This window comes from Ichthyophthirius multifiliis (assembly GCF_000220395.1).
Source record: "Ichthyophthirius multifiliis unplaced genomic scaffold scaff_1120509250997, whole genome shotgun sequence".
In the NCBI taxonomy this organism is placed as follows: Eukaryota; Ciliophora; class Oligohymenophorea; order Hymenostomatida; genus Ichthyophthirius; species Ichthyophthirius multifiliis.
This window is the reverse complement of record NW_004086300.1, coordinates 1-53,282: the sequence shown is the minus strand read 5'-3', so window position 1 is coordinate 53,282 and position 53,282 is coordinate 1. Positions and strand designations below refer to the sequence as shown.

The 53,282-nt window shown below is 15.2% G+C and overlaps 8 protein-coding genes and 1 non-coding gene across 9 annotated transcripts, besides 94 other annotated features; 3 read left to right on the top strand and 6 right to left on the bottom strand. All coding sequences in view use genetic code 6, as the record gives it.

The window, feature by feature from the left end:
• Positions 1-250: 250 nt before the first annotated feature.
• Positions 251-325: a microsatellite.
• Positions 326-330: 5 nt separating this feature from the next.
• Positions 331-383: a microsatellite.
• Positions 384-671: 288 nt separating this feature from the next.
• On the top strand, positions 672-3,167 carry IMG5_126490 (hypothetical protein; the record flags this gene model as incomplete). The annotated part of the gene is made up of 7 exons (XM_004032206.1): positions 672-748; positions 873-987; positions 1,212-1,796; positions 1,903-2,102; positions 2,237-2,264; positions 2,319-2,882; positions 2,929-3,167. Coding segments are annotated over 7 exons (1,808 nt in total), but the record flags the coding sequence as incomplete, so codon positions are not given.
• Positions 1,024-1,052: a microsatellite.
• Positions 1,233-1,383: a microsatellite.
• Positions 2,106-2,212: a microsatellite.
• Positions 3,168-3,170: 3 nt separating the features above from the next.
• Positions 3,171-3,216: a microsatellite.
• Positions 3,217-3,449: 233 nt separating this feature from the next.
• On the bottom strand, positions 3,450-3,522 carry IMG5_126480. The gene has a single exon. It is a non-coding gene; the product is annotated as a tRNA-Lys (tRNA).
• A 991-nt stretch (positions 3,523-4,513) lies between these two features.
• Positions 4,514-4,553: a microsatellite.
• A 536-nt stretch (positions 4,554-5,089) lies between these two features.
• Positions 5,090-5,128: a microsatellite.
• An 837-nt stretch (positions 5,129-5,965) lies between these two features.
• Positions 5,966-5,997: a microsatellite.
• An 828-nt stretch (positions 5,998-6,825) lies between these two features.
• Positions 6,826-6,863: a microsatellite.
• Positions 6,864-8,681: 1,818 nt separating this feature from the next.
• Positions 8,682-8,725: a microsatellite.
• A 127-nt stretch (positions 8,726-8,852) lies between these two features.
• Positions 8,853-8,906: a microsatellite.
• Positions 8,907-10,572: 1,666 nt separating this feature from the next.
• Positions 10,573-10,618: a microsatellite.
• A 123-nt stretch (positions 10,619-10,741) lies between these two features.
• Positions 10,742-10,791: a microsatellite.
• Positions 10,743-10,793: a microsatellite.
• A 91-nt stretch (positions 10,794-10,884) lies between these two features.
• On the top strand, positions 10,885-12,719 carry IMG5_126470 (hypothetical protein; the record flags this gene model as incomplete). Its single annotated transcript, XM_004032205.1, has 2 exons — positions 10,885-12,495; positions 12,555-12,719. One exon carries the CDS (start codon positions 10,885-10,887, stop codon positions 11,926-11,928), a length of 1,044 nt encoding a protein of 347 aa, XP_004032253.1. The 3' UTR covers positions 11,929-12,495; positions 12,555-12,719.
• Positions 12,720-12,723: 4 nt separating this feature from the next.
• Positions 12,724-12,782: a microsatellite.
• A 218-nt stretch (positions 12,783-13,000) lies between these two features.
• Positions 13,001-13,662, bottom strand: IMG5_126460 (hypothetical protein; the record flags this gene model as incomplete). Its single annotated transcript, XM_004032204.1, has 1 exon — positions 13,001-13,662. One exon carries the CDS (start codon positions 13,660-13,662, stop codon positions 13,243-13,245), a length of 420 nt encoding a protein of 139 aa, XP_004032252.1. The 3' UTR covers positions 13,001-13,242.
• Positions 13,663-14,142: 480 nt separating this feature from the next.
• Positions 14,143-14,204: a microsatellite.
• Positions 14,144-14,239: a microsatellite.
• Positions 14,146-14,239: a microsatellite.
• Positions 14,152-14,236: a microsatellite.
• A 191-nt stretch (positions 14,240-14,430) lies between the features above and the next one.
• Positions 14,431-14,490: a microsatellite.
• An 82-nt stretch (positions 14,491-14,572) lies between these two features.
• Positions 14,573-14,611: a microsatellite.
• Positions 14,612-15,348: 737 nt separating this feature from the next.
• Positions 15,349-15,428: a microsatellite.
• A 37-nt stretch (positions 15,429-15,465) lies between these two features.
• Positions 15,466-15,522: a microsatellite.
• Positions 15,473-15,522: a microsatellite.
• Positions 15,523-22,641: 7,119 nt separating this feature from the next.
• Positions 22,642-22,678: a microsatellite.
• Positions 22,644-22,674: a microsatellite.
• A 1,277-nt stretch (positions 22,679-23,955) lies between the features above and the next one.
• Positions 23,956-23,996: a microsatellite.
• Positions 23,997-24,126: 130 nt separating this feature from the next.
• Positions 24,127-24,195: a microsatellite.
• An 86-nt stretch (positions 24,196-24,281) lies between these two features.
• Positions 24,282-24,328: a microsatellite.
• A 24-nt stretch (positions 24,329-24,352) lies between these two features.
• Positions 24,353-24,458: a microsatellite.
• Positions 24,459-25,332: 874 nt separating this feature from the next.
• Positions 25,333-25,388: a microsatellite.
• A 4,579-nt stretch (positions 25,389-29,967) lies between these two features.
• Positions 29,968-30,068: a microsatellite.
• Positions 29,970-30,042: a microsatellite.
• Positions 30,017-30,068: a microsatellite.
• Positions 30,042-30,099: a microsatellite.
• Positions 30,100-30,464: 365 nt separating this feature from the next.
• Positions 30,465-30,540: a microsatellite.
• Positions 30,512-30,582: a microsatellite.
• Positions 30,514-30,629: a microsatellite.
• Positions 30,630-31,071: 442 nt separating this feature from the next.
• Positions 31,072-31,170: a microsatellite.
• Positions 31,088-31,170: a microsatellite.
• Positions 31,171-32,006: 836 nt separating this feature from the next.
• Positions 32,007-32,071: a microsatellite.
• Positions 32,072-32,640: 569 nt separating this feature from the next.
• Positions 32,641-32,725: a microsatellite.
• Positions 32,726-32,764: 39 nt separating this feature from the next.
• Positions 32,765-32,836: a microsatellite.
• Positions 32,765-32,840: a microsatellite.
• Positions 32,777-32,840: a microsatellite.
• A 118-nt stretch (positions 32,841-32,958) lies between these two features.
• Positions 32,959-33,055: a microsatellite.
• Positions 33,056-33,182: 127 nt separating this feature from the next.
• Positions 33,183-33,229: a microsatellite.
• A 34-nt stretch (positions 33,230-33,263) lies between these two features.
• Positions 33,264-33,304: a microsatellite.
• Positions 33,264-33,305: a microsatellite.
• Positions 33,306-33,995: 690 nt separating this feature from the next.
• Positions 33,996-34,075: a microsatellite.
• Positions 34,001-34,075: a microsatellite.
• Positions 34,007-34,075: a microsatellite.
• Positions 34,035-34,102: a microsatellite.
• Positions 34,063-34,102: a microsatellite.
• A 986-nt stretch (positions 34,103-35,088) lies between these two features.
• Positions 35,089-35,148: a microsatellite.
• Positions 35,149-35,264: 116 nt separating this feature from the next.
• Positions 35,265-35,301: a microsatellite.
• A 550-nt stretch (positions 35,302-35,851) lies between these two features.
• Positions 35,852-35,914: a microsatellite.
• Positions 35,915-36,852: 938 nt separating this feature from the next.
• Positions 36,853-36,932: a microsatellite.
• Positions 36,924-37,038: a microsatellite.
• Positions 37,039-37,044: 6 nt separating this feature from the next.
• Positions 37,045-37,124: a microsatellite.
• Positions 37,077-37,124: a microsatellite.
• A 143-nt stretch (positions 37,125-37,267) lies between these two features.
• Positions 37,268-39,162, bottom strand: IMG5_126450 (ubiquitin-activating enzyme e1, putative; the record flags this gene model as incomplete). Its single annotated transcript, XM_004032203.1, has 2 exons — positions 38,392-39,162; positions 37,268-38,295 (listed from the first exon to the last, which is right to left on the bottom strand). Exons 1-2 carry the CDS (start codon positions 39,158-39,160, stop codon positions 37,268-37,270), a joined length of 1,797 nt encoding a protein of 598 aa, XP_004032251.1. The 5' UTR covers positions 39,161-39,162.
• A 352-nt stretch (positions 39,163-39,514) lies between these two features.
• Positions 39,515-39,558: a microsatellite.
• A 121-nt stretch (positions 39,559-39,679) lies between these two features.
• IMG5_126440 (WD repeat protein) lies at positions 39,680-43,273 on the bottom strand (the record flags this gene model as incomplete). The annotated part of the gene is made up of 11 exons (XM_004032202.1): positions 39,680-39,825; positions 39,926-40,074; positions 40,122-40,543; positions 40,630-40,994; positions 41,826-41,906; positions 41,961-42,037; positions 42,087-42,535; positions 42,653-42,754; positions 42,818-42,919; positions 43,030-43,175; positions 43,237-43,273. The coding sequence occupies 11 exons, from the start codon at positions 43,271-43,273 to the stop codon at positions 39,680-39,682; spliced, it is 2,076 nt and encodes a 691-aa protein (XP_004032250.1).
• Positions 40,559-40,609: a microsatellite.
• Positions 41,295-41,343: a microsatellite.
• Positions 41,301-41,361: a microsatellite.
• Positions 41,306-41,356: a microsatellite.
• Positions 42,756-42,807: a microsatellite.
• Positions 42,924-42,948: a microsatellite.
• Positions 43,273-43,312: a microsatellite.
• Positions 43,313-43,415: 103 nt separating this feature from the next.
• Positions 43,416-43,457: a microsatellite.
• A 507-nt stretch (positions 43,458-43,964) lies between these two features.
• Positions 43,965-44,636, top strand: IMG5_126430 (hypothetical protein). The gene is made up of 3 exons (XM_004032201.1): positions 43,965-44,104; positions 44,168-44,414; positions 44,486-44,636. Exons 1-3 carry the CDS (start codon positions 44,034-44,036, stop codon positions 44,573-44,575), a joined length of 408 nt encoding a protein of 135 aa, XP_004032249.1. The 5' UTR covers positions 43,965-44,033; the 3' UTR covers positions 44,576-44,636.
• A 94-nt stretch (positions 44,637-44,730) lies between these two features.
• Positions 44,731-44,759: a microsatellite.
• Positions 44,760-47,205: 2,446 nt separating this feature from the next.
• Positions 47,206-47,240: a microsatellite.
• A 209-nt stretch (positions 47,241-47,449) lies between these two features.
• Positions 47,450-47,491: a microsatellite.
• A 646-nt stretch (positions 47,492-48,137) lies between these two features.
• Positions 48,138-48,201: a microsatellite.
• A 367-nt stretch (positions 48,202-48,568) lies between these two features.
• Positions 48,569-49,402, bottom strand: IMG5_126420 (hypothetical protein; the record flags this gene model as incomplete). Its single annotated transcript, XM_004032200.1, has 2 exons — positions 48,569-49,015; positions 49,121-49,402. 2 exons carry the CDS (start codon positions 49,400-49,402, stop codon positions 48,815-48,817), a joined length of 483 nt encoding a protein of 160 aa, XP_004032248.1. The 3' UTR covers positions 48,569-48,814.
• Positions 49,030-49,101: a microsatellite.
• Positions 49,032-49,097: a microsatellite.
• Positions 49,034-49,112: a microsatellite.
• Positions 49,042-49,102: a microsatellite.
• Positions 49,403-49,459: 57 nt separating the features above from the next.
• Positions 49,460-49,512: a microsatellite.
• Positions 49,467-49,532: a microsatellite.
• Positions 49,467-49,562: a microsatellite.
• Positions 49,484-49,566: a microsatellite.
• Positions 49,500-49,565: a microsatellite.
• Positions 49,567-49,665: 99 nt separating the features above from the next.
• Positions 49,666-49,723: a microsatellite.
• Positions 49,724-49,774: 51 nt separating this feature from the next.
• Positions 49,775-49,838: a microsatellite.
• A 196-nt stretch (positions 49,839-50,034) lies between these two features.
• Positions 50,035-50,072: a microsatellite.
• Positions 50,073-50,086: 14 nt separating this feature from the next.
• Positions 50,087-50,154: a microsatellite.
• Positions 50,148-50,213: a microsatellite.
• Positions 50,152-50,193: a microsatellite.
• Positions 50,158-50,213: a microsatellite.
• A 620-nt stretch (positions 50,214-50,833) lies between these two features.
• Positions 50,834-50,918: a microsatellite.
• A 476-nt stretch (positions 50,919-51,394) lies between these two features.
• Positions 51,395-51,441: a microsatellite.
• A 378-nt stretch (positions 51,442-51,819) lies between these two features.
• On the bottom strand, positions 51,820-53,161 carry IMG5_126410 (hypothetical protein). The gene is made up of 3 exons (XM_004032199.1): positions 52,709-53,161; positions 52,551-52,663; positions 51,820-52,471 (listed from the first exon to the last, which is right to left on the bottom strand). The coding sequence occupies exons 2-3, from the start codon at positions 52,614-52,616 to the stop codon at positions 52,034-52,036; spliced, it is 504 nt and encodes a 167-aa protein (XP_004032247.1). The 5' UTR covers positions 52,617-52,663; positions 52,709-53,161; the 3' UTR covers positions 51,820-52,033.
• Positions 53,162-53,181: 20 nt separating this feature from the next.
• Positions 53,182-53,271: a microsatellite.
• Positions 53,272-53,282: the final 11 nt, after the last annotated feature.

The window sequence follows — 53,282 nt, the reverse complement described above, 5'->3', positions numbered from 1 at the left end:
AGAATTAAAATAATATAAATGAAAGAAGACTTATTTTAGATGAATCAGAATTTGTTTATAATAAAAAGCTTATAAAAGGAAAAAAAATAAGATAAGGGTTAATCTATAACTCTTTAATACTAAAAATTATGCACTGAATTATGTTTAATATAAATTTATATTTAATTAAAGAAGAAAATATTAAAAATTAAAACCAAAAAACATATATTATAATAAAAAAATCAAAAAAAATTAAATAAATATCTTAGAAAAAGTCAAAAAAAACTTAAATAAAAATAAAATAATTAAAGTCAAATAATACTTAAATAAAAAATAAAATAATTAATTAAAATATATAAATATATATATATATATATATATATATTTATATATATATATATATAATTTTAGTATATAACCTTTTTTTTATTTTTTTTATTAAATTATTATTTCTTTTTTTTTTTTTTATAATACAATTTTATTATATAATTAAATTTTAAATAATTTTTATATATTTTTAATAATATTTTCCAGTTATTTTCAATTTTTCTAATTATTTTAAAATGGGAAACGATTGCTGTTCAATGCACAAATATTCATTAGATGAAGGTTTATTTTATTTTTATATTATAATTAATAAATAATTCGTAAAAAGATCAAACTTTTATTTTATTTTAAATAAAAAAATTAAGAAATCACAAAATCAATATATAAAGAATCTGATATTAGTTAGTAAATAAAACCAGAATAATAAAAAACATATGCAAATGTATTAATATAATTTAAAAGCATAAAATTTAGAAAGATAAAAAATTATAAAATTATAAATTTAGATAATTAAATTTTACATCAATGTATAATAAAAAAATATTTTTCTTTTTAAAAATAAAAAGGAAAATATTAATGATAATTTAAATTCAATAAAATCTCATCAATCAAAAGAAATTTACTCTAGTGATTATGATAATAAACTTACTTAATATAAAGAAAATCAAATAGAAATAGATTGTATAAATAATAATAATATATTAATTATTTATTAAAAAAATAAAATAAAATAAAATAAAATAAAAACATAATATTAAAAACTTATATTTTTATTATTAATCTATATAATATTAGTTTTTTTATTACTAAAAAATGTTTATTTAATATATATTTATTTATATATCTTTTAATAGAAATAATATAAACAGAATATAAATAATAAATTTCAATTAAAAATTAAATAGAAACATAAAAGCCTACCATATATAAAGATAAAGATAAAGATAAAGATAAAGATAAAGATAAAGATAAAGATAAAGATAAAGATAAAGATAAAGATAAAGATAAAGATAAAGATAAAGATAAAGATAAAGATAAAGATAAAGATAAAGATAAAGATAAAGATAAAGATAAAGAAAAAAAACAATAATTAATAAATTCTTAAATAGAATTTAAAAAATAATAAAAACCAAAAGAAAATGATTATAATTCTAAATAAAAAATTATATCAAACTAAAAAAGATTAAGTTGTATGAATTAATTTTAAGTATCTCCTGATTTATTTATTCATTTAAAATCCGGTTCTATTTTCCAGAATTATAAAGTAGGTGAGATTTTAGGAGAAGGTGCATTCGGATAAGTAAGTAAAGTTATACATAAAAGTACTGGAATAACTCGAGCTATGAAAACACTGAAAAAAAGTGATGTAATAAAAGAAGATGAGGAAAAACTTTTTTCAGAAATGAATATTTTAAAAAATTTAGATCATCCTAATATTTTAAAATTGATAGAACTTTTTTAAGATTAAAAAATTATTATTTAATTACTGAGTATGTATATAATTACTTTAATTCTTATTTTTTTTTATTTTATTATTAAGATATTGTTCAGGAGGAGAATTATTTGATAAAATTAAAAAAATAAATAATTTTACAGAAAAAATGGCAGCAGAATATATGAAATAAATACTTTAAGCAGTTGCTTATTGTCATTCAAATTAAATTGTACATAGAGATTTAAAACCTGAAAATTTAATATTTGATACAGATAAAAAAGATGCTAATATAAAAGTTATTGATTTTGGTGCATCAAGAAAATATGATAAAAACAAAAAAATGTCAAAAAGATTAGGAACAGTAATATAATATATAAATATTATAATGATATATTAATATATATATATATATATATATATTTATTTATGAATATATATATATATATATATATATATATATATATATATATAAGTATTTATGTTTTTATTTTTTAGCCTTATTACATTGCTCCTGAAGTTTTAGGTTTTTTTAATTATTTATATCTATATATAATTATAATTTTTTTTTTTTTTATAGATTAAAATTATGATGAGAAGTGTGATGTTTGGAGTTGTGGTGTTATTATGTATATATTATTATGTGGATATCCACCTTTTACTGGAAGAAATGAAGAAGAAATAATGAAGAAAGTACGAACCGGAATATTTAGGTTTGACCCTGATGATTGGGATAAAATATCTTATGATGCGAAAAGTTTGATAAAAAAAATGCTCACCTATGATTCTAAAAAACGTATTTCTGCTATTTAATCATTAAATGATCCTTGGATTTAAAAAAATGCCCCTACTAATCCTGTAAATAACAAAGTTTTGTAAAATTTATCTAATTTTTAAAGTAACTCGAAAATAAAACAAGCCATTATGACTTTTATTGTATCTTAAATGACCGGTTAATAGGATAATTAAGAACTATAGAAAACTTTCAGATCATTAGATTAAAATGGAGATGGAATGTTATCGAAAGATGAACTTATATAAGGATATACTTAAGTTTTTGGAGATAAATATTTAGCTATAAAATAAGTAGAATAAATTTTAAGTATAGTAGATAGTAATAATTCTGGGAAAGTTGATTACACAAGTATAAATATATTTTATTATTATGTTTCTTAAAAAAAAAATTAAAGAATTTTTAATGGCTGCAACTAATAAAGAAATACTTTTATCTAGATTAAAAATAGAATAAGCTTTTAAAATGTTCGATTAAGATGGGAATGGAAATATAAGTAAAGAAGAATTATCTTTAATTATGGGAGATATAGAAGAAACTTTCTGGTAGGAGATTTTGTCTGAATGTGATACTAATAAAGATGGGAAAATTTCTTAATAAGAGTTTATTTAATTACTTATTAAAAAAAATTTATGAATTTATATATATATATATATATATATATATATATATATATATATATATAAATTTTTTTATTTTTTTTATTTTATTATCATATTCTTTATATATTCTTAATTAAATAATAATATAATATTATTTTATTCGATTTCAAAAAAATAATTAAATAATATTATTTATAAAATTTTTTGTATGTATATTTTATTCTATTATTATATATCACAAATAACTATTTTTTTAAAAATATATTATTTATCTATTTTATATTAATTAAAATATTTCTAAAAAATAAAAAATATACACCCACCAAGGGGCTCGAACCCTTGACCACTAGCTTAAAAGGCTAGCGCTCTACCGACTGAGCTAGACGGGTATTTACGATTGTCTATTTTAATATAACGAGATATTAAAAAAAATTATTTATTAATATAATGTTTTTAATTTTTCTATTAAGAAAAATAAATAATTATAAAAATATAATTATATACATATATATATATTTATATTTTTTAATAATGAAATTTCTCTTTATAATACTTATAAAAAAAAATGTTTTAATATATATTTAATAGTATTTTTTTTGTTAAAATCTTAGTTATTATTTTGTAAAAAAATTATATATTTAAGACTATAGTACTTAATGAATATTAAAAATTAAAATTTACAAATTCATATAAATTAATTTTTATAACTAAAATTAATACAAAAATTATAAAGTATATTTTAAAATGCGATTTTGTATAAATGTTTTTCAGTATTTTTATAATTTTATAAGAATTAAGTTCTATGTATTTGATTTATAAATTATACATAAGATTTTTTTATATTTAATGACTTTTTTTCAATTATTAAATTAATATATTATTTTTTACATATTATTGTATTCTAATCTTATTATTTAATAATATATAGGAATGTATATTGTTTTTTTTATAATAAAATTCGTTTAGTTTTATTTAAAAAGTTTAAAATTATAAATATTATTTATATTATTTGTTTTTTATACAAATATATTCTATTCTTTCTACATATTATCGCTTATACAATAAAATAGAAAAAATATACTTTTAATAAATACTTTAATTATAAAAAAAAATATTTTTAATAATTTTAATATATAAACATCTGTATAATAATTAAATATTAATTGTTTTATATTTTTTTTTTTTTCATTTTAATGTTTTATAATATAAAATTAATTCAAATTTTTACTTATATTATATATTTATTAAAAGTATCATTTTATTATTAATTTTTTTATAAATAATTTAAATTTATACTTTAGATATTTTAAAATTCAATATAAATAAAAAAAAAGTTAAAATAAAATATATAATTAATTTTTTTTTTGTTTAAGTTTTTTTTAAAAAAAATATACAAAAAATAAAAAAAATCTAAAAAAAAAATATATATATATTTTTATATTTATAAAATTTTATATTTTTTTAATATAAATTAATATAGTAAAATTATATAAAAATTGATATTTTATGTATTTAAAATAAACAAAATAATTTCATCGTTTAAAAAATATACAAAAATAAAATATTTCATAAATATAAATTTTATCGAAAATTTTTTAAAATAATTATTATATTTTATTCACTTTTAAAATCAAATATTTAAAAAGTTGTAATTTAATTATTCTTGAAATATTTAATGCATTTCTTTTATATTTTGACTTTATTAAAATAAATTAGTTTATTTCTGATCATGAAAAAATATAATTCAAAGAAAAATATGAATTTGTTTCCCTTTATTATGGATATTCAATATATCAAAATCATTGAAAAACATTATATTAAAATTAATTATGTACTAGATTAAATTCCATAATATATTTATCTTAAAGTCTTATTGGTTAATATATAATAAATATATAAAATTTAAAGTAATAATTTAGAAAATTCATTTAAAGAAACTTTGATTAAAATACTACTATAAATATAATAAAAATAATAAAAAAATAATAAATAATATTATTTGATTAAATATAATGCTTTATAGTATATTTATGGATATTTAATTATTTTTAACTATAAAATATATTTATCAATTAATTATTTATTTAATATAATATAATTTTTTTTTTCAGAGATCTTTTATTTAATAAAAATCTATATATTTATTATTACAATTATCATTATTATTATTATGTTTTAATCTTATATGTAAATTTAAAGAAATGTCGGTTCCGTATTTTTTTTGACAATCTTTAACAAAACATGTATAGTTTTTATTTATTTCATTTGATGTCCTTCTTTTTTTTTATTATTTTTTATACAAATAACCTTTTAGTATTCTTTGTAATATTTCTATATTAATTAACAAAAAAATAAAATAAAATGATAAATATATTAATAAATATTTATTAAATTAATACATATAAATTTAATAATTCTTAATCTAAGTTTTAATTTTCTTTTATAAAAAGTTCTATCTTTTCAATAATTATTTTATTTAATAAGTAACATCTCCAAAATTCTTAATAATAATTAAGGTTATAATTATAAACAGGATAAACTTTAAATAAAAATAGTAAAAATTTGGTTTAATTAAGTAATATAAAATTACTATTATTTATATTTTCATTATATTAATCTAAAAATTAAATAATCCATGTATATATAGAAGAATTACTGATAATTTAATTTATTGATTTATTCATTTAATTCTAATATAATATTTAATATAAAAAATAGCAAAAAATAATATTTATTATTTTTTTTTTTTTTTCTAACAATATGAAAAAATTGTTAAATTTTTATAAAAAAATATGAAAAAATATAATACATTTTATAAATAATTAAATATGCATATATATATATATATATATTTATATATATATTATTAATTTAAATAAAAATATCTAATCATATATCATTTATCTCTCTTTTTTTTATTTCATTTTTATTAAATAGCCATCTAATTTTTTAAACTCCCAATTATCAATTTATAAAATCTATGAAATAATAAATATATATATATATATATAAAAGAATATAATTTCTACTTATTTTAATTTTATGTTTTTCCAAATAAAATCTTTTTAATTGATTTTTTATTTCTTGCTTAATTTATTAATTGCAATTGTTTAGCCTTATTTATAAGATATTTATAATTCGTTATTCAATTCTATCAAATGATCATTTATAGATTATAGATTATCTTTTTCTTTTCTATAATTAAGCAAACTAAATTGCTTTATTAATAATACTTTTGTTTAAAGTCTTTCTTTTAAACATTAAGAAATTTTTTAAAATAAAATATTAGAATTAAATATTTCTAAAATCTCAACTTCATTGTTCAAAATTTTTTCCATTTTATCAATTAAACATCTATATAAAAAAAAATATTTAAATAAATTTATTATTTAGAATAATTCATTATATGTTTTATAATATAAATATACATTTTTTAATTTAAAAATGATAAAGTTTATAATCTTTCCTTATATGAAGTATCTAATTAATTCCAATAATACTTTAATTTATTAAATTAAATATTTATATCTGTAACTTTATTTCTTATATATGTTTCTGATTATTATTTTTATGTAAATTTTTTTATATTTTATTCTAAATTTATTTCGAAATTTGATAATTTTGCTTGATATATTTATTCATATTCTTTATCTTCATTTAATATATAATCTATTGTAAATTTTATCTTTTTTTAAAAAATAAAATAAAATAAAATATATAATAATAATAATAACATTTTTAATGTTTATATTTTCTTAAGAATCAAAATTTCTTATTTACCATAAGTTTTCATATTGGCTTTTACTCGGAAAAGCTTTTTATTAAATAAAATAATCAAATAATTATTATTCATTTTAAAAATTTAATAATTCTTCAATTAATGTTTACTAACTGTTAATTTTTACATTCTCATTTTATATTATCTCAATATTTTGTTTGATATTTTCTTTATTAATAATAAAGTTTTATATTTAACATTCAATGTTATTTTATTCTTCATTTAATTAAATATTTTAGAATAAAAATTTTTAAATGTCCTATTGAGTATTTTAGGATACTTATTTATTGTCTAAAGATGTAATTATTTATTTAATTCTATTTACAAAATCTATAAAATTTATAAATAATATTAATATATATATAAACAAAACCTTTTTATTCTATAATTGAATTTTAATTATTATAAAAACAATTATATTATTCCTTTTTTTAAAAAAAATAATAATATAAAATTAATTTTTCTTTATTCTTTAAATAAATTACTTATAAATAATTATTTTTTATGTCTGTACTACATTAAAAAGAAGAGTTTTATTATTACTAGGAAAATATATTATTTTCCTTTTAAATAAATAAAAAAACATTAATTTATTTATTTAAATTATAATTTAAAAAATACAATTTGTTTTTCTTATTATTATATCATTTAGTTATTATTTTATTATTCAATAATTGAATAATTTTTTTATTAATTTTATGCTTTTTAATTGCTTATATTTTTACATTATTCATTTTCTTAAATTTCATTTTCCTAAAATACTGTTTCTATTTATTTTTAAGTATTTTATTCTTCATACAATTATGAAACTATCAAATTTTTTAATTTTATAAAGATAATTATTTCGATTTATTTTAAGAAAAATTTTTTCTTTCCTCTATTTAAATTAATTTTATATTAAAAAAATATAAGAGTAAACCTTAATATATTTGTATTTAATTTTTGCTTAGATTCTAGTTTTTTTAGGAAGTCTTTTTATATAAAAATAAAATATTTCTATAAGTTTAATTTTTTTATTTGTCTTTTTAAGTACATTTTTTTTTCTATAGTTTAAACTTATGATTGTTATTCGCTTTTCGATTCTTTTAAGTTTAATATTTATTTGTTTTTTAAGTTTATTTGATTTAAAGTACTATATTTTTATTAAACTAATTTTTATTTATTAGAAAATATTGAAATTTTTTATGATAATACTTTACAAAGGTTTTTTATAAATATTTTAGTCATTTTATTATTCATTTTTTGGAAAATGTTTTTCATATATTTCGTTTTTTAAAAAAATAAAATCTATTTCTTTTTCTATTTACTTAATTATTTTAAATTAAGATTCAAATGTTTATTTTTAAAATGAATTTTTTTGCAAACTTTATATACAATTATTTACAAATGAACTAGAAAATTGTGATTATTTTTTTCTGTTAATTTATAAACGAGATCTTTTTTATTAAAAAAAAAAATACAATTCAATATAACATGTATTTATATTATTAATAAAAATAAATAAATAAATATATTTAAAAATTATTATTTTAGAAATGATACGTATCAATTAATTTACTATATGTTTTTTATTTTGCCATTTTCTGTATTTCTTTTTTTTATATTTAATTTTAAATTTCTAGTTTTTTAAAAGTATTTATATTTTAATTCATTTTAAACGTAATTTTTTTTCAAATATAATAAGAATAATTCTTATATTTAATATATATATATATTTATATATTATTTAAATAGTAAAAATAAATAAATTAATGTATATATAATATATTCAAAATATATATTATTTTTAAAAAAATATATCTTTATTTATAAAATATATTCATAAAAAAAATATATTAGAAATAATATAATCCTCTAAAATAAATATTATTAAAAGTTATTTTTTTTTATATTTTATTTTTTTAATCTTTAATTTTTAATAAAAATTAATAATTTGTTGTTAAATTTAATTTTTTATTTTAAAATAAAATAAAATTTTATACTTTTTAAAATAAATAAAACCTTTAAAATTTTTTATTTATAAATATTTTAACAAAAATTGCATTTTTTATATTAATGAATTTATCCTTAAATTAGCAAATACAAAATTCAAGAAAAGGTTCTTAAGTTAATTTAAATCCTTAAAAAATAAACCATCAAAACTAATATTCAGATTAAATTAAAACAATATATGGAAAAATAGGTAAATAATAATTAAAATATATAAACAAAATAATAATATTAAAATATTTTTTTTTTGTTAAGATAATATCGATGATTAAGAAATAAATGAAATTAATTAAATATAATTAGAAGAATTTTATATAAATAAATTACGAGAATCTAGAGAGAAGGTAAATATAAAAAATTATTATATTAATATATGTAAAAAAATAGATGGAATATTTAAAATATGAATTTCAAAAAAAAGATTAACTTATATATGAATTAGAATAATAAATAACATAACTACAAAGTTACTTTTTAATAAAAATATTATTTTTATTTTATTTTTTAAAAAAAGAAATGATTTAGGCTTAAGAAAATGTAAAAAATCAATATGAAGAAATGGAATAAATAATATACCATCATTAAAATATAAATAAATAAGATGAATAGAAGATAAAATAATTAAAAGACGAAATATAAAGTTTAACTATAAAATTAAACCAAAAAGAAGCTTTAATAACATAATTAAAAGAAGAAAACTAACTAGTATAGGTATTTATTTATTTAAAAAAATAAATAATTATTAAAAATTTAGAAAATGCAAACTGAAATGGAAATTTCAGTTAAAAAACTTTAATAAGCTATGTAGGAAAAAGAAATACTTTATAATGATTAAATTAATGATTAAAAAAAAAAATTAGAATGTGCTTTATAATAAAATATGATTTTTAAAAATGAAGTTAATAAACTTGATTAAAAAACTTAAAATTATGAAGAATTATAAAATACCATTATGTAACTTAAAAGACATAATTAATAAATTATTGAATAATTATAAAAAGAATAAGAAAAAGTAAAATAAATTATAAATTAAAAACATATATTTTATTTTAATTAAAAAAAGGGATTTAGTTAGGAAAATTAAATTGATAATCTTAAAAAATAAATTGAAGAAGTAAAAAAAGTTATGATGTAAAAATAAAAGATTATTAAGAAAAAAATAATTAGGCTTTAATTGAAATTAATAATTTGAAAATAAATGAAGGTATTTAAAATATATAAAAAAATATTTTATTAATGTTTTTTTTTTATAAGAAAATTTGAATTAGAAGTATTCAGAATATAAACAAAAAAAAAAGAATCTGAAAAAAAAAAAAACTTTAAAAAGCTAACTAAAAAATTTAGAAATCGAATAAAAATAAATAAATGATAAAAAAATAGAATTAGAAAACGCTTTGTAAAAATAAAAAGGACAAAATTCTTTATTAGAAAAATAAGTTTATAATTAAGCATAAATTATAAGGTTTTTTATGATTATATATAAATATATAATATTTTATTATAAAAATAAAAGCAATTTAGAAAATGAATTGTAAAAAAATTCTTTAAAACAAGGTGAGTTTGAATAAAAAAATTAATATAAACAATAAAATGAATAATATTAAAAATAAAATTTATAATGTGATAATAAATCATTCATTAATCTATAATTAGAATAAGTATTTATAAAAAAATATAATTATATATTTATATATTTATTATTTTATATATATATATTTTTAATAGATAAAATAAAGCCTATTATTAGCTAATAAAAATTAATTTTTTATTAATTCTCCTTCTTAAAAATTTAAAAAATAATAATAATTTAAATATTTATCACCATCTTATTAATGAGAATCTAAAATAAATAAATATTATTAAAAAAAAAAATTATATATAAAAAATAAAAAAAAATTATCTTTTATAAAATAAAATACATATTTAATTAGACAAATAATATAATTATAAATATATAATACAATTTTTTAAATAAATAAATAAAATGGGTTCTCCTGACTATTAAAAATACAAAAAAGATAGTAAAAAGAAAAAAAGAAGACATTCCCCAACTCGTTCAAGTTCACACAGTAGTAAATCTCACAATAGAGACCCCAAAAAAAAGCATAAACAACATTCCGATATTCCTCAATAATAATAAATATCTGATAAGCAAAATGTATTATTGAATTCATCAAAAAATCACCCACAAAACACTTTACCATAATAAATGGATCCATCATAATATAATCCATTAAGAATCCCCACAATAGGATAATTACCTGGTTCATATAGACCTCCAATGATGAATCCGGGAATGATGAGAGGACCTATGAGACCTGGAATGGTGCTTCCTCCAAATATGATGAAAGGTGTTCCACCTTATATGAGTGTAATGTAGGGTATGAAGCCTCCCTTTCCACCTATTATGAATCCTACAGGAAACTTTATGAATACAAATCCGTTAATGGGGGGGTAGGAAATGGAAGAACCTTTTAAGAAAATATAAAAAATGGGATAGTAGTAGTTTAAAAAGGGAGGTGAATTTTAAGAAAGTTTTGTGGTTTTTAAAAATTATTATTTAGTAAGAGACTTAGTTGAAGTTTTATAAAATTGCTGTCTTTCGGTAAATTTGGGGGGACTGGAAATTATATATTTAGTTTGTTAAAAAGCACTTGAGGATATGTAAATTAAATGCAAAGATTCAGGATTGAAATAGATTTAGGAAAATATATAGAATCTTTTGGTTAATTTAAATAAAGATTTTAAAAAAGAATTAAAAAAAAATAATAAAGAATCAATTTAAAAAGATGAGGTTTTTTTAAAAAATATTATTTAAGATGTGAAAAATATTGATTATTTAATTATTAAATTAATTAATGAAAATAAAGATTGGAATGATGTTTTTAATACTTTATCAATTAATGGGTCTTCTTTAGATCTTTAAAATATTCTAGAAAGTTAAGTGGATTAATAGGTTTCGGAAATGAACGATTTTTAATAAAATAAATTATATTAAGAATGTTTGAAGCTGTTTTAAAATTCTTGATTTTTTTTATATTTTTTTAAGATAAAATAAAAGAGAGAATTTATTTTGTTTAATTTTTTGTTTTTGTGATATTTTTAGAACATTTTTTTTTTTTAATTTAATAAAAATATTTTTTTTTTAGTATTTTTGTTTTTTACAATATTTTTTAGATTTTTTTTAAAAAATTTTATATTTTTGAAAAAAAAAACATAATAATATATTTAAAATGAAACTTAAAATTTAAAATGAATTAGATATAAAAAATGGCAAAAAGGCATTAGAAATATTAAAAAAAAACACAAGAATATTTCACAATTGGAATATCAAAGAAATAGATGAATTATGCGAATATTTACGTTTTTTATCATTCTAAAAGTAACAAAAATATAACATTTAAATTTAATAAGAGTTAAACAAAAAAAATTAATAAATAAAAAGGAGCACACCATTAGCCAGAAAAAACGAACCAGTAGATTATTTTGGAATAATAATATCCGGAAGGGCTTTATTATCTTCGGAAAGTATAGTTTTTGGTTATATAGAAACTGGAGACATGATCGGATATATGAATTTTACGAAATTACCTGAGTTTATTTTTTAAAAAATAAAATAAAATAAATAAATAAATAATAAATATGTAAACATAGTAACGAAAAACATTATTTTGATATTTTAGGTGAAAAAGAAGGTTATATAGCAACTATTAGATAAGAAGATTATAAAGTATTTTGTAAAAAAAATCCAAAAGTGGCATTTAAATTATGCTAAATAATATCTAAAAAAACATATGATACTATACATTATTAATATAAGTATTATATATATATATATATATATATATATATATATATATATATATATATATAATATATATAGAAATGAAAACATTTTAAATGATGTAATTTAAACTCCGTCTAGTTTGCCTGGTAAAAGAATTATTGAACTTTTTGAGAAAAATCACAAATTTTAAAATTTAATTTAAAAAATGGATAAACGAGATCGTTCTAATTTTCTTAAACATTCGACATTATTTGAATTTTAACCTAAAGTATAAATTAATATTTACTATTTTTATTTACATTTATATATTTGTAGGATTTTATCTGTAAAAAAAATACTCGATGTTAAAAATTAATATTTATATTAAGAGGTGAATTATCTGAATTTAATGATGAAGATAACTAAGTACAAATATATAAATCCGGATAAATTTTAGGTCTCAAATAGTTTTTTATGGACCTTTCTTGGCCTAACAATGTTTTAGGAAGGAGTGAAGGGTGCTATTTGGTGATTAAAAATGAAGATTTTATTGATTTATCATTAGAAAATGGAGTTTCAGCGATTAATTTATATAATTTATTAATTTAAGAAGAGTGCATTATGATAAAATAAAAATTTGAAAAAGAATACATTTTTAATTTTGAAAAGGATTTCCGTTTTAGATTTTTATGTAATTCTTAGTAAGAAGAAATTAAGAAAGTTTAGTAAAAGTAGTAAATGGAGGAAAAAATAAGGATAGAAAACGAAGAAAACGTATAATTTTTAGATTCTAAAATAAAGAAAAAAACTGTTGGTTTTAATGAAAAAAAATAGACATAAGCCCAAAATAATTTAATAAATAGTTTTTTAGAAATCGATATTTAAAAATAAGTCAGTTAATAGGAAAATAATGAAGAAAATAGTAATAATAATCTCTAAAATTATAGTATTTAGTATGAAGTTGCGCCTTTATATTTGCATTAAATACATGAACATTATTTAGAAAAGAAAAAGGAAATTAAAACAAGTGAAAAAAATGAATAAAATTTTAAAAATAATGAGATTTCAATATTTTTCAAAGAAAAATTAGAATAATAAGCAATTAATTTATAAAGAATTAAATAAGATAAAAAAATAACAAAAATAATAATAATGATTAAATATAGAAATAAAATAATTTACTTTAAAATTATATGAATGAAGATTTGGAAGATATAAGAAATTAATTAATTATATCAGATAAAACTAAAAATGAACTTCTTTAATAAATTGAAGAATTAAAAAATGAAAATAAAAATCTAAGATTAGAAATAAATAAACTAAATGATACAAATGTACTCTTGAATACTAAAGTAAATAAAAATATTATGTAAAGAGAACTTGTAAACAAAGATATAGCTTAAAAAGGTGCAGGATCTTTATTTAATAAATAAAGATTAAATTTAAAAGATTCTTTTCATACTGTGGTATAAATCAATATATTTATATATTTAAATTTATATATTTTTAATATTTATATTTAATTTATATTTATATATATAATTTTTTATTTTTTTTCATTTATATTTATTTAAGTTAAATGAATAATTAAGTCTTAATAAAGTTAATTAAATTACAGCTAAATGTGCTTATAAATGGCTCCAAATTACTAAAAGTAATATATTAAAAAAAAAGACTTTTGTTTTTTGAAATTATTATTTTTTATTCGTATTTTTTTTATTTACATTTAATATTTTATAAAAATTTACATATTGAAGAAGATAAATATATAAATAAATATATATATATATAATTTATATATATATTTATATATATATTTATATAAATAAATTTTTTAATATTAATACTCATATATTAATATTAAAAAATTATTTTATTTATTATTTATTAATTGTAAAAATTAAATATAAGTTTTAAATTTAATAAATTTTATATTTAATTAATTAAATTTTTTTTTTTTATTTTATCTTAAAATTACTATTAACAGTATTATAATGTGTCAAAAATAATATTTTTATTTTAATTTTATGATTATATAGGTTTTGAATAAATAAATAAGTAATTAATTTAAAATAATCTAAATTAATATCATTTTTATTTAGTTTTCTTTATTTTAATTCAATTTATTAAATATTTCTAACTTTTTTATATTAATTTTTAATTTTCATCTTTATTAATAATACTTTAATTAGAAATTTTAGACTAATTATCATTTTAATTTTATTACTACTATTCATTATTTTAATTGGAATCTTATTAAACTTGATTTATTTTATCTTATATGTCATTAATTAAATTTTAAGTATATTAAAGATTATTAACATTTTATTATTATATAATATTATTATTTGTTTTTTTAGAATATTAACTAATATTTTCGTTTGCTTCTTAGTGAATAATTTTTTCTTATTATTAATCTTCTATACTATCTATTAGTTTTTCAATTTTATTTAAAGAATTTTAATTATAAATTAAATTATTATCTATTTAAGTGTTTCTTTTAGAAATATCTTATTGAATATCAATTTATTCTTCTTTTATTTATTATAGAGTTTTTTTACAAATATTTTTTTCATTCTCTATTAATTGATTTTCTACATTTAAAATTAATTAATCATAGTTTTATTCAATATGTTCTGGAGATTCTAAATTATTAAAAGTTTTAACTCTTGCTTAACTTTTTTATTATGATTAATTTTATTTATTAATATCATTATTATTATTATTATTATTATTATTATTATTATTATTATTATTATTATCATTTAAATCATCACTTATTTATTTAACTAATTTATCTAAATTGTTTATTGTTTATAAATTATTTTATGTTTATATAATATTATTATTGTTTATTTGTATTTATAATTTTTAATGAATATTTTCATCAGAAGCATTTTTATTTCTTATTATTTAATCTTCTTTAATATCAATATTATCTATTTACTATATTAATTTTTAACTTGAATATAATTATTAATCTTAAGCTTATATTTTTGGTGAATTATTAATTATCAAATTTTCATCTATATCATCCACAAATTCTACATTCCCGAAAAATTCTTTTATAGCATTAATATTATTTTAAAACTTTCTTAAATAATCCACAAACTACTAGTCTTTTTTAGAAAAGTTTTTATTTATTTTCTAATAATAAGTTTTCGATTTAATACATTTCAATTATTCATTTTGGTTAAAATAAGCAATTTTTTTTTCATATTCTGAAAGTTAATTTTAGTATTTTTTTAAAACAAACCTTTATTTTTATTAGTTTAGGGCATTAAAGTCTTCTTGGCCTAATCTTGAAGGATTTATACTAAGGAATTTATATAGTGAAACAAAGAATTATAATATAGATGAAAATATAGATAATATAACATTTATATTATACGTATTTTTTTTAATTAAATACACTATTTAAATAATAATTTAAGGAAGGTCCTCAAATAGAATTCTTACAAAAGAATTAATAATTCTCTAGTTGAACATTTTATTTTTAAACACGAAAGTATTTGAAGGACTTATTATATCTAAAACTTCCGCAACAGCCTAAAACTCAATCAGATTGCACATTTCGTAAAATTTATCGATATTTCCTGTCACTAATTCGTTACTATCTTCTTTTTCTCGGAAAGTTTTTAAATAGAAAAATGTATTAAAAGCCTAAGTAATGGTCAAAGCAATCAAAGAAGCAGCCAAAATACTGTATTCTCCGCAAGAATAGACTGTATATAGGAAACCGCAATCTGTAAAAAAGTCAAAACGGCATAATTAGGATAAAAAAAAGGCTATAGTGTAATTTATATACCATTAATTAATCCAAGCGACATCTACAATGAATTATTTCAATTAATTTACATATATATAGGGGAACATGGTTTAACAATCTGCCTTTAATTCTGGGATGAGATGACTAACGTATTTTAGGGAAAAACCGAAAAGATATAACTCTAGGAAAAAGTAAAAATGGCAAAAGCAGCGTATGAAATATAAGAATACCAAGAAAGACCGTTTCCACAAGTAATATCTTAATATATAGAAAAAAACCAGACTCCGAATATACAGAAAAATAAATAAATAGGATAAAGTATTTTAAATAGGGTATATGTATGATTTTTTTCTTTTATTTAGATAAGTTTTTTTTCCAAATGAATCACTGAGTGGTCAAATTTGAACTATTTAGCCTAAGAAGTAAGGAAGTTGAAGGAAAAATAGCCCATAACGCCAATATAATAGAGTATATTTTAAAATAAATTTTTCGCTTCGAAATTTTTAACAAGTAATTTATAAGATTTTAGACTTAAATAATTTGCTATAGACGTGTTTTCTAATAAATCATAATCTACGTCTATTTATGTATTTATAGATAGAGGTGAATAAAAATTTATTGCATACCAACTTTTTACTAATTAAATAGAATTACCTTTCATTTTTAAAGACGCAGGCGGTATTTTATTTGATAAATATAAGACCTAGATTTCTGTTAATTTCTTTTATATTAATATGTCTTCTGATAATACTAGTTTATTGGTAAAAATGCTTACTGAACACCTTTTTCGACCATAACTTTATTTAAATTAATCATAAATTCCAAATCACTGCCTTTTTCGTTTAATTCTTGAATATAGAACGATTAAAAATATTAAAAGTAGAATTTTTCATATGCGAAAATATATTTGGTGTTTGGTTTTATTAAATTTAAATGTATTAGGGCTAAATTAAAGACATCGAAGCGTATATTTTGGGTTTTTTAGATATCGTTTATTGTATTATTGTTAAGGAATAATTAATATGGAGATAATATATAGAAATCAGGGTTTATTTGTTCACATTATAATACTTAGTTGTTTAGTAACATGAAGAGGAAGTGTAAAAGAAGTAGAGTGCCTTATTTTTCGTTTTGGTTTTAGAGTATTTTTTTTAATAATTAAACAAAAAATTAACTTTGATTGCTTTATGAGGTCATACTGGAAAGTTCTTTAATTTTGGTTTTTCTTTTATTTATCACTTTTAGATCATTTTCTTCGGTAGTGTTTTTTGCGGTTTTTTTTTTTTATAAGCTGTATTATTAATGTTTGTATTGGAATATAGAAAACGGAACATTTATATTGTTTGGACTTGTATTTTAAATTAGTTATTGGAAAAAAAATATACTTGGATTTGATTGTTTGGGGATTATATATTTTCTATTTAATTGAAAAATCTTTAAAGGAAAATTGCTATATTGAAATTTATTTAGTCTATTTTTAATATTTGTAATTTAAAATCAGGATTTTATAGGAAAATATGTTCGAGGAAATCTATATTTTATATTTTTTCGTTTTTAGTTAGGTCTATTATTTTTATTTTTTAAGTAGTTTTCGAAAAATCTATTTTTTCTATTTTTTCTTAATCTAAATTTAATTCATTCAAATAAATTTCTTTCAAGTCTTAAGTTTATTAGAAAAAGATATTTAAGAATTCGAAATTTTAAATTTCTGAGTTTCCTTATATATTAAAATTCTATAATGTTTTTGGAGTAAAGGAAAAGTTAATTTACATAACTTAACTTTATTATAAATTCATAAAAGATATATTTAAATATTCCAATTATTAAGCTGATTTAAAAATTTCATTCATAAATTCAAAATTAGTAATACTTTTATTATTTGAAATATCTAAATGTATTAAATTTACAAAAATCTCTGTAATTTTTAATTAAGAAATCAAAAAATTATTCAAATTAGTATCTTTTATTATTAGTTTTTAAAAATTCGGTTTTAAAAAATTAAAACAAGAAATATCATTTAAACTTCTATTTTCAGAAACATCTAATTCTTTAATTTTATCACCTATCTTGTCAAATTTTAACATAGCAAATTTATTTTTGTTCATATTCATTTCTTTTAATAATAGTTTTCGGAATTTATATGGGTTCTTTTCTAAAATTTAAGACACAAAAGAATATTCTACGAAAATTTTGTTCCCACTAAAGTCGAATTCTTCTATATTATTATCTTTAGGTTAATAAAATAGACACATGTAATTATTTATATGAGTCTAATAACTATACTTAAATACTTTTAATAAAGGAGTATAATTTAACATATCACTAATAAAACCCATATTATATATAATTTAATTATGAGAAATATCCATTTCCTCAAGTGTACTGGGTGCTTCATAATAATCAATATTTCGATTTCGTTCATAATCAATATTTAAATTTGACAAGTTTATTTTTTTGAGTTTTACTGATCTTTAAAATATATTATTTATTAATTAAACTTCTTTGAAATCTTCATTATTAGAGAGATCGATTTCAAGTAAATTCGCCAAATTTATATTATCTTTGAAACTTTTTAATTTATTTGCATCTAAATCATTATTACTTATGTTTAATTTTTATATATTAGGGCATGCGTTTTACAAATTAAATAGAAATGAAAAATCTTCCAGTGTGGGATTATTAGAAATATCTATATCTATTAAGTTATTGGACAAATTTGTTACTTCGAACATTTTATCGAGTGTCAAATCCATATTACTGACATTTAATTTTAATAAATTTGGAGCTTTTGATAATAACTCATTCATTAGAGTTTTAATATTATTTTTATTGTATGAGAAGTTTAATTCCTCTAAATAAGAAAGATGATTAAATTAGAATTTATCAAAAGAATTCGCACTTAGGTTTATTTTCGAAAAGTTAATGACTTTTAATTTCTCGAATTTGGCAAAAATCTACTTTAAAAAATCAAATTATTAATAAGTATGTCCTTCAAAATCTAATTTATAGAATTGATCTTAATTATTTTAATCATTATTATTATTAACAATTTTATGAATGCAATTATTTATTATAAATTTCTCGTCTGAATATGTATTTTAATAGACTATAATTCCTTATTTATTGTCCTATTATTGACCTATATCTTAATATACTTTTAGTTCTTGGAAATTCTTGAAGAAAGTGTAAAAATAATAGACATTAATTTCTTTAGATTGTATTATTTTTTATGTATTTTGGTTTGTATTTTCGTCTTTTTTTTCTTATGTTTAGTTTTTTAAATCTAATTCATCTTTTGATTTTTTATATTAACTGAGATTTTATTATTCGAAAACAGCAAAATAATTAACGAATTTTATTTTTTCTCTAAATTTATTTATATCTTATTCATCTTCTTCTTCTTCATTATTATTTTCTTAGTTTAGCTCTTTTTGGCTTTATTTAAGGCTTTTTTCTTGAGATTTATACAAATTAAATATATATCTTTCCTAAAAAGTATAAAAATTTAAATATCTTTCTAATTTTTTAATCATCCAGTCTTTAAAATTCGCATTATTAAAATCTTCATCTCCAATATTCAATTCTTCAAGATTTTAGCCAATTAACTCGAATTAAATTTGGTTGAATTTATCATCAATTTACATATTTTACAATTTAATAGTTTTTATTTTTTAAGCTTTTCTGAAAATATCATTAAGAAAATAAAAGTCCTATATTAAAGGATTCGAAGACAAGTCTATTTCTTCCAAATCAGGGCTTATATTGGAAAACTGCATTTCTTCAATATAAGTTTTTGTTAATTTATTTTAAGATAAATTTAATTTTTTCAATTTTTGGCATTATTTTATTAAAACATTGATCACTTTAAATGAAGTTAAGGAATTTGCGGAAAAATTAAACTCTTCTAAATTTTCATTGATTAGAGTAAAATCAACATTACTTATTTTACTTTCTGAAATTAGACAAAAAGCCAAATTTATAGACTTTAGTTTTCTAGAGTTTTTAAAAATATCATTTAAAAAATTAAATTTTTAACAAGAATGGTTATATGAAATGTCTAAATATTCTAAAGATTCATATACATTTTTAAAGTTGATATTTATAAATGAAGATTCAACTAATTTCTGATCTTAATTGATTATACTCTTTAGATTTGGCATATTATTTAAGAATATATTAATATAATTTTCATTTTCTATAAACATTCTTGAAAAGTCTACTTTTTCTACATTTTAAAAATTTAATTTAGTTTCCGAATTTATAAAACAGGTATCTTTTTTTAAACCTCTTATATATAATTCCTTTAGGCCTTTATTTTCGAATTCTGTACCTAAATAATGCATGAAAGCACACAAATCAAGATTCGAATTAAAATCTAAGATCATTTTTTATAAAGAATTAGGGAATTTTACTTATTTTATTAAATTAATGTTCAATTCACAGTTTTCCATTTATAATTCTTATAAGTCCTCTGCTTTTTAGAATATAGTATTTAAAAATTCTAGACTTTCAATAGGATTAAAATTACAGAATAGTGTAATTAATTATTTCCCAATTAAAGAAAAATCGACTTAATTAACTTTTTTAAATTAAAATTTGTTTTACTTATACCAAGTTTTTTTAAGGCTATGCATTTTTTAAATAACACATTAAGAAAACTTAAATCTTCAATATTTTCATTATATGAGATTATAAATTCTTCCAAAGAAATAGGCACTTAAGAAAAATTAATTGTTTAAATTTTAGAATCATTTAATAAATTTGTATGTAGACTTAAATAGACTAGATTATAGGATTTTGAGAAAATTAAGTTCAAAAAGGAATAATTTGTAACGTTTTTTAAATATTATAGATTTAATTTTGTTAAATTTTTAAAATCGATAAATTTCATGAGTTCTTTTCCTTCAAAAACTAGTTTTTTTTCCTAATATATATTAGCGAATTCTTTCACAATCATACAATATTCATCATTTTTCAAGTTTTTGAATTCCCTTATATTTTATTCTAAAGTGTCATATAATTTCTAATTATTCATAATAAAATAAATAGTGAATTCTTTAATATAAGTAAAACCCATTATATAAGAATTACACATTTATAAATTATGTATTTGTCCAAAAGTCAGATTTTATAAAATTTCAATTGGATATTTATTTTTCAAACATTAATAAGATTTCTAATTTACATAAATTTCCATATATTCCTGCCTTAATTCCCCTTCTTGGACTTATTCAATAAGCTTTTTTACCAAACCAGCATTTATAATTGTTATATCGTCGTTTTTGAATTATCTCTCTAGTATTTAAATTAATTCTTCTTGAGTAATATCGAGTTTATCTTTTTAATTTGTTTTAATCACTTCCCAATACTTAAATAGGATTTCTAAACTATCATTAGCATTTACAATAGTTAAATTCTTTCCTTAATAAAAAAGTATTCTATTGTAAATTTGACTAGGATAGTATTTTTAATTTAAATAAGTTCTTTCTATTTCGAGTAAATCAATAATTTTTTTAAACTTTATTTCTTCCGAATTAAATGAAAAAGGGGTAAACTAATATATTTTATTAGCTTATATGTCTACTATACAATGCCTTTAGTGGTCTATATTGATTTTTTGAGTTTCTATGTTTAATAGTTCTGCTAATTCATCATCTAAAAAATATGATTTATATAAAACTAGAAACTTTACTTCTCTTAACCTGATTAAATATTTTAATTCTTTAAAAGAAACAATATTCAGTACAGAGCCCATAAATGCGATTTCTTGTAAATTCTTTAACATAAATATATATTTCATTAGATCCGAAAAACCTTTAGGGGATATCCTCCCATTATCCTTAAATACTATTGTGTTTATTTTTTTGTAATTTAATTACATTAAATTATATAATTAGATTAAACTGATATTGTTAGAAAGTACATCACCTAATATTAATAACGAATTTTCATTTATGGCAAATTTAGTAAACATTTTATAGTATTTAAGGTTTTCTTAAATATCTCGGATTGTATTATTATTTAATTTACTAATGAAGTTTTCGGAACTTTTTAAATCTCCCCAGATTAGTTTTTAGGCGAAATTTTCCATATAGGCTTTTTCGTTTTTTTTATAATTTGACTTTTTTCAAGGTTTTCATACAACATTAATTTACATTTTTCTTCACACTTAAATAATTTTATTAAATCATCTTATCTATTTTTATTTTATATATATATATATTTATATATATATATATTTATGTAAATATTATAATATTTTATAATTTTACAATTGTTTTTCATCTTGTTTTTTATTTGGTATATTATTTTATAAAAGAAGGATTTCATTTTCATTTACATTATTTATTTTTTTAGAAACTAAATTATTCATAAAATTTTTTTTTTTATTAATAAAATGGGTTAATTATGCTATTGAAAATTGCTCTTTTTATAATTAAATATCAATCATTTCTATATCTTGGAATTTATAAGTTTAAATCATCCAAACTAAATCTAGCTCTTGAAACATTCTTTAATTGGTAATTTAATTTTTATTATTTCGAGCATCATCATCGTCAAGGAAAAATGAACAATTTTAAATGCTTAATCTCCTTAATGATAAGCTATTTAGTTTTATTAAATATTTCAATGCATATACATTTACATAGCATTTAGTTAATATTATCTCCTCATAATAATTTTTTAAGGTGTAAATTGTTTCTGATTCATCTAGTTCTTATTACACTTTTTTTCTAAAAATCTTCTTCATTTAATCGATTATTATGTTCCCAGTTAAAAAGTTAGAAAATTCTAAAGGAACTCCTACACGGATAATTTAATCGTAATCACCTCTATCTTTTAGAATTTATATATATTATATACTTTCTTTCTCCATTTTTTTTAATTATTTAATTAGTTAATAAAATACTATTGTTTTTATATAAAATATATATTTTATTATGAATCTTAAATAAGTATTTTTATTTTTTCCTTATTGTTTTTTTATTTAATATAATTATAAATTGTTACATATTTTTAAATCTAAAATATTATATTATTTTCGTGTTTTTTAAAATAAAAATTATTTCTAAAAATTTATATATGTGAAATTAAAAAAATTTAAAATATATATATATAATTTAATTGAAATAATTTTTATTTTTATGATAATCTAATAGTTAAATTAAAATGGATTATAACAAAAAATATAAATTACTTAAAATTAAAATATACTTAATTTAATTTTTTATAATTTACTAATATATATAACAATACATAGTCATATTTTATTTAATATTTTTATTATTTCTTTTATATAATAAAAAATTTCAAGTATTGATTTTATTAAATATTAAAAGAAGCAAAATTTATATTTGAAAAAATAATAAAATAAATTACAAATATTAAATATAATTATTAAAAAAAAGTTATTTTATTAAATCAAGATTAAAAATTTAATACTATTAAAATAATATAAATAAAAAAATAAAATTCTAATATAATATAAAATAAATTTCAAACAAAACTTTTAAAAATACATAAATAAATTTATAAAAATAATCAAATTAATAAAAATAAAAATATAAAAAACATTGATTAATAGAATTAATAGGTTTTCAGTAAATATATAATAAAAAGTAAAAAATAAAAATTCAATTTATATAATATTAATATTTATTAAAATATTTAAATTAATAATAAAAAAATAAATTATTATTATTATTATTATTATTATTATTATTATTATTATTATTATTATTATTTTTATTATTATTATTTACCTAAATAATAAATAATTATATATCTATATTTTTTTTAGACTATTACTTAAGTTTGAATTTTATTTATTAATTTATTGTTAATATTAATTTTAATTTTTTTAATTATTATTTGTTTTATTTTTATTTGTTTCAAAAATATATTTATAATTAATATTTATTTTATCTATATATATTTTTTATTGTTTATAAAATTAATTATTTATTATTTTACTATAATATTATTTTCTTTTATTTATAATATTTACATTTTTATTTTTTATAATTTTATTAATCTTATTTAAATATTATATAATGTATATATATTTTATTTTATTAAATGTCTGCAAATAAAAAGATATTATTTTTATTTGTAATATTTAAAGTATTTTTAGATATATTATTAATAATAGTAATTATAATATTAATTTTTAATAATTATTTATATAATTTTTTTTTCACAAATATCTTAAATTAAATAAATATTTATATATAAATATATAATAATTTTATTTATTTAATTTTGTTTGATAATTAAGGAAAATAATAAATTATTGTTCTATTTCTTTATATTATAGTTATTAATAAAGAAGTATTTTATTTATTCATATTTATTATCTTTTTTAATATAAATATATATATTTAGGATGTATTGCATATCAATATTTATTTTATTAAATTTTTATATATTTATTATTATTGTCATTCTTCTTTATTTATCTTTTTTTTATTTTCTTAATAAAAAGTATTTTCGAAATGTTTGTAACAATAAGTATAATATATTTTTTATAAATATATATAATATTAAATTTATTTTAAAAAAGATTCATAAAGACTATTAAAAAAGGTAATATTGCAAAACTTAGCACAATTTATAATATATCTAATATATGATTATATTTTATTATAAAAAATTTTATAAGGTATATATTATCACTTTATTTTTATAAATGAAATTTTAACAAAATAATTAAGAAATTATTTGTTTAACATTTTTATAAAATATATATTTATTTATTTTGATTATATTTATAAATTAGATTTAAGTCTCTATTTTTTAGCATAATATTAATAAAAAAATTAAATAGATAATTTATGAAAAATATATTTATTAATATATCAAATATTAAATATAAAAGGAATAAATTTTAATATTTTAATTTTAATAAATAATTTTTATCTTAAAATTTTATAATAATTTTTTTTTAAAAATTAAATTAAATATATTTACAAATATATAAAAAATTAAAAAATATAAAATAGTAACTAAAACAAAATTAATTGAGATAAATGTATAAATTTATATTGAAGTGGGAATAATGTAAATACATTAAAAAATACAAAATTAGTTCATATTTCTTAATTATCTATGAATTTTAAAATTTATTTTTATAAATTTAAATATATATTTTTTATATCTTTTTAATTTGAATATACAATAATAAAATAATAATCATAGAACATCATAAATATATATATTAATGAATATTTAATTTTATTTTATTATATTATTGTAAGTTATATTTTTTTATTTAAATAATATAATTAATATCATTAATAATAAAGATTAAATTTTAGGCTAATGATATTCTGGTTTAAATAAACACTTGTATTTTATTTATAATTTTTGTTATCAAATAAATATATAAAATTTAATATTTAAAAAAAAAATGTTTAAGATTTATTTAATTATAATTTTTTACGAAGTTTTTAAATAATAATAGGAATCAATAAGTATAACTATTAAAAAATAAATGCTATATATTATTATATATTTCTGTATTTTAAATAATAGTATGCGATTATTAATTACTCAAATAACTAAATGAAAAAGAAAACTATTTTTAATGCACTAAAGATAAATAAATAATTTTAAATCCTTAATTTTAATAAGTTTAGATTAATTTAAATTTAAAAAAAAAAGTAGAAAATCATATATTGATAGAAAATATATAAGAATTAACAATAAATAATTTTATTCTAGAAGATATTGAAATTTTATATATGAATACATATTTTTTAAAAATATAAAACGTAAATTAGATTTAAATAAATGAAATCACTATAACTAAAGGATTTTAAATTTTTTCATTAAAATATTTAATATTAATTTAAAACTATTAATAATTGATAATTCAAGGCATAAATATACACAATCATATATAATACTAATAAAATTATATTACTATATTACTTAATTAAAATAATAATAATTTTAAAAATAATAAATAAAAATTATAAACAATACAAACTACTATAAATCATATTTCATTGACATAAATAAAAAAAAATGATTAATTTGAAATATAATAATAAGGTATATATAATACTATTTTTTAAATATTAGATATTAATATTTTTTATATATTAATTAGATAAAAATAATAATTATTTCATTTAAATATAAGGATAAAACGATATTTAATTCTACTATAAAATATTTATAAACTCAATTTATTTATAAGATTTTCAGATTACAAATATGCATTTGTTAAGTATTATAAATATTTCAGAAACAACAATAAATTTTATTAATATAACAAATTAATAATAATTACTTAATACTTGGAAATGTGCTTCTTTTTTAACATATATAAATAAAAGTTATTAACATGTTTATATATTTAAAATAAACTAAATATCAATAAATTATTTAAAAATATAATATATAAATCGGTCATTTTTCTATTTGTAATACCTTGGTTAACTATTAATTGATAATACCTATATATTATAATAAACTGAAACTCTTTAATTAGAATAAGGCTCTTTTTTTAATTTACAAGGCATAATAAATGTAAAATTTACTAATGCATATATTAATATAGAAAATACACTTAATGTTTAAAATGGAGGTATTTTTTATTTACAAGAAATTAGAAGTTTATTTATTTAAGATGTAATTATTTAAAATAATTAAAAAAAACCAAATATATCTCATATATAATATGGAGGAATTATTTATATTTAATAAATAAATAATTTTGAATTTTATAATATATAAGCTAGAAACTTATACATATAAGGTTATGGAGGTTTTATGTACGTTAGATATGACATATATAAATAAAAGTCTGATGAATTTTCAATAATTTAGAATTGTACTTTTGATAATTTCGAGAGTTTTTCGATTGGCGGAACTTTTTTTTTGATAGTTCTGAATTAATAATATAATTAAAATTTAAGAACACATTAATAATAAATTCTAGAAGTTATTTTGTCGGTGGTAGTATTTATGGAGGAAACATTATACATGCAGAAAATCTAAAAATCTAAAATTCAGTTAGTTGTATTGGAGGGGCTTTATATAATGTATAAGGAGATATAAAAAACATTATTTTTAAAGATAATAATGCTTATTTAACAGGAGATAATGAAGCTGTTATTGATGAAATTTAAGTTGACGAATTTGGAGAATTTAACGAGAATTTAGAAGGCGAATATAAAAAAATAAAATATTAATATTAATAATAATATAATAATGATAATTAAAAATATAATTTTGTAAGTTAAATATAAACTTAGGAAATAACATGTGGTTTGTCTTATTATTTTTAGATTTCGTTTAAAATAAATAATGTTTGGTATAGAAAATTAAAATAAAATGTATTAGAAAAATAAATGAATGATTTAGGAGTTTTACCTTCTTTTTTATAAGATTATGATATGAAATTTATTAATTTTTAATAATAATCTAAATAATAAATTGTTTTTGATTAATTTTATTATATTTTTTAAACTACTTCCGGAAGTTTTGGTTAGCTTTTTAAATATAAAATTATTTTCATAAAATTCAGTGATTTCTTTTTGGGAATTATATTAGAAACTTAATTTAGTAATACCTGTAAATAAGGATAAATATTAATTTCTTATCAAGATGTTGCATACTGTTAATACTGTGACTAATATTCTTTTATTTAAAATTATTATTATTCGAATAATAATACTTATCTTGTATAATAAGAATGTTTAAGGTGTGATACATAGGTGTTTCTAGAATGTTATGCTAATCGTTCTATCATTAATTAAGGTTTTTGGAGATAGAATGAAACTGTGAAGATTGAGAATATTTATGAATGTACACATTAACCTTAAAACTGTATTGGAGGTGATTTCTATGGAGATTCTTTATGTAAATAAGGATATAGAGGTATCCAATGTACAGATTGTGATCTAAAAAATTTAAATGGATTTGGACATTATCGAATGGAAAGAAATTCTGAATGTGTAATTTGTGAAAATAGTAGGTTAGTGTTAATTTTTAAGGTTTCTTTAGTATTATTGTTTGTATTTTTTTTCTCATTTTTTATATCTATAGCGAATGAAAGGTAAAATATAAACATTATTTTTGGATAATATTTAGGAGATATGAAAATAGGATATTTTGGAAGATCTATTAGTAATTATAATTAAAGTAGATCTTTTTTAAAAATCGCGTCTGTTTATTTATAAATTATTGGATTTTAATAATTTTTTGTAGGAGAATAACATTTACTTAGGCCATTATTTGAATTATAGGCTTATTTATATAATCCTTTATATAATTCAGGATTTTAATTAAAATGTTTAACTGAATAATTTATATTTCCTAATATTTAAAGTTCTTTATTTATTAATATTATAGTTGTTTTTGCTGTTTTTTAGGCTTTGTTTATATTGCTTTTTTTTATAATTAAGTTTATAATGTGTTTTTTATTTTATTATAATGATGTTTAATAAAGAAAATTATTTTTTGTATCTTTTTTTAGCTTTTCTGGTATTTTATTTAGTACTATAATATTCCCGTCTGTTTATGAAAATTTACTTTCGGGAATTATTTGTAGAAGATTCGAAAATAAGGAATCTTATTCAATTGCAGATTAGAGTATTTTATGTGAAAGTTAGTTTAGAAAAAAATATTTATTTGGATTTTTTATCCCTTTTTTAATTATTTTTTTCATTATTTAAGGTAATAATTTAGTTTAATTTCAACATATTTTTTTTTTTAAATAAAAATTAAGGAATTTTTTTCGGGTTCTATATTAAACAAAAAAATAATTAAATAAAATTAAATGTGTTTTATATACAGGATTTTTCTTTTTGGATTATAAATAAAAATTCTTTTATTGGGAGTTAATAAGATTTTGTTTAAAGATATTACTTTTGACTAGTATTTATATGTTTTATGAAAATGTATGGCTTGCAGGTTATATAAACATATTTATTTTAGTAGTATATACTATAGGATTACATATATACTAACCTTTTATTTGCTTAAAAATGAATAATTTGGAAAAAAAATCAATTCTTTTAGGAATTATAATGATTATATCAACATTTTCTTTCTATTATAATATATAGTATTAAAGAAATCTTTCTAATGTTTCTAAATACAGCTGCTTTATAATATTTTATGTTTCGAATATTATATCTATTTGCTTTATTATATATTTAGGTTATAATATAATTTTTTAATTTTTTTATTTAAAATTGTATTATTTGGAAAATACTAAACTTTATTTATGGATATCAATGCGTATAAAAAGTGTGAAATATTTAAAATATAACTAAAGGAAATTAAAAAATTTCAAAAAACTGAGAAATTTGATTTTGAAATTAAATTATGATATTTCCCTTCTTAATAAATATGAATATTAGAGATTATAAATAAGTTTAGATAATGATATTTTAAAAGGATAAAGTTTATAAAATTATATATGATTATTTGTTTTATTTTTATAAAAAAACAAATTATTATATATGTATATACCTTAAATATTTATGTAAAAAAATAATATATATATTAATTATTAAATATAATAAAAAAAATAATGAAAAAAAATAATAACATAAAGAAATAATAATAAATAATATAAAAAAATAAAAAAATATATATATAAATATAAATATATATAAATATTTATTATATTATTATATATATATATAAATTTTTCTTTTTAAAAATAAATATATGTTTTATATAATATAAAAATATTTAATTTAATATAAAATATTTTCAATCTTCTTTTTTTTACTTATTTTATTTTATTTTTGTTATTTTTTCGTATTAAAATCTTAATTTTTTAAAAAACTATAATTTACCTTCTTTATTATCTTAATCATCTTTCGAATCATCCAAAAGTAAACAACATTCATTTAATTCAAGATTATTTTCTAAAATAATAGAAGCAAAGCACTATAAAATTTCTGGAAAATCTCATGCTTTTACATAAAGTTAATTATTTTAGTTGATATTTAGTAAACAAAACAAAAAATATAAAAATCAAAATGTATTTAATATATTAAATATTATATTTATAATTTTTATAAATATTTAATATATATGTATAAATATATATATATATATAAGAATATTAATAAATATTTTTTTATATATAAAATAAATAAAAAATTCTTTTTATATTATAATAATTATAGTATTTTTATAGATATAAATAAATTTAATATTCTTTTATTTTATTTCTATTATTATTCATGTTAATATCTATTTATAAAAAAGAATAAAAAATATATTAGAATTTTTGTTTTTAATATCAAAAATAATTCAAAACATATTGCAATTACTTTGCATATTACACTAATTATTTTAAATATCAATATCAGTTTTAATAGTTCTTACTGTATTTATGTTATATTTAGAATTTAATTATTAAAGTTCTTTATTTATTATATAATTATGACAATTTTCTCTATTAAAATATTAATTCATTAAATAAGAAGAATTACACTTATTATCCGAATTATATATATTTTATTTATTAAAAGTAGAAGACATATATAAATTTAGATTATTATTATAAAAAATACTAAGTGATTCATTTTCAAAATAATTATCATTATTATTAATAATAATACTATCTTATATTTACTAATTTTAATTAGGAATTCTTTATAAAAATTATATTAATATAATTATATATATATATATATATATATATATATATTTATTTATATTTTTTTTATAATATATATGTATATTATATATTTATTTATATAAATAACTTTTATATATTTTAGCTAATGTTTTCATATGTATATAAACTTTTTTTAAATTAATCTATTGATGTTTATATATTATAAATTGTTTTATACTTTTTTTATTAAACATTATAAATTATAATAATATTAAATTATATATACTAATGTAGTTATCCATTTCATTATTGGTTCTTATTTTATTTTTTTATATTCATTATTGATTCTATTTATTTAATTTCCTTTGTATATTTTTGAATTTTTATTTATTAATCTTCATATAAAAAAAATAAAATAATATAAAAAAATAAAGAAATTTTTAAATTTTAATATTTTCATTTTTTTATATTTAATTTACTTAATAGTATTTTGTGTATTTTTTAAAGATTTTTAGACTAATTCTAATAATTATTAAAGCTTATAATCAGTAAATATTTATTAATTTTATGATATATTTTATAATTATTTAAGCATTTATTCTTTTATTTAAAATAATTAATAATATTTAATAGAAATTCTTTTCATTTCTTATTAAAAATCATTGATTTAATTCCTATTTTTATATTTCATAAAAATAAAAAAATTATATTAAAATAACGTAATCTAATATATATATATATATTTACATAAAAATATTATTATTTATATTTTAATTTTATTAAAATTATTTCTTAGTTTGTGCTGATTATATTGAATTATTAGAAGATCGTTCTTATGGTAATATATATGTACTCGAAGTATTTAAAATCGAAAAATCCTCAGTATTTTAAAATAATAATATTAATTCTTTTGCATTACATTTTAAATTTATTATCTTTTTATTTTAATATGTTAATAAAAAAAACTATATTTTTAATTATATATATATATTTATATATTTTATATATATATATATATATATATATATATGTATATATATATACTTTTTATACTAAAAGCAAAGATAATATAATAAAGTGTCTTTATTTTATTCATTTTGTAAAATTTTATGGTATATTATTCCTTCTTAAATATCGTTTTATATTGACTTTTATTATTTATTATAAAATATAAGAATTTTATATATATACTTTTTTTAAAAAAAAAACAAAAAAAAAGTCATAAAATAAAAATATGTGCATATATTGAATTTTTTCTTTTACATTTATTTCTATTTTAAGAAATTATAAATAAAAATCTAGGTCTTGGTTTTCTTTTAGATTTTAGTTTTCGTATTCTAAAAAATATTTTATTTTAGATGTAAAATTTATCAATCTTACAGGGATATTTTTCCAAATTTTTTATTGCTTCATTATTAATATTAAGTATTTATTTTTAACTTTTTATATATATATATATATTTTTCTTTGTATATTTTAATTAATTTAATTTATGTACGTATTATTAGATAAACAAATATCTAGTAAAAATAAAAATTAAAAAAAAATATACTATTATAAACAAAAATAATATAAATAAATAAAAATAAACTTATTTTATTAATTTAAAAATTAAACTTATATTATATTTTAAGATAATAATAAGAAAATTAATATTTTTATTTTAATATAAAATATAATAAATTATATATTTATTTATTAATTTAAAATTTATTTTTTTTAAATTAATCATAAATAAAATAAAATATAAAAAAAAAATATAAAGAAAAAAAGAAAAGAAAAAAAAAAAAGATATAAAATAAAAAAAATATATTAATTATAAATTAATTTTTTTTATATTAATTTTAACTTTTATTTAGTTTATTTAATAAATATATAAAATATTCTAATTAATCTTTTTTTATTTTTAATTATTGTACCTATAAAATATTAATTAAAAAAATATATTAAAAATATACTTTAAAAATAATTAATAATTAAATTAATATATTATAAATAAAAATTATAAAATTAAAAAATATATAATTTTAATAATAATTTATATATTATAATTTCTTTTTGATTAAAATTAATTTTTTAAAAAACAAAGGTATATATTTATATTATTTTTATTAATCTTATATAAAGATTCTTTATATATAATTAATTTTTGAATATATATAATATTTTATTTTATTTACATAAATAATTTTTTATTTTATAATTATAAAAAAAAAAATATCTATTTTTTAAACTAAAATTTTATTAAGAATAAAAAATTTTATAAATATTAAAAATATAAAAATGTCTATAAAAAATTTCACCAAAAATTCTGCTAAAAAGCCTTCCTATACTACATCAAGTAATTTTTAATTGCTATTTTTTTTTTATTTTAATATAATTAAATCAAGTTTTTAGAGGACTTTTTAAATAATAATTTAATACCTATAAATAAGATGAATAATAAACTTATTCTTTTAAAAATAAATCAAATTCTATTGAAAAAGTAATTTAAATATATAAAAAAAAAATTAAATAGAAATAGAAATTTGATAAATACAGGCTTTAAGTAATAGAAAAACAAAATAAATAATGTTTAAAATCATATGATAGATTATTTTAAGAATTCTAATAATAAATAGATTAATTAAATGATCTTTAATACCAATAATAAGTAGAAAATAACAAATAAATGAAACAAAATTGCACTTTTTAGCCTAAATTAGAGACTAAATATTATAAAATTAAAAATAAACATTTACTTAGTAAAAGTTTTTATGAAAGAAATAAAGAATGGTCTTAATTAATTTAAGAAAAAAATTAAAATAAATTAAATTAATTAAAAGAGCAAGAACCTTCTTATTCTTTTAGACCTAAAATAGTATATATTAATATATATATAATATTATTATTTATAGAGATAAAAAATTAAATATATAGAATTCAAAAATAAAAATTGATTAATAAAAATAAAGTAAAAATAAGAAAAAACTATTAATAAAGAAGAATATAATTAAACTAAAAAAGAAGAAGAAAATATAAATTAATAAAAAGAAAATATAAATAAAGAAGAATCAAATATAATTAAAGAAGAAGAAAACAACAAAAATAAAAAAGAAGTGAAGATGATAAAAAATAATAAATAAATTAAAGAAGAAGATAAATAAACAAGAGAAGAAAAAGGAACAGAAAAATTTTATAAAAGACTTATGTTTGCAAGACGAATAAAATAATTTAATTTATTTTTAAAAGAACATCCTGAAAAACATCATTTGAAGTTAAATTTTGTCATTTAAGATACTTCTAAAGATAATATGTATAAGAATATTATTTAAAATGAAAAAGAAAAAATTAATAAAAAGTTTAAAAAGTAAAAAAAATACTATATTGTAAACATTATATAGGCATTATTATTTTTTATAGATAAAAAATTGCTAAAAAGTCGATTATATTAAAATTTTAGATGAAATTCATAAATCATTTACAGAAGATTAAGAATAAGATAAGATATAAGAAACATGATTTATATATAATTTAATTAATTTCATATTTTTATATATATTATATTACTGGATATATCTTTTTTATTTATATATATATATATATATAAATAAAATAAAATATATTATGTTTTTTATTTTCCTAAAAATATAAATAATTAAAAATATTTATTTTAAAAATAAAATTAAATTAAAAAAACACTATTTTATTTATAAAAAGAATCATTATTTCGAATAATATCTTTATCCGAAAATTTTACTGCCGATTCTAACTTCAGTTGATCCATATTCAATCTTTATTAATTAAATATATATAAAAAAAATATGTTAATTAAAAAATCTTTTAATTTTACTAATATACTGCTTTTTAATAATCTGATGACATTCCCATAGAAATTTCTATTAATCCAAATTAATTACCAAATTTGTGTATAATTGATGATTTTAAATTATATAATTACTATTTATTTATTAATTTTATTATAAAAAAATATTTTTAATTTGTTTTAACTTCAAAAGCTTTTATATCACCTTCTTTTCCTATTGTCATTATGCCAGAAAATCTTTAAAATATTAAAAAAATATATTTATATATATAAAAATATGTACATATATATATATATATATATAAATATATATATTTTTTTTTTATACATATATAATATTTTATATATATTTTTACTTTAAATTATTACAATTTTTCAATATATATTCAATTAATTTATATGAATTTTCTTAATCAACACCGTATTTTGCTATAAATAATAATATTTTAATAAAAAATATATATTTTACTTTGTTCATTACTTGTCTTCACTTAAACAAATACATTTAATTAATCTCTATTTACAGTTTTACAAACTTTCTAGACTTTATCAGCTAATCTATATTAATAAAATAATATAGATAAAAACTCTTCTTAAAAAATATTTATTAGTTTTATAAAGTAAACCTTATGCTATCTAGTGTTTCTAAAACATATAAATTTGGCAAAATGATTTATTTGACTTTGTTTGTTTATAAATGACCAATAAAATGCCATTTTATATCTTATGGAAGTTAAGAATATTTTTAAATGAATTCATCAACATAATTTTCGCCAAAATGTCTTAGACCTAAATTATAGGTTTATTGTATTAATGAAATAGGCATTGTTTTTGAAACTGCTACAAGAGTACAACATTTAGATTTTTAACTTATTTTTAAAGAATTTTAAATATTTTCTTGTACTAATTTAATTTATTATGTTAGATTATGCATTTATATAATATGAATATTGAATATTGATATAATTCTAATAATATAATAATTATTAATAAAGTTATATAAATATATTAGATTTGCATATATATATATATAAATAGATATATATATATAAATATAAATATATATATATATATATATATAATTTTTATAGTTTTTTATATATATTATGTATTTGTTTTTATATCTTATATATATCTATAATATATATATATTTACTTATACAAAAAAATTAGTTTTTATTTTTAATTTTAATAAAAAACATTTATTTATTTTTAAAAAAATATATAAAATTTTTTTATTTATAATTTAATTTTAATAATTTTTCACATTATTTAATATGTAATTTTATTTTTAAATATAATATCAACTTAATAATATTTCTTCAACATTAAATTTTATTTAAATAGCTAATGCATTCAAATATATTTTCAAAAAGTTAAAAGTTTTCTTTTTAATTATATATATTTATTAGATTATCCCACAATCCTTTCTATTCTTAAATATAAGCAATTTTATTTAAATGTTATTTTATATTTTTAATTATACATTCATTGCAATCTATATGAATTCTTGGATTCAATTGCCTTAGAACAGATTATATGCCTTCATTAGTTTTGCTATGTATAAATTAAGATTATTTATATTTTTATTGTAATTAAGAAATTGTTAATTATGTCAAATAGTTCCAATTATCTGTAGAATAAACAAAAATAAAATTAAAAATCTAACTTGATTTATCTAACATATTACTAAAATTCAAAATTTCATTATCATTTTTAAACAAATTATTTAAATTAATTGTTACTTTCTTCTTTTTTAAAGAATTTATTTGAATTTATTTCTATTCACTCAAATTTTTTAATACATTCGAATATTTTGTGTATTCAGGATTTATTAATTTTGAAACTGCTGTATTATTTTGTTTTTAAATATTTTCATTCGAATTGTTTTATACATTAGTTTAATTTGAAGAAGGAAACAAAAAAAATATAGAAAATAAAATTGCAAAAAATATACTAAAAATGATCCAAAACATTATTAATTTAAAAAAATTTTAATAAATTTAAATAAAATAAAAATATATAAATATATTATTATTTAAATAATAATAAATATAAAAATAATTATATAAAAATAGATATTAAAAATCATATATAAATATATAGATAGTAATATATTTATATATATATAATTTATATATATATATATATTTATATTTATATTTATATTTATATCTATTTTTATATATCTATAAATATATATATTTTTATTTTTTTATATTTTTATCATTAATATTTTTTACTTTTTTTATAACATTATATTTATTTTTTATATATAATATTTTTTTTTTCTTTTTATTTTTCTTATAAATTATAACATAATCATTTCTTTAATTTAAAAAAAAAATATTTTTTAATTTTTTAAAATATATATATTATAATATATTAATTTAAAATAAAATATTTTAATAAACATGTTAAAAAAATATTAAATTCATATTTTAACTTTTTTTTACAATTTTTCTTCTACCTCATCATCCTCATTCTTATTTTAATTTTCTTTTCTTTTATTTTCAATATTTTCATTATTATTATCGCAAAAAATAAGATCTTAATCACTAGCTGATTCTGATTCCAAAATTTCAAGTAGTCCATTATTTTCATTATTTTTAAATAATACTTTTTCTGGTTCTTTTTATTTTTCTTCTTATGTTTTTTGAACTATATTTTTCCAATTTATTTTCAAAGAATCCATATTTCTATTTTATTTTTTAAATGTAATTTCTTAACTATTTTCTATATGTACTAAAAGGCAAATACAAAATATTTAATTATCATCTTCATTCATAATTGAAATTCTCGCGTCCGCGAAGTTTTTGAAAATTTAAAAAAGGGGTTTTACCTTTTAAATTTTTCTGTTTTCGATTTCTTCCTCTTCTTAAAAATCCGTGTTTTCGTAAATTATAAACTGGCAAAAATTTATACTAAAATTTTACAACTCTCCATTTTCATTAAAAAGCCTATCTAAAAATTATCCTAAATTAGTTTTATTAAAATCACAATATACAATATCTGGTATTAAATTAACATTACAAGATAGACAATTTTCATTGCTTTTTCCTTATTTAGTATCTAAAATCTTCATATCGGATTCATTTTAGATATAGAGTTCTCTATTTTAAATATCCTAATAATCATTTTAAAAAAATTTCCTTTAAAAATATTTAATAGCCTCACTAATTTAAATCGCACTTACAATTGAATTAGTACTAGCAATTGCTGGGACTATATTTCCTGCAATTTCCTTGACTTAAAATTAAGTTTACAAAGGCAAATTAAATACTATACATCTCAAATTAGTAGCCGCAGTAATGAATTTGATACAAATATCGTCATCTTTTTCGAAAATAACACATGAATTTTTCCTTTTTTACTTCATTAAAATATCGAAAGAAGCGATAAAAATACTTGCATAAATTTCCTCATTTTAGATACTTTATAAAAACTATAAATCTTTTTTTTCTATATATGGATTTTTTTAAAAAGCTTCTGGATTTTTTTTTTTCATTTCTTATAAATTCAAAGCTTTTAAATACGAAAATTTTCCTTTTTCTTCACCTTCTTTTTATTTCAAAACATCATTCAAAAAAATCTATTCGAAAAGTTTTTCTCCATTTTCTTTATCATTTTCATCTTCTTTATTATCTTCTAATCTTTTTTAAATATCCAAAAGTAAATTAGATTCATCATTTTCTTCTATCTTTTCATTAAAAATTACATTAAATAAATATTTAGCCCAAATAATGCAATGCACAGGCTTTTCAGGTAAAGTCCTTATTGTACATGCTGGATAACTTTATTTATTTTCAGTTTTTGGAAAACAGTCATAACATCTACTTTGTCCTCTCTTAAATATATAAGCTTGACCTTTATAACCTGTAGTACCAGCTTCTAATAAAGGAATGTCTAAAATCATGCATTATTTGTTGACAAAAGAACGGGTTTCTTGATTGTCTAAAGCCATTATTACTAAGTTGAATTAAGAGAAGAATTTTAAACCATATTATTCATCTTTGATGTTTTTGGTATGGGATTTTAAGTTCATAAAGGGCTTTTGATATTCTAGTACTTGTTTTGCTACTTCTGATTTGTAATGACCTCGGTGAGATTTCCTAAATAAAAATTAACGGTTAAGGTTTGATACTTCTATTGTATCTAAATCTAATATATGGATCTCTTTAAATTTAAATTAGGATAGATTTTTTAAGACTTCACATCCGATTCCTCCTACCCCAATTAATAAAAGACTTGTTTAATTGAATTTTTCGAGAAATTGTTCACCGAATAATAATTTGGTTACTCTTTAGGATTAGGTGTGTATTTACATATTTTTTTTTATTATATGTATATTTTATTATTATAAAAATATATATATATATATATTTATTTAAGTTTTTTATAAAGTTTTTTTTTTAGTTTTATGTTTATAAAGTTATTCAGAAGATATTTTTTAGAAGTTATTCGATATTTATAAAAAAATACATTATAAATAATTATTGTATTTTTACTTATATTGAAAATAAAATTTTTATTATACAGTATTATTTAAAGAAATAAAGAAAAAAAAAAAATTTTTTTATTTAATTTTATTATAATATATTGTAAATGTAATATATTTTTAAAAATAAAAAAAAAAATTAAATATAATTTATAATAATAATTTTATAAATAAATAAAAATAATATATATATATATATATATATATATATATATACATATATATATTTAAATATTTTTTAAACATAATATTTTTTTTAAAAAATCCTTATAATAAATATAACATATAGAAATTCGATTTTACTAATAAATAATATAAAATAAAATTAATAATTATATAAATATTTAATCAATGCGCATTATGTCCATTATTTTCCTCATATATTTATTTATTTAAATTTTTAAGTTTTCCGAATCCGATTCTATTATTTTCCCTATCAAAAACAGTTAAAAATTTACTCATGATTAAATCTCCTATAATCCATAAATTTCCCACTTTGAAAATTAAAAAAAATGAATATTAAGTTATTATTTAATAATATAAATATTTTATATAAAAGAAATTTATAAAAAACATAATTAATTTTAAATTTACAAATAGGATCTTTAATGTTCATTGGAATAAATCCACCTGTGCACTCAGTAGGATTATCCGCATGCTTATAAAGTGATTATTAAATTCCATTAAAAGAAATGATATATTCTTCTGGATGAATATGATAAGATTAACCATCAATAACAAACCTTTTTAATTTTTTGTTTTTTTAAAAAAATATATGTATTATTAGTACGTTATAGTAGGCATTTTCTTAATATCATTGCAATCATACCCAGAGTCACTTAAATATTAAAATAAAATTAATAAATCTTCTTCCGGTCCTGTGACAATACTTGTTCCTGAATCAATAACAAGATTACATTTATGGTCATCACTACATAATCCAATATCATTACCATCCAAAAGAAAATTTTCAGCTTATATTGTCCAATACATTGGATTCGAAACTTTATGGTAATTTATTTCCCCATCAACAAGCTTTTTGTCAACTTTTCCAAAGGAAAGAAATGATTCATCAGATTCGTCTTCTCGATTTAAATAAAAGTTAAACACTTTTTCACTTATAATACCTTATTATTTCATATAATCAACTATAGTAAGCAATCCTCCACCTAAAGCAGGATACGAAAGACCTATAATTCCGTCAAATTCACCCTATAAAATAAAAATTATATAAATATATATAAAAATATATATATATATATATATATATATATATATTTTTTTTAAATAAAATATACTTATTCAAAAGCTTATCCAACTTCTTTATTAATTTGAAAAAATTCTACTTTTTCTATTTTAGTGTCTCCTATTCTAATTGTATCAATAGCCATTTTTCCTCCTAATTCTCCACTTCCGAAATATGTGTAAATTTCTAAGTCCACATTTTTATATGTAAAAGAATTTTCAGAGTTATATTAATTTCCTTTCTAACAACCTATATCAGAACACAAAATTGAATTAAGAAAAATAGCTGTGGATCCAGTATCAAATATCATATTGTATTCTAAATCTTCTTTACCGTCTTTTATTTTGCCGACTTTTATTTTTCCTGTATAAAATAAATTTTGATGATTATATAATTTCGTTTAAGGACGGTTTTAGCCTGTTTGTATGTATTTTTATTATTAGTTTTGTGTTTTTTTTAATTGATTTATTTATATAAATTCACGATATATTTATTTATTTTAATCAAGTTTTAGTTAAGTGTATTATTATTATTTTAATGAATATGCTTGTTATTCTTTTATTTAGTTAAATAATTTAATTTTTTTCTCGATTGAATTTTCACGTTTTAATTAAATTTTTGGATTTGTTTCTATATTTTTAAATATAAATTAATTGCTTTTTTTAGATTAAATTTTTATTAGACAGTTTATTAAAAATAATAGTATAAATATTAATGTTTTCATTTTTTTTTTTTATTTTATCTTTGTTTTTTAATTTTATTTTTTAATTTTTTTTTTTTTTTTCACAGTTTTTTTTTTGTTTTTAAAAAAATTACGTTTTTTATTACATTTTTTGTAAAACTTTTATAATTTTAAATAAAAATAATATTAATATGAATTCTTTTAATAATTTATATGTATAAGATATTGTCTTTTTTTAAAAAAAACTAAAATGTTTTTTGATATGTATTAAAAATAAAAAAGTTTTATTAAATAATTCAATTAAAAATTTATATAATATTTTATTGAAAGCATATAAATTTTTTTATTTTTAATTAACAAATTTCTAAAAGAAAAATATAATCAATTGATTTATCAAATAATCTATTTATTTTTTTTTAAAAACAAATACAAAAAAAACTAAATAAATATTATTATTATTTTTTTTTTTTAAAAAAAAAAAAAAAAAACAAAAATATTATATATAATTATATTAATTTATTTATATTATAATCACACTTTTAAAATTTATAATTATGATCTAAAACATATAGCAAGCCATTCATTTTATAACAAAGACCAAGACAAATTAGCTATTTCTCCATCAGCTCTATATTCCAACAAAGGTTCTTTTTTAAAAAAAATAACATAATAATAAAATATTTATTTTATTTTAAAAATACCTGTCATATCAGGTCTCATTTCAGTTAAATCCCAAATCAAAGATTAATGATCATCTCCAACAGTACATATATGTGAACTATTATATATATAATATTATTAATTATTATTAATTTATAAAAAATTACCTTGATTAAGGTGCCCAAGCTAGTCCATTAACACAATCTTTATGATTATTAAATTTACAAATAGGTTATAGAGGATTTCTTGTATCAAGTAAAGTCACATAATTTTGATCCATTTCAATAACAGCAATATAATGTGGATCATTTCTATTCCAGGCTAATTTCAAAAGGGGATTATTATTTTCGGTTTCATACAAAACTGTAGAATGTTCCAAATTTCTTAAATCGAATTGACGAGCACTTCCATCAGCACCAACAGAAGCGAATAAGTTTTTATCAGAAGAAAAAGAAATGTCATATACTTCTTTATCATGAGCTATTAGTTGTGTAAATACTGTTTACTTCTCAATATCCCATATTGTACATGTAGTATCTATTGATGCTGTTCCTATTAAATTTAAACTTTCTAAGTTCCAGTCAAAAGAAGTTAATGGGGCTGAAAACTCATTTTACTTTTTTTTTTTTTAAATAAATAAATATATACACCATGATTTTGTGTATATAATATATCATATAAAATAGACTGATATATATATATATATATATTATTTAAACAAAAATAAATTTACATTTATTAAATCACATTTTAAGATCACGCTATCATTATTTTATACTTGCCAAATTTTCAAATATTCTCCTGAAGTAGCTAATATATCTGGATGACTTCCTTTCTTTATTATTTTTTTTTTTATATTATAATTTTTATTTTTTTTATAATTTTTATATATTAGTACTTTATCGGGTATCCATATAAGTTTTGTTGGAGGATATTTATGTTCGAAACTGCATTTTTTTTCAAATTCGCCTTTTTCTTGATTTAATTAAACTATTTCGATCTGTTTTTTTGTTTTTTGTTTTTTGTTTTAAATTTTAAATTATTTTTTATGTATTTTTATTTGTATTTTAAAATATAAAATTATTCAATATTTTTTTTGCAAAAAAATACTTAATTATCTATATCTTCTAAAAAGCTTGCTATTGCTATTCTATAATTATATTCTGGATTAGTTGAAAATCCTAAAGCATATATTACCCAAGGCGCTTGATATGAAAATACTTAATCGGAAGATTACTCTTAGTTTTAATCAACTTCTAAATAAGTTGTAAAATAATAAATATTAGAATAGTAATTAAATTTTATAAATTTATATACAATCTTCTATTTTATTTTCTTAATCTTTGCTATCCATTTATATTTATTTATTTTTAGTTTATATTATTTGATTTTTTTTTTTTAGTGAGTATTATATTTTTTTATTTTTATTTTTTTTTTAAAAAAATAAAAATAAAAATATAAAATTTTTTATTTTCTTTAAATTTTTGTTGTGCATAATATATATATATATATATATATTAATATTAATATATATATATTTTTTTTATATTATTTTTCTTATTTAAATATTTTACTCTTTTATTAATAAGACATTAATTAATAGAAATAATTAAAATATTTAGTCAATTTTTTTCTTTATATATTTAAATTAATATATATAATATTTAATATTTTTTAGAAATAATTTTATTTATTTTAAGTATAAATTATGTATTTTAATTAAGCTTAGAATATTTATTAATATAGATTTTTATATTAAGAAATTTAATCTTCATATTTTTTAAAAAAAATTCTAATATAATTAATTGTATTTTTGCATTAAGATCATATCTTAAAAATTATACACGTATTCAATAGATAAAATTAAATAAAAGTATATATAATTAACAACATATTATATTATAATTTAATTAATTAAAATAAAAAATAAAAAAAAAATATGAATTAAACAATAATCACTACATATGTAGGTTTATAAAAATAAACATTAAAAAAAATAGATTTATTAATAATTTAAAAATAAAGCAAGGGCATAAGATGGTTTAATATTATGCGAATATTGCGAAGATTCAGGTTCAATTCCATTAGATTTAAAGCAAACAATAAAAAAATTAATGAAAACAGAAAACAGTTTTAAAAATAACGAAGAATTTAAAGTTATAGAAATGGGAAACCATATGTTAAAGTAAAAATATTTATATATTCGCCTTTTTTATTTATATTTATTTATTTATTTTTTTAAAAAAAGTTATCATTGTAATGAAGGTATATTATATATGGCATTAATAAGTAAAAGTTATGATGTAAGACTTTGTAAGATGTATTTGGAAGATATTTAAGGTGGATTTAATGATGTAAAATTATTTAAAGTTTTACTTATGTAATATAATTATTTAAATTAAAGGAAATTAAAAATTATTATGGAAGTACAGGTGGAATCGATTATTTTTCTAAAATTTCAACAATAGAAGAAAGCTATAAATTTATTAAATTTGGTATTTTTTTTTTATTGGAATTAATAATATTGATTTTTTTTATTTATTTTTTTCATAATATTAATTAATAGACAGATTTATAAAAAAGAAAAAATAAGAATATTAAGATTAGAGATCAATTACTAATACAGAAAAGCTTAAAAATGATATTACTGAATTGAATAAAATAATGCATTAAAATATTGATTTATTATTAAATAGAGACAATTAATTAGATAGTAAAATTTTATTTTTATTTTAAATATTTATTTTTTTAAATAGGAATGAAAGATAAAGCATTTTAATTAAGAGAAGAGTCAGCAAAAGTAACTTTTAATTAATTTTTTTTTTAATTTTTTTTTAATTAAATAGTATAGAAATAAAGGAAAACAACTTGTAAATCATTTATGGTTTAAAAAAAATGCTGTTTATTTTATTTTAGCAGGCCTTTTGCTTTTATTTATATTTTTAAAAATATATTGAAACTTTAATATAAATGCTTTTTTTTAATTTATATATGTATAAAATCGTATTTAAAATAAATAAGCAAAAAAAAAAATTAAATACTAGTATATTTTTTTATGTATAAATAAATAAAAAAACATAAAAGATTTTTATGAAAAAAATAATATTATATATCATATATAAATATAAAATAAAGGTAAATTATAAGAGAAAATATATTTCTTTTATTAACTATATTAAAATATATAATATTATCATCTATTATATTTTAATCAATAAAATATAAATATATTTTCTTTTAATTAATTCATTTTTATAATGATAATTATTTATTATTAAAAATTAATTAAATTCTTAAGAATAATATAAATGTGATTATTTTATCCAATTTATCTATATAAATCAAACTATTTACTAAAGTAAAAACCTATAAAAATATTTAAAAGAAATATTATTAAAAAAATAATTATCAAAAATAAAGATATATAAAATTTTAACATTTAAAATAATATGTCTAATTGAGTATTAATGTTTTTAATTAATTAAATAAAAATATTTAATTTATTATATAATTAAACATATAAAATAAAATAGTCTAAATTGATATTTTTTGTATGCCATTTATTCAATTAAAACTTAGAAAAGCTCACTCTTTTGATAAATTAATAATTTAAAATTATTTTAAATATTATAATATTCTTGTTTATTTAAATAAAAGATAACTTAATTTAGAAATTTTAACTTTTTATTAAATAATTAAATTTTATATTTTAATTATAAAAAAAAATACATTTATATATAAAATTCTTATATATCTTATCTTCTTTTGAAATTATTATATTTTCAAAACTAACTTTCTATATTTTCAAAAATATATATGATTTAAAATACTAAAGTGTAAAAATATCATTTAAATTCAAGATTTATTAAAATTAATAGAAATTTAAATGTGTTTTAGTTTTGTATATATATAAATTTATTTTTGAAATTCAATTCTTATAGGATATAATAAGAAACTAAATTTTTAAATTTACTAATTAAAATGAGTAAACCTTACAATTTTTTAATATATATTAATTTTATTTTTTTATATAAAAATAAACAATTAATGAATATTATATTGTTTTACAAACTAATAACATTAATAAAAATTATTTTTAATATAAAATATCTCTTTAAATAGTATATTTAATAAATAAAATTGTTTTAGATTATTTAATATCTATAAATAAAAATACTGTAAAAATTAATAACATAACAAAGATAATAAAAAAATAATAAACACAAAAAGAAATTCTATTGAAAAATTAAAATAAATAAAATTAAATATATTTAACTATTAAACTGCTAATTAAATAAAATTTTGTATTATATTTAATGATTTAATTTAACTAAATTGATGTAAAAATATTATTTATACATACATATTTTTTTTTAATAGAAATAATTTTTATTAATGTAATTAAGTTAATGAAATTTATTCTGAATTGTCATTAATTATAGAAGAATAAGAAAAATAATATAAATTTAATAATATTTTACAATATTAAATTGATATACTTAATAATAATAATTAAAATAGAGAACATAGTTAAATTAAAGAAAAAATTTCAAAAATATATTTCTAACACATAAAATATTAAAAATAAAAAAATATAATAATATATAATAAATAAAAATTATATATTTTTTGTAAATATTGAATTTAATTTTGCTTATTTTTAATAAAAAAAAAATAATAAATTAAAGATATAAATGAAAAATTATGATTTAATTAAATTTATCAAAAAAAAGATTTAAAAATAATTATAATAATATTTATATATTTATAAATTTAAAAAGGAGAAATTTCTTTTATATTAAGAAAAATAAAAGTGAATTATATATATAATAAAAACATTTGATATATATATATATAAGATTTATTAATTAACATGACAAAATTTAAAGAATTAATAGATTATTAAGTTAAAATATAAAAAATAAATATTATTAAATATGACTCAAATCTTTAAAAAATATATACTGCCCTCTAGAAAGCATCCCCCTTATTTTTTTAAAAAAATACTTCTTTCCTAAAAAATGGATTGTCTACATATTAGGAAAAATATAAATGATTCTAACTGCAGGTTATTCTGAAAAATATTAAATTAAAAATGTATTCCCTTTTTTAAACAAAATGATATAAGGTGAATTAATAATTTTAGCTGGAAATTATCTTAAAAACTATTGAATGAATAATATAAAAAAAATATTTTAACTTAAACGATTGAAAATAGCTAATAAATCTTTTAAAATACATAGATTAAAATACCAAAAAAATAAAATTCAAATTTAATATTAATCTAACAAATAAAATTATAGAACATATAAGATTATAGAGAAAAATTTAAAATAACTAGAATGATTTCTCTTCATAATCTATTATACAAACAAATAAAAAAAATATAAAGAGAAAAAATAAATAGAAGTAAAAATTTACAAAATATAGACTAAAAAAATATAGTTTAAAAATCATAAACAATAAAATAAATAAAAATTAAATATATTAAAAAACAAAAATAAAATTAAGAAAATTATTTATAAAAAAAATATATATATTCATAATTATATATATATATATATATATATATTATTTTTAAATACTATATTAAATACTAATATTTATTTTTATTCATATTTTTAATTTTAATAATTATATCACTTTTTTTTTTACTATTACTAAATTTAATGAAGATAATAAGCATAATATATTTTTATTAAAATTATAATACAATATTTTTTATTTTATAAATATTTTATTTATCCTAATTAATAATTTTTTTATGTTCTATTTATTAAAACAATTATTTCAATACTGAATATAAAAATGGAGATTTTCAAATTTAATATAAACTTTATATTAGTTTAAAATGAAAAATCTTTTTATATTTTTTTATAAAATTCAAATATTATTAAAATTTATTATACAAATAAATGATTTATATAATCATGTATTTACATATAAATAATTATAAAATTAATATATATTTTTTAATAAAATAAAAAAGTTTATTAAATATTAAATTTTTATTTAATTAAGATGAAGAAAAATCTCTATTTTTTTTTATATTTAAACAAAATATATTAATTTTTCAAATTATTATATTTTCTTCATAAAAATATACTTTTTAATATATAATTATTAGTGTAAAAAACATTTTAATTATTAAATATTTTTTTTTAATATTAATATTACATTTTTTTATATAAATGGAAATAATCATTTAAAAATTTAAGTATAATTATAAAATAAATAAAAAAATATAGATATAAATTATATAGAAAAAATAAATATAAATTAATAATGTAAGTATTGTAAAGTAATTTGCCTAATTTATAGTCTAAAAATTTATTTATAAATTTTGAAATAAAAATATTTTATACAAAACAAAACAAAAAATGTAAATATATTTTTGTATTTATTTGAGTACTTTTTTTAATGTTTATTTTTTATTATTAATAATTTTTAATTTTATTTTCATTTATTGTTATTAAGTGAATTAAAAATTTCTGTATATAACTTTTTCTCTCCTTTATGATATTTTTCAATCTAAAAAATAATATTAATTATATATTGTTATTTTTTTATATATATACTTTTTATTATAGTTATTATTTTAAATTATTAATTTCTGCGTTAGATTCGATTTTTTCCATTTCTTAAATTTTCTAAAGAAAAAAAAAAAATTATAATAAATAAAAGAATTACTTCTTAAACTTTATCATATAAATCTCTTTCCAAGTAAATAATTGCAATTCTAAACAAAGCTTTAATGTTTTTAGGATTAAGTTTTAAAGCTTAATTTGCCTAACTTAAAGCTTCATCATAATCTTTTAAATAATATTTAGTTAAACTCATATTTACATGACATTATTCGGTTAATAAATCTTATCTTTTTTATTCAATATCTGTGTCAGCAAAAGTATAATCGAAATGTAATAAAGCCTAATTGATTTTAATAATTAATTATTTTTAGAATAAAAATTAAAACTTTTTAATAAAAAAATGCTGCTTTTTCATATTCTTTTTCTTTAATAGCTTTGTTTCCTTCGTTTTTAAAAAATTCAGCATTATCAAGTTTTTCTTTTGTAGATTTTTCATATAATTCTCTTTCCTATAATAAAATAAAAATTATATAAAATATATTATATAAAAATATATATAAATATATATATATATATATATATATATATATATATATTTCTAAATATTTAATTACTTTTCTTCTATCATGTGAGCATCCCATTGCTTATAAGTAAGGATTTTATTTAATTAAATCTTATAGTTCTTTTTATTTGTCTTCATCGTCTTTTATGTTATTAAATTTTTAATCGTAATTTAGTGAATATTTATCAGTATCATTTTTTTTTTATTATTCTAAATTTTAATACTTTTCTTCTATATTATTAATTTACTATTCTAAAATATTCTTTCGATATGGTCCTGCAAATTCTTCTAAAATTATATTAGAAAATTCATATGCAGTTTCAGAAACTTCCATTTATAAATTAAATTTATTAAAAATTTAAAAATTATTTTAATATTTTTTTTATTTAATTAAAATTAATATATATAAAAAAAAATAATTATATTAAATAATATAAATATATATATATATAAAAATATATATATATATATATATATATATATATATATATATATATTTATTACTTTTTTCTTACATCTCTTTATATTAATATTTAATTTATATTTTCTTTTTTTTATATAATCATTTCATTGCTTTTAAACTTATTAAATTTAAGTTTTTTTATTTTAATTTGGTTATTTTTATGTTTTTTATTATTTATTTTCTTAATTTTATTTTATATATTATATTAATATATTTTTTTTTATTTGTATTTATGATTATTTCTTTTTTTTTTATTTAATATTTCATTTAATTTTATTTTTTATTATATTTTTAATTTAATTTTATTATATAATTTCTATATTTAGATATTAATTTTTTTTTATCATTAAAAATTAACTAATATGTTTCTTTTGTATATGTTTAAATAAAAAGTTATTTTGTTTTTCTTTTAACATTTAATTTTTATTTAATGTAAAAGAAAAATATAATTTTTTATATTTTTTAAATTTCAATATTATATATAATTTTTTTTTGATTTTAATTAAAAAAATAAAAAAAAACATAAAAACATAAATAAAAATATATAAATTGTAAATATATATATATATATATATTTTTATATATATATATATATATATATATATATATACATATATTTATATTACTTTTTAATATTATTTTTTATTATTATTATTATTTTTATTTTTATCATTAATTTTTAAATATTAATATTATTATATTAAATTTTTTGATAATTTTTGATTTTATTTTGATTTTTAATAATAATTATCATTTAAATTTATATATTAATATAAAAATTATTTATTTAATTTTTTTTTAAAAAGACTATATTTTATTTTTAATAATTAATTAGTTTTAAATACAGATTTTATTTATATATTTTTTTTAAATAAAAAAAATATTCAATCAAATATACAATCTGTTGTTATTCCATTTTATAATAATCTGTTCTCTAATTTAATTATTAATTTATTTAATTATTTGATTTCATCTATTTCTATTATTTTATTTTTTATACAAAAAGTTAAAATATTTCAAATTTTATATAATTATATACTTTAATTAAGTTTATATTTTTATTAATCAGTTATTTTCTAATAATTACGATTTTTTTAGGTAAACGCTTTAAGTTAATTTTTCAAAAAGTTATAATCAGTATCATTATTTATTTTTTTCTAAGTATTATTCTATTAGAAAAAAAAATATCAATATATTAAATTTAATTTAAAAAATAAAAAATTACTTCAGAAATAAACTTTTTAAATTTATTATCAAAACTACTCATATCAGAGCAAAAAGATTTATTTCTAAAAAAAAAAGATAATTATAAATATAAATATAAATATAAATATAAATATAAATATAAATATAAATATATATATATATATATATATATATAAATATATATTTAATAAAATACGATGAATCAAAAAATTAAGAATCATCATTCCTTTATAATTTTTCATCTATAATTTATTATTATAATTAATTAACTTTATAATTAAGAGAGACATTTTATTTTTCAAAATAAGCTATTTTTTCCTATAATTCTTCTATTAGAATATTTTATTATAACTATTTAGTTAATGAATAGAATTAAATTTAAGTTTAAGTATTATCATTATTAGAATGTATTTTTATTTCTATATTATGACTTGTTTCTTTTTCTTATTCATAACTTTTGATATATATAATTATAAACTTAAAATTATATATATACATATATTGATTTATATATATTTATATATAAATATTATACGCTTGTTGTAGTTAATGTTTTAATTATTTAACTTAATTGGTTAAATTTAATCCTTCCTCATGCATTTTTTTATTTAAATCTAATAAATAATTAAGTTAATCTTCTAATTTATCTCTTTCTTAATTTATTTATTAAATTTTATTATTTTTTTATTAATTTGATATATTTTAAACAAGTTCAGTTAATCTTTTTTATTTATAATAATAAATTATTAATTAAAAAAAAAAAAATATAGATATACTCATCATTATTAACTTTTAAAATATTATTCCAATTTTACAAAGAAGCATATTAACTTTTTAAATCAAAAAATTCATCATAAAGTAAACTTAATTTATTTTTATAAGAAATTTCTGATTCAATAAGCTATTAAATTTACTAATTTTGATTTTATATTATTTTATTTTTTTCTTCCATTATTAATTTATTTTTTTCCTATTAAAAAAAAAATGTTTTATATATTATTTTTTTTTTATTTAAAAAAAATACCATTAAATTATTAATTTCTTTTTAATTTGAATCTTATAATTAAATATAGTTTTTTTCCTGTTTTTCATTTATATTAATATAATTTTTAATCGCCCCCGCATTTTTCCCAAAATTAAGTGTATCCCTTGTTTCTTAATAATTTACAAAACAAGGATTTATTGCACAAATAACTACTGTTTTTGAATTTCCTCCTAAACAAGGTTATAATAATCTTGTCAATTTAGAATCTCTAAAATTTATATATTATCCTTAATTCTATCCTAATTTATTAATCACATTTGATAATGCGAGTAATGATTTATTTATATTTAAACCCTCGTTTTTACTTTTAAAATCTTTATCTATTTTACATCTACCTATATTTTCTGATCCAGCTAAATCTATTAAGTTTAAAGTCGAATAAAGGATTTTAAGAGGATTTTTAGTGTCTCTTATTTCCATATTTATTCTGAAAATTACATGGGATCTACTTGATTGTACATTTTAATTTGTTTCGCCAAATTTTCGGTTAGATTCTCCCATATTATAAAGGTCTTAGGCTTCTTTTAAACTAGAGACTGTATTTTGGGTTAGATTTTAGGTAAATATGCCTTTTGTAGTTCCACGGATTTCTATATTTTATTCTTTTGGATTTAATAAATCTATTAATGTTTCGTTATAAATTTCTAAAAATTAAATTTTATTTCTGTTTAATTTTCGTTTTAGTGAGTCTGTTTTTATTTTTATTTTATTTTTAAAAAAAAAAAAATTAAAGAAACTTATTTTTTATGAATATTTTAATAAAAATACTTGCTTTTTATATATATAATTTAAAGTTAAAGGTATTAAACCTGGATTTTATTTATTCCCTTTCATAGTATGCGTTTTTCCGGAAGATGTTTGGCCATATGCGAATATACAAACTATATTTATTTATTTTTAATTGTTTTTTTTTATTTTATTTTTACCGTTTTTGCCTTCATAACATTAATTTAAGATATTTTGTGAAAAATAATTAAATATTTATTCAGTATTTTTGGTTTCATCAAATATCTTTTCTTTGTTTGTTTGTTTTTTTTTTTTTTATTTAATATAAAATATTTATTAATATGTATTAATATTTTTATTTATATATAATAGGCATTTATATAATCATATATGGATTTTATTTATTCAATTCTTTTTTATTAAATAAGTTTATAATATTTTTATAATTATAATGTTAGTTATAATATTTTTATTGCTTTCATTTATTATATTTTATTACCAAATTAAAACTACTCATTTGTTCTTTTAATAATAATATGTTTTTCATCATGGCATTCAAGAATTTTTTCTTAATCTTAAATAGAACGAATTCTTACACATGTTAAAATGCTTTCTTACATAGTAGTAATATTTTTTTATTTTTTTTTAATGTTATATATTAATTATTTTTTATTATATAAATATATAAATATATATATTATATTTATTTATATATATATATATATACATATATATATATATATATATATATATATATATATATTATTATCTATT